The sequence below is a fragment of the Glycine soja genome, chromosome 3, assembly GCF_004193775.1.
Source record: "Glycine soja cultivar W05 chromosome 3, ASM419377v2, whole genome shotgun sequence".
NCBI lineage: Eukaryota > Viridiplantae > Streptophyta > Magnoliopsida > Fabales > Fabaceae > Glycine > Glycine soja.
Window position 1 is genome coordinate 18873734 of NC_041004.1, and position 66087 is coordinate 18939820.

The 66087-nt window shown below is 32.6% G+C and overlaps 5 protein-coding genes across 8 annotated transcripts; 4 read left to right on the top strand and 1 right to left on the bottom strand.

Moving 5' to 3' along the window:
- Positions 1-490: 490 nt before the first annotated feature.
- LOC114406248 lies at positions 491-2829 on the bottom strand. Of its 2 annotated transcripts, none has more exons than XM_028368898.1 (4): positions 2695-2829; positions 2128-2241; positions 1467-1656; positions 491-1259 (listed from the first exon to the last, which is right to left on the bottom strand). In XM_028368898.1, exons 2-4 carry the CDS (start codon positions 2158-2160, stop codon positions 724-726), a joined length of 759 nt encoding a protein of 252 aa, XP_028224699.1. In that variant the 5' UTR covers positions 2161-2241; positions 2695-2829; the 3' UTR covers positions 491-723. The 2 variants fall into 2 exon arrangements, with proteins under 2 accessions (XP_028224699.1, XP_028224700.1); XM_028368899.1 differs by lacking the exon at positions 2695-2829 and adding an exon at positions 2635-2690.
- A 17207-nt stretch (positions 2830-20036) lies between these two features.
- On the top strand, positions 20037-23211 carry LOC114405432 (transcription factor MYB115-like). Its single transcript, XM_028367967.1, has 3 exons — positions 20037-20867; positions 21264-21390; positions 22840-23211. The coding sequence occupies exons 1-3, from the start codon at positions 20095-20097 to the stop codon at positions 23074-23076; spliced, it is 1137 nt and encodes a 378-aa protein (XP_028223768.1). The 5' UTR covers positions 20037-20094; the 3' UTR covers positions 23077-23211.
- A 3453-nt stretch (positions 23212-26664) lies between these two features.
- On the top strand, positions 26665-30406 carry LOC114406250 (pentatricopeptide repeat-containing protein At2g22070-like). Of its 3 annotated transcripts, none has more exons than XM_028368900.1 (2): positions 26665-26871; positions 27205-30406. In XM_028368900.1, the coding sequence occupies exons 1-2, from the start codon at positions 26842-26844 to the stop codon at positions 29269-29271; spliced, it is 2097 nt and encodes a 698-aa protein (XP_028224701.1). In that variant the 5' UTR covers positions 26665-26841; the 3' UTR covers positions 29272-30406. The 3 variants fall into 3 exon arrangements, with proteins under 3 accessions (XP_028224701.1, XP_028224702.1, XP_028224703.1); XM_028368901.1 differs by lacking the exon at positions 26665-26871 and adding an exon at positions 26946-27116; XM_028368902.1 differs by lacking the exon at positions 26665-26871 and adding an exon at positions 26947-27112.
- Positions 30407-44677: 14271 nt separating this feature from the next.
- On the top strand, positions 44678-49276 carry LOC114406251 (phosphatidylinositol:ceramide inositolphosphotransferase 1-like). The gene is made up of 12 exons (XM_028368904.1): positions 44678-45214; positions 45337-45426; positions 46210-46296; positions 46396-46464; positions 47169-47249; positions 47546-47617; positions 47765-47825; positions 47909-48011; positions 48220-48315; positions 48398-48444; positions 48533-48657; positions 48751-49276. Exons 1-12 carry the CDS (start codon positions 45182-45184, stop codon positions 48829-48831), a joined length of 945 nt encoding a protein of 314 aa, XP_028224705.1. The 5' UTR covers positions 44678-45181; the 3' UTR covers positions 48832-49276.
- A 12488-nt stretch (positions 49277-61764) lies between these two features.
- LOC114405009 (uncharacterized mitochondrial protein AtMg00810-like) lies at positions 61765-62229 on the top strand. Its single transcript, XM_028367710.1, has one exon. The coding sequence runs from the start codon at positions 61765-61767 to the stop codon at positions 62227-62229; it is 465 nt and encodes a 154-aa protein (XP_028223511.1).
- The last annotated feature ends 3858 nt before the right edge of the window (positions 62230-66087 follow it).

Consider the following 66087-nt stretch of genomic DNA (forward strand, 5'->3'; position numbering starts at 1 on the left):
TGTTTAATCTATTCATTAAATTATTTCCTATTTAGAAGAGATGGTTGCTTCCCAGCTTCTGAATATGATCAGCACATCTTGATAGCACTGATTAATGGTGCTTTATGTGGTTTAGAAGAGCTTATTTATAATTTACCTAAACATTTTCGTATGATGTAAACACTTGTAATTACAAGAGCTTATAAAAATAACTTATAATTCTCCAGAATATGTCCTTAAGCGGTTATCAGCTTATTTTAACAAATTCTCCAGAATAACATACGAAAATAGCTTACAGTTTCTATGAAAACAGTATAACTTTATATTCACTTTCAATTATAAAAACAACTAATACAAACATTAGTACTTACATGATAAATGCTTAATTAGGTAGTTTACCCAAAGGGAACCAATACGAGTTAACTAAATTGTTAGGAATTGGAAATGCATCATTGAGTCGCTGACCATACTAGCATAGTAGCATCTTCGGAATTTAAGCTTATACATATGATTTACATGAGACTGCAGGCACTTTATCAAAATTTCATTAATCCACATCCCAACTTCTACAGATTATTTGTTGTACAGTCAAGTTGTAATCTTACAACTCAGAATCTTTGGAGATGAGTGACGATTCGGCCCCAACGTAACAAAAATGGATACAAACATAGAAAGTGAGAAGGATCAAGGATGAGCTACAGAGTGAACTTCCTATCTATCTATATATTGCAAAGTTTGATGAATTCACAAGTCTACTGGGGAAGCATGATGGACACAAATAAACCACTGTCCATCAATCTTTTCAAACACATTCGTTACAAATTGACCTCCCCATCTGCCCCCTTTCGTCTTTACAAATTCCATGCAAGTGACATACCCCATATCCCCTCTAGCATGAACCTTAATGTCTTCTAGCTTAATTTCTAGCGGGAATTCATAGTTAGCCCATACAAAATTCCAGCTCTCGATAACATCATCATAACCGGATATTCCTCTCAAACCAGGGTGGACACAACATACCCCATCCCTTTTTGCCCACAGGGCTTGCATGGCTGCAAGGTCACCCGTCCTGAATGACTCGTAAAACCGACTGTTTGCTCCACATACCGTTGTCTTGCTATCTTTCTGAAGGTTTTTCAGAGTATCCCTTATTTCTGCTGCTTTAGCATAATTCTCTTCAGCTATGGCATGCTGTAGCTCCTCTTCCAAAGTCTGCTCATCCAATGCTATGTTGTCGCTACTCAATATGCTCTCAGAATCTTCACTTTTTACTCCCAGTCCTGATAAAAATCAAAGGCATTTTTAGACAACGAAACACAAAATTTAGCAAAATCATAAGTACTGCAAAATTGGGGCATAGATGCAAAAAGAATTGGACTCAAGCAAAATCTAAATGAGAAAAAAAAACACTGTCGGCTTATACTCTTAAAATTATCCAAAATGCAAATACCAATGTGAATTTTAAGGTTTTAAGTATAGATACTTACTGAATCTTCCCATTTGCAACTTCGGAAATTGACTAGGCAAAAGCCACGGTTGGTCTCCTCTTCCAAAACTTTTGCCCAAAACTAATCTGTTTGGAGTAAAGGAAGGCAGACAAACATGATGGAGCTTCCGAAAGCTACCGGTTAATGAATGCGGCAAGATATTAAACTCCTTGGTAGTAGAAGAAAGTCCCTTCATTAAAAAGTTAAAATCAATTCACTGTCTTGCAAGGGAGAACATCTGCTAAACAAATAAAAAAATATATATACACAACCATTGAGAGGAAAAGTATAACTTTATCCTCACTCCTCAGCAATCCATAAAGTCGATTTTCTTCAGCTAAATTCAAGGTTATCTTATTTGCAACCAAGCAATGGAAATTATAAGCATATATATTAATATAATATACCAGCTTCTAACAGACTTGGAAATCAATCAAAGCAGACACGCCGCCATTGAGAAAGCCTTCTTTATTTTCCAAAATTCTTTTTCAAGTAGTTGAAGTGAATCCAGATTCATTCCTAGAATTCTTATCCAGTATATTGTAGATCAACACAAATGCTTGTGTATAGTAATTTTCCAATAACCTAAGCAAGAGACTTCTCAATCCCACAAAATATTACATAAGACAAATTTTGGATTAAAAGTAAATGGTCAACTCACATTGAAGGATAAGGTGGTTCCGTAAATGGCCATAGTTGAAAATGCTTATTCCACCAGGAACTAAGAAAATGACTTTGAGCAGGCGAGAAAAAATAACAGATAAGGATGCTTATCCTGAAAATCACAAGAAAAAACCAATGATAAGCCTGCACTTGAGAAAGAATCAAAGCATATTTGAACTTCACACCATAACATCGGGGGGGGGGGGGGGGGGGGACAGCTCAAATTATCAAAAAGAATATCAAGAACAAAAACAGAAATAAATTCTCTCCCCTAAAAATAAGTGAGTTGAAATCCAAGAGAGTTCCCATATCTGAGATCTTTACACCCCCCAAGAACAAAATTTAGCAAACCAATTGTATTCAAGATTAAAAACGAAAACTTTACAAATTTGAGGTTAAGAAAAACCACATAGAAGAAGGGAAAACAATTTGGGTATGCTTGGAAACTTCAAAAGATAGAAACACAAAGCAAATAACAAAGAAACAGAGGAAAAGGAGCAGTAACTAGTAATAACTAAGAGAATATCCAATAATAGCAATAGCGGCAAGCATTTTGGAGTGTAACCTTGGAAGTGGAAAATCGAAACAGTGTGGAAGAAGAAGCAGAGATCAGCAGAGAGAACAAGCGCATGTGGCAATGCCAATGTGTGCTTCGTTGATTGAACGAACATAAGAGGGTAAGATTTTCTCCTATCTGAGACGAAAAGGGAAACGTTATATGCGAAACGGTGTCGTTTATTTGCATGAATAAATTTTCTTACCTCGAAACTTAAACCTAAAAAGAAACTAATTACAAAATCAAGTATAATAAATGTATATTTTAGAAATCAAGTATAATAAATGTTCCAATTTAAAATTTAAATAAAAATATTCAAAGACCATAAATTGTTACCCTTTAAACTTTGATATAAAAAATTAGGTCAAATGTCATTTTTATTTCATTAAATATTTGTTCATTAGTTAAATGACTTATTTAATCTTTGATTTTTTTTGTTTAAATTTGTCATTTATCTTGTAAAATATTCACTTTGGTCATTCATTTATTTAAAAAGAGTTAGTTTGGTCCTTATTATCCCTTTATCGTGAAGGTCGTAAGAGGAACAATTAAATATACACATTGATATGTGATATGTATTTTTTTATTCTAATTTTTTTTTAATTTTTTAGTGAAAACTAACCATTGGGCATGTTTTGGGATGTTACCATTGGTATTTTTAGTATAAAAGGTTTCAAAATTTAGGGTTACTAACTTGGTTCTTTGAGCAAGAGGAGGAAATGGTTGAAGAGGATGATTGTTGTTTGTTGTGTGATGTCAAGGATTATTATAGTTCTGATTTTGATGTTCTTGAATTTGATTATTATTAAGGGACAAGTAAACAATGAAAATGTACAATGTTGTTGAATTTGCTCATTGTTAAGGGAGTAATTATGCTATGATGTTTGGAGTTGTTCACATGCAACTAGATTTCAAAAGGACCAATTTGAACTATTTTAAAAAATTAAGGATCAATTTGAACCATTTTAAAAAAGTTAAAAGACCAATTTGAACATTTTTTATAAACTCAAAGGACCAATCTAAACCATCTTAAATAGCCCATGACTGCCTCAAATAACTCTTTTTTGTGTCACCTAATTGAAACACTGAACAAACAAAACTCAGACTAAATTCATACCAATACTCAGGACCAAATAAACCATGCATTTTTCTTGCAAAATAAACCATAATTTATCCAACAAAATAAACTAAACATTTGACTTGCAAAATAAACCATACATTTGTCCAGCAAAATAAACCAAACATTTGTCTTGCAAAATAAATATCATAAAAATGGGACTACATTTTGTTGGATCAAATCGAGAATCTAGAAGGGCGGTTGAATAGATTCTTTGAAAATCTTTACCAAATCGTTCTTAACACCAATTAAAAACAACCCTTTAAATCAATCAAATTTTCCTCAAAAGATCTTTAGAAAATAGAAACTTTTATGATGACCTTTTGAAATTGATTCCAATCCCAAGATGATTACAAAACACAGAGTTATAGAGAATTAAGAAAATCACACAAGATTTTATATTGGTTCAGTCCAATTCAGACCTACATCCAGTTTGTTCTAAGTCCTCTTAGAACATCACTATATAGAGAACAATAGATCAAACACTATGCAAACCCAATTCTCTAATAGAAAACAAATATATCTCTTGAACCTTACAAGAAAAGATCCAGAATTGAAACCCTATAAATTCTTCAACATCCTTAGTAACTCTAACCCAGAAGAACACTCTAAAAAGATATGGATCGAATGCACCTCAAATGTGTAACTCTTTGATCTTCAATATTTCTTCAAAAATTAATCAATACATGGTTGTAAAATGAGTGATTCTTGATCAACTTCAGTCTTCAGACGTATTGCAATGTTATTCTTCTTTAAGACTCTCTTGAAATATTTTTCACAAATTCTGAACGAATCAAGAGTCCTCTTAAAATGAAAACACATAGGGGTATTTTTAAATTTTGACAATTAAAACATATCTAACTTATTAATTCGTAAAAATCCCCTTTGTTCTACAATTCCAGAAATTGGTTAATCGATTATCAGAAAGGGTAATCAATTAATTTGTTTCAATCTAAGATTATAAGTTCCTTTTGTGCTGACTGGATAATCGATTATCATGTCTGGTAATCGATTACAGATTCATACATAAAGATTGTCTTGTTTCCAGGAGTTGGGTAATCGATTATCAAATGAGGTAATTGATTATCTAAAGCTATAGAACCTTCCTTCTTTTGAAAGTGGTTTGGGTAGTCAATTACCAAGTGAGGCAATAGATTAATTTGATGTTGCTAGCCAAATTTAAAGTAGAAGTGAGTTCTTAAGAAACTTAGAGAGAGACAATCTTTGTCTACTTCATAACTGATCAAACTCAAGGCACGAAAAAGATAAAAAAAAAAAAAACTAAAATGCACACACACCTATACTAAAAACAATCAATACAAATGTCTCACCTATCAAAATGTGTTAGGCATTGTAAAAATATCAAACCAAAACTAAACTAGGGGCTTCATGCTCTTCAAGCTTTGTTCTTACAATCTCCCATTTTTTAGTTTTGATAATTCCAAATCTATATGATGTGTATTGATGTTTTCCTTCCACAGTACCTGTTCTACAACATGCTTCACAAACATGTTAGTAGCATCTTTTCAATTCAAGTCAAGTTTAATTTCAATTAGTCATCAAAAACATCAATTTTCTCAAAGAAACATAAAAAAATTTCTCCCCCTTTTGGCATCACAAAGCAAAAAAGAGTGTGTATCAGAGAGAATATAAACAATAATAGTTCAAGAAACACAAAACAATGAAAAAAAAGATATCATGTCATTAATTAAAAAGAGATTACAACTGATTAAAAAAACATAGAATAGCATAGTCAAAATGCAAAAACAAATAAACAGAGAACAAAAGATCAAGCCTAGATTATATGCTTATGAGATGTGAGGCCAATTATATTAAGGTCCTAAGGGGATCCTAAAGGGTAATTAAGGATGGATTAGATATCATCCACATGAGGTGCTCCCATAGCATCCACGCCATCCAACTTTTTCGAGATAGACTCAAAGCACTCATTAAGCTCAACATAGTCTTCTTTGAGTATCCTCATGAGCTCATCCATCTTTGCTAACATCATCTGTTCAAAGGGGCTCATGGGCTTCTCTTCAGCCTTTTCTTGTTTTGTGTGATCTTCTCTACTTTTCTCAATCCTTCCAATCCCCGCTTCTTCAAACTTGATGTATTCCATCTGCTTTAAGACTTTGGTCTTCCCTTCAAATTCTACCTCAACAAAACCAAAGACTTCCTCTCAGGTATCAACCCAAAAGAGTCAAGAATCCTAAAGATCAAAACTACATAAGGACATTTGAAATAGCCAATCCTTTTCATCTTCAACATGATGTCAACAATAATGTTGACCCAGTTGATCTTCAGCTTCCCTTACATAAGACTAATAAGGAGAAGATCCTCCTCACTCAACTAAGCATGATTGCTCCCCCTTGGAGTAATAATTAAAGCAATCACATAGGCCAAAAGCTTGTGCTTAAGCATTAACAATCCAGTACCAATGTGTTCCTTTCCTTTGCTTTTGTAACAACAACAACATAGGTAGAGAGATTCTTCATCATAGACTTGTATGTTTTGACCTTTATGAAATTAAATCCAGCTTCCTTAAGACCCAACAATGTCAAACCAAACCTTTGGTGCCATCAGAATTCGTTGCCCTTTCACTTCAACACACAAGAACCTAGTATCACCATCAATATGAGTTACGCTACAGAAAACTTTTTCCATGTTTTTGTAGTAGGTGTCCTTCATCTCCACTAGCTTCTTCAACTCATGATACTCAATCAACTCAGAAAAAGTTGAAGCCTTTACTTCTGAGCCACTCCAAACTGACATACTTTAGTTGAATCATCTTCTTCACATAACTAAACTTGTATGAAGCCTCATAATGTTCTTCAGAGAACCAAGGAGTTGCCTTAGGTGAAGTAGGGTAAGGGAGACTGTGCTACCCGTTTTCCTCTAACTGAAGAACCAGCCTATGATAGTTCCTCATCCTTCTTTGTTCTGGGGGTTGTGGGTTTGTGTCCAATGCTCTTTATCCTCTTGTTCTTATCATTTTCCATTGATGGAGATTGAGGATGAAGGTAGAAAAATAGGTTTAAGTGATTAGAAGGTGGAAAGGCTAACAAAGGTACTTTCTAAGATTTCAAAAAATAAGTCTGAGATAGAATGTGAGAGATTTCTAGGTCAATGTAAGCTTTAAAAAGGACAGGGGAGGCATCTTTTCAGTTGATGAAAATTTTCCAGATGCCTGGTAATTGATTGCTTAAGGTGGTAATTGATTACAGGTTCAGATAGAGAGTAAGACTTTTTGTCTTCATTGAAATAATCGATTGCCCAAGTTGGTAATCGATTACAAGTTTACCCAGAGAGCTTAGATATCTGCCTCAGCTCGAAAGAACTAATTACATGATATGCTAATCAATTATCATGCATGCTAAAACATAAGTTTCTAGAGTTAAACATTCTAAAGTGATTTTTATGAATGTTAAATGTTCAAGAATACAAATCACATGTAACAACCAATTAAAAAAATGTAAATGCATGTACATGAATGAATACTCCCTAATTGGCTTAAGATTAGACTGACTTACAATGCCAAGTTCATTACGAAGGTGGAAGAACCTATCCCTTGCTAAAGGTTTAGTGAAGACAACTAGTTGTAAGTCTGTATCAACAAACTCTATATCACAATCACTCTTGTGAATATGATCCCTAATGAAATTATGCCTAATCTCTATATGATTTGTCTTAGAATGCATGGTAGGATTTTTGGTGAGATTGATGGCACTTGTGTTATCACATCTTAAAGGAATGTGCTCTAAATGCAATCCAAAATCAGAAAGTTGTTGTTTAAGCCACAAAATTTGTGCACAACAAGTCCCTACAACAATGTACTCAGCCATAGCCGTAGATAAGGCAACACGAGCTTGCTTCTTGATATTCCAAGATACTAGGCCAAGTCCTAATAAGTGACAAGTACCACTACTCTTCCTATCTAGTTTTCATCTAACAAAGTCAAAATCCGAGTATCCCACTAAAGAGATCTTAGCACCTTTAGGGTACAACAAGTTGACATCTAAGGTTCCTCTAAGATACTTCATAACTCTCTTAACTACTAAGAAATGAGACTCTTTAGGACATGATTGATAGCAAGCACACATGCAAACATTAAATATAATGTTAAGTCTACAAACAGTCAAATAGAGTAAAGAAACAATGATACCTTTGTACTTTGTTTTGTCAATGAGTTTCGTTTTTTCATCCGCACTAAGGTAGCAATTTATAGTCATAGGAGTTGTAGTCTCCTCCTTACTTTTATCCATATCAAACTTCTTGAGAAGTTCCTTACAATACTTGGTTTGATGGAGAAAAGTTCCATGGTTCATTTGCTTCACTTGAAAAACAAGGAAATAGTTCAGCTCTCCCATCATTGACATTTCAAACTCCCCCTGCAACTTATGCATAAAATCTTCACAAAGAAATTTATTAGTGGAGCCAAATATGATGTCATCTGCATAAACTTGCATGAGCAAGATGTCATGAGAGGATTTCTTAATAAAAAATGTCTTATCAACTTGTCCTCTTTAAAAAAATTTATCAAGGAGAAAGTTGGTAAGTCTCCCATACCATTGTCTTGGTGCTTGTTTTAAGTCCATAGAGAGCTTTCTTAAGCTTATACACATGAGTAGGATTTTTATGATCCTCAAAACCAGGAGGTTGAGAAACATAGACTTCCTCTTTAATGTATATGTGTAGAAAAGCATTCTTCACATCCATCTGGTACAATTTAAAGTCCATAATACAAGCAAATGCAAGTAATAATCTCATATCTTCTAATCTAGCTACCAGAGCATAGGTTTCACCAAAGTCTATACCCTCTTGTTGGTTATAACCTTTGGCTACTAGCCTTGCTTTGTTCCTAGTTATCAAGCCATGTCATTTAGCCTATTTTTGAAAACCCATTTTGTACCTATAATGTTTGTCTTACTAGGCCTAGGTACTAGTTCCCAAACTTCATTTCTTTTAAACTAATTCAGTTCATCATGCATAGCCATCACCCAATGTTCATTAACAAGCACCTCTTCAATAGTTAAAGGTTCTATCATAGACACAAATGCATAAAATTCACAAAACAAATTTAGTCAGTGTCGAGTAGAAACTCTCTTTGCAATATCACCTATGATGTTTTCAATAGAAAGATCCTTAGGTTCTTTCCACTCCTTAGGAAGACAGTTGTGTTGTAGTGAGTATCCTTCAAAAGGGTTATTGTTCACTGCCTTTTTGCTTGTAGGAGAGGATTCTTTAGGACTTTCTACATCATCATCATAAAGAGGTACTTGTCCCAATCTTTAGGGGTTAGATTCATAAAAAACTACATGCATAGACTCTTCTATTCTTAGTGTATGTTTATTAAAGACTCAATATGCTTTGCTATTTGTAGAATAACTCTAGAGTAAAACTTTATCTGTCTTTGAATCAAACTTCCCAAGTAACTCCTTACCATTATTCAAAATAAAACACTTACCACCAAAAACTTTGAGATGTGACACAATTAGTTTTCGGCCCTTGTATACATCATAAGGAGTTAATTTCAGAATGAGTCTAATCATCACCTTATTGAGTACATAACAAGTTATGTTAATGGCTCGGCCCAAAAATATTTAGGTAGATCATTCTCGTTAAGCATGGTCCTTGCTAGTTCCTCAAGGGGCCCAATTTTCCTCTCCACAACCCCATTTTTGTTGTGTATGGTGTTCTTGGAGCGGAAAAGTTATGATTAATTCCACTTTGTTCACAAAACAACTCAAAGTCCACATTTTGAAATTCTCCACCATGGTCATTTTTCAAACTTTTGATTTTGAAATCATTTTCATTATGGAAAAGCTTGGCAGGTTTTTGAAATCTTTAAAAGTGTTACTTTTAGAAGATATGAATAGAGTCCAGGTATATCTAGAGTAATTATCTATAATAACCAAAGCATACTAATTCCCTTTGATGCTCATGGTTTTAGAAGGAGAAAAAAGATCTAAATGGGAAAGTTCAAGCACTCTAGAGGTAGAAATTGCCTTTTAGATTTCAAAGATACTTTAGTTTTCTTTTCCTTTTGGCATGCATAACATAACCCATCCTTCTCAAATTTGAGCTTTAGGAGACCTCTGACCAATTCCTTAGAGACTAGCTTATTCAGTTGATCCATATGGATATTAGTTATTCTCCTATGCCAAAACCAAGAGAGATCATCATTACTTATTAAACAAGCCATGTTGGAGTGAGATGCAATTTCTACATTAAGCATATAGATATTGTCAATACGGTTTACCAATAAATTTAATGTTGTTTGAAAATGATTCAGTTACTGTGCAACACTATTGGTTAAAAATGATTTTAAAATCCTTATCACACATTTGGATCATGCTTAACAAGTTATGTTTCAGCCCTTCAACATATAAGACATTCTCTATGAAAATAGTCAGAGAATTACCAATATTACCTACACCGAGAATCCTTCCTTTGTTGTTGTCACCATATGTTAGAAATCCTTCTTCCTTAGCTTTTAGAGACATGAACTTTGACTTGTCTCTTGTCATATGCCTTGAGCAACCACTATCATGATACCATAGTTGTGTATCTGCCGTTAGGCATACCTACAAACAAATTTAGAAGGTAGATTTAGGTACCCCTGTTGTGTTGGGTCCTTTTTGGTTAGTGACCTTGTTAGTTCCCTTGAGAATCCAATTGAATTTCCCACTTGGAACTCCATTCCTTTTTACCATGCACCTAAAAGAAGAATGTCCCTTATTCATACAATAATGACATATCATGAAGGGTGAGGTAGAAGCTTGTGTAAAGTTAAAGAAATTTTTGTAAGCTTTATGCTTCTTGTTGTGTGTATAACCTAAACCCTAGCCTTTTCGATAGCATATTTTTGTTGTGCAAGTAATGCTTCCAAATTATCTCTCCCCATAGTGAACTTGGATATTTTTTTTATTAAGTATTCAACCTTTACTTCTAAAACTTTACATCCTTCACAAGGAGAAGTGATATTAGTGGTGTTAGTGCAATTACAAGAAGAGTTATTCTTTTCTTTTACTAAAATATCATTTTTTTTCTTTTTCTTCCGACAACTCTTTTTGAATCCCCATTAGTGTATTCACATGCCACCTTAGTTTACCTTTTAGAAGATTATTTGCAATGGCCAACTTTTTTTCTTCTTGATGCATTTCATTGAAAGCATCTAGTAGCTGAACATAATTATCATCATCTTCTGAATCAGAAATGGTTACCTCACTTTCAACTTTATTGTTTGCCATCAAAAACAAATTTGCTTCATCCTCTTCACTGTAAGTTGTTGATTCATCATCATCCCAAGCGATATATGTCTTCTTCTTCTTTTTGAATGAAGCCTTATTCTTTGTATCTCTTTGTTGCTTCTTTTAGGAGATGGGGCAATCTACCTTAATATGACCATTTCCACACTCAAAGCAAGTGTATCCGTTGAAAGAAGATGGTTTCTTCCTTTCTTGATATTCTTCTTAGGCTGAAAGGTTATGTTTCCATAGTTCTTTTTTTCTTAAGGAATTTTTTGAACCTTCTCACAAGCAAGTTCAGATTTTCAGCATTCGACCCTTCTGCATTGCCATCCTTAATTTCGCCACTTCATGGAAGGCTAGTCTTCAATGATAAACCTCTACTTTTCTCATCTATAGCTTTTTCTTTAGCCATTCTTGTCAAGTCCATTTAATATTCCCTTAGCTTCCTAAAAAATTTAAAATGTGACATGGTGGCAAGGTCTTTTGATTCAAAAATTGTTGTGACCTTTGGCTGCCATGTTCTTTAAGGGATTTTAGCACTTTGACATTGATCTTTTCTTCTTCAAAAATCTTTCCAAGACCCTTGAGATGGTTTACAATATGTGTAAATCTTTTATGCACATTCCTTATAGTTTCCCATTCCTTCATCCTAAAGGTTTCATATTCTTGAATAAGCAAATTCTTTCAAGCTCTTCTTACTTTTGGTGTTCCTTCATGTGCGACTAGGATTAAATCCCACATCTCTTTGGCAATTGTTCACGCGGACACCCTAAAAATCTCATCATATGTATAATGTTCATTGCCTTGGAATCATATTTACCTTTTTTAATCTCTTATTATGACCAAGATTCGTAAGGTTTCTCTACAGTCTTGTTATCAACTACATGGGTTGGAATGATAAATCCATTAGCCACTACACTCCAAATGCCTCTATTAACATACTCCATGAATATTTTCATTTGAACCTTCCAAAAATGGTAGTTTGTGCCACAAAACAATGATGGTTTGTTAATGGATGCACCTTCAGCCAATGGCAACTGATTCCTAACCATAATTTGAAACTTTTGACAAAATCTTGATTAACTTTCAAGATTCTAGCTATGATACCAATTGTTGGGTCAGGCTAAGAATCTAGAAGGGGAGTTGAATAGACTCTTTGAAAATCTTTACAAAATCGTTCTTAACACCGATTAAAAACCCTTTAAATTGATCAAATTTTTCTTAAAAGATCTTCAGAAAATAAAGACTTTTATGATGATCATTTGAAATTGATTCCACACCCAAGATGATTACAAAACATAGAGTTATAGATAATAATAGAATCACACAAAAGTTTATACTAGCTTAGTCCAATCTGGACCTACATCCAATTTGTTCTAAGTCCTCTTAAAACAACCATTATATAGAGAATACTAGTACAAACATTATGCACATACAATTCTCTAATAGAAAACAAATCTTTCTCTTGAAACCTACAAGAAAAGATCCAGAATTGAAACCCTATCAATTCTTCAACATCCCTAGTAACTTTAACCAAGAACAACATTCTAAAAAGATTAAAAGATAAGGATCGAATACACCTTAAATGTGTAACTCTTCGATCTTCATTATTTCTTCACAACTTGATCAATACATGATTGTAAAATGAGTGATTCTTTGATCAACTTCAATTTTCAGGCGTATTGCAGTGATATTCTTCTTTAAGACTCTATTGAAATGTTTTTCACAAATTTTGAATGAATGAAGAATCCTCTTAAGAAGAAAACACATAGAGGTATTTATAAATTTTGACAACTAAAATAGATATAATCGATTATAGAAATAGGTAATCGATTAATTTGTCAAAATCCCCTTTGTTTTTTAATTCCAAAAACTGGTTAATCGATTATCAAAAAGGGTAATCGATTAATTCATTTCAATATAAGAATATCAGTTCCTTCTGTGCTAACTAGATAATCGATTGTCATGTTTGGTAATCAATTATAGATTCAGACAAAGAGCTTCTCTAGTTTTCAGGAGCTGGATAATCAATTATCAAATGAGGTAGTCAATTATCCTAAATTGAAAAACCTTCCTTCTTCTAAAACTAGCTTGGGCAATTGATTACCAAGTGAGACAATCGATTAATTTGATGTTGCTAGACAAATTTCAAGTAGATGTGAGTTCTTAAGAAACTTAGAGAAAAAAAAATCTTCATTTACTTCATAACTGATCAAACTCAAGGCATGAAAAAGATAAAACAAAAAAAAAAAACTAAAACACACACATGCCTATACTAAAAACAATCAATACAAATGCCTCACATATCAAAATGTGTTAGTCATTGTAAAAATATCAAACCAAAACTAAACTAAGGCTTCATACTCTTCATGCTTTGTTCTAACACATTTTTCCAGACATTTCTACCAATACCAGTCATCCAAAAAATAAATATATTCAAAGGTATCTAATTATATTCAACAAAAACATCCTTAATCCAAATTTTCATTTTAGGATGGTTAAGCTTTCCTCCATGCTTGCAGCTTTGGCCTAAAGGGTCTACCTTGCTAAACTTCAGTTAAGGTGGGTTGATGGGTTTGGGTTTGGGTTGGTAAAAGTGGTTGGGTTTGTGTGGGTCCATCTGAGTGGGTGTTAGTGGATGGTTGAGGTTAGGTTTCTATGTGTGCAATAGTGGTTTGGGTTTGTTCATTTTCAATGATTGGGTTTCTTTAGCTGGTAAGGGGCCTAATGGGAAAGTAGTTCTATTGTGGCGAATTTGTCTAGACCTCCTACAACACCCTTTCAGTCAGTTTTCTGTTCATCATGTTTGCATTATTGCTAGATATTTCTCCAACTTCCTCCCTTCTTGATTTTTTAGGCCGACCAGACACGTTCTTGGGTGGAGGTGGTTGCATATTAGTGAATTGAGTAATGTCCAAAACCTTATCTCCATTAGTCAGGTGGATAATGTATTGGTAGCATGCTTCATAGGCCTTTTTCCTGTAAAATTTTGGGATGTAATCCCTAGGGTTTAGGTTCCTCATATTCATGAAACATATAGCATTCACACATGGTAAGCCGATAAGCATCCATTTCCTGCATGAGCATTCTTGAGTTTGCAAGTTCAATGTAAATTTGTCTCCAAATCGGGTGATGTATTTGACTCCAAACAAATGGTCCCTAACCATCCTACAAAACTCTTACATGAGCATTCTTGAGTTTGCAAGTTCATTGTAAATTTGTCTCCAAATTATATGATGTGTTTGACTTCAAACAAATGGTCCCTAGCCATCCTACAAAATTCATGCATTGCATTAGGGTAATACATATATAAACATGCATGCAATCAAGCTAAAAACAAAAATAGTACCTAAGCAGCCATTGTCAACATCATGAAGGCTGCAATCAGTTTGCAACGTCCCAAAATGTCATAACATCCAACAACGGTTATGGTCAACCACAAGGTCCCTCGTCAATCACAAGGGTCGTGGTCAATCATGAGGGGCCTCGTCATTTCACAACATCTCAAGCTTCAGTGTCAGGATTCTGATAATGGCCATGGTGGATATCACCATGACCATAGTGAACTTAATTAAGGAAACTATCTTTAAGCGTCTAATTAAAGTAATTATCTTTAGGGATCTAATCAGAATATTTATCAATAGTGCACTTAATTAAAGTAATTATCTTTAGAGATCATATTAGAATATCTATTTATAGTATGGCTAATTAAAGTAATCATCTTTAGAAATCATATCAAAATATCTATATATAGTGTATCTAATTAAAGTAATTATCTTTAGGAGTTTATAAATAAGAAGTTGGAGTTTGTACTATGAAAAAAATGGGAAATATAGTATTTAATTTATGTTTTTGAGAGCTTCGAAAGGTTTTTTAGCGTTTCTAAGGCGTGGGCAACACCTGAAGACAGATCATGATCTTCGTCCATTCCCTATAGGTATGTCTATGCTCATTTTTTCTAGGCTTTCTAGTCTTGCTTTTATCATGAGCAGCTAGTCTCCCCTAGTCCAGGGGTTATGATATAACTATCCAATTGTACTTTTTCCTTTGTTCTTAATCAAATTCCTTAATATTTTATGTTAATTAATTTTCTACTTTATTTTTATTATCAATCTTAATTTAATTGAATATACAATGATGATCATCCACATGTATTTAGTGGATTAGGTAGTGAATGTTTTATACCAAACTGCATGATTAAACTTTTTGGGTAACCTCCAATAGATTAGTTTATATTTAAGTTAGTCATCCCTACACTTCATTTTATCCTGTCTTAATTTGATACATTCATGATCATTGGAGTATCAATTTAAGTTACATGGGAATTCGGGCAAGCACAAAATATAAGACAATGGTAAAGTAGGAACTGGGGTAGTACACTCACTCCCCTTAACATGAACACTAGACCCATCGATAAGTGTAACGTGAAGATGATTGTTGAGAAATCTAAAACTAGGTATATCTATGAAACTTGTCATCATTCATAACCATTGTACACCTTTCCTTTGATTCAATGGAAATTTCAGGCTACGATACTGCATGAGTCTATGACCGTGAGTACTGTTGATTTTGTGAGGAAAAAGGAAATTGATTTCTATAGTGACCCACTTCCCCACAACCATAACATGTTACTTGTCCATCACAACCTCAACCTCAATCATTTCCATGACCTCCTGACTTCAACCACCACTACCTACTGATTGAATTGTTAGTGTAGAGCTATCAAGGGAATCACCCTCTAAAGTGCAACGGGAGCCTTGAAAAGAGGACCGCATAACACAAAAGAAAACATTAGTAAGACTATCCATATGTTGACTAGATAATATCTAAGAGTGAACCACCTTAAACTTTGAATCATGACTAGAAAGTCAGCTTAGAGCTATAAGCTTCTTCTATTGGATCACCATCTCCTCTATAGATTTGCAAGCAAGGAGAGAAGTCAATTCTTCAGTGTACTTCTTGAACTCTAATTAATCCATCAATTTTTGCTTATTTTGTTTAGGACAAAAAATTTCTTGCTAAAAAGCCTAAGTCCGATTCAAATTATCAAATTTTCCATATATGACTTTAAAAAAAAAAACATCTCATAATTCCTTCATTGTTTAATGTTTTACAACGGGTAATGACAGACTCTAAGTCCATCGATCAACAAAATTGACGAGCAAGGCTAAGATCCATTTATCCTTCGTATCCACATCACTACTTTTGACCCATTTTGATGCAATCCTACCCCCCAAAGGCATTGGATAGAAGACTCCAAGAAGATTGGGCTAGAGATGCAGGAGAAGGCCCTAGGGTTCTCATGAGCCTTAGGGTAGATTTTGGGCTCATGGGTTCAGTATGAGCCCCCTTATCTTTGTACATATTAGATTAATGTTTCATTATTTTTGGATCTTGTATTTAGGGCTCCATAGCGTAAGGAGGGTACCCTAGTAATGTAGGATTTTTCAGCCTTTGTATTTTAGGACACCTAGACTAGTTTTTGTATTAGGGGTATTTTTGTAATTTCATGTGCATTAAGTGCATTATTTGATGTGTGTGTGTTGGGAGATAAATTTAATTGAATTGTAAGAAGCCCAATCCAATTAAATTTTGGATCATCTTAAGGGGGAGGTGAGCATTTGCTTGCTACACCCCATTGTCACATCATATAGTCACACTTTGTGCATATTCTTCATGCTTTACATGCCTCATGACACCTAAGCACACTTAGTGGAGAATCTTGGACTTGATCTTGGATTAATGGGCTGAACCATAACCAAAATTCACTAATCATAATTAGTGAAATTTTGACTCCAAATTTGGTTCCACCAATTCAAATTTAAATTCAAGTGAAATTTGAATAGAAATTCAAATTTCCGTCCAATTTTGTGTAACACTTAGGCTACAAATAGAGGCCTTATGTGTGTATTTTTTCAACTTTGATCATTTGAGAATTATACTTTAAAGTTCAGAGCTCATTTGAGGCATAAAATTTCATGCTCTTTCTCTCCTTCTCCCTCCACTCATCTTCTCCTACCTTCAAGCTCTTCCATGGCTTCCTATGGTGGTGAGCTTGTTCTTGACTCATCTTCTCCTTGAAGTGGCATCTCCAATCATCTTTCCCCCTTCTCCATTCCATTGCCATTGATCTTCAAGAAGTAAAGGACTTCACTGATGAAGAAGATCCAAGGCCTACAAGCTCCACATGGAGCTACATCACTTGCTCACACTATAACACCTCGAAACACCCCCAAAACATCATGAATAGACACGAAACCAACTGGCCTTTACTTACACCTCAAAAATGTGATACTCTATCCCAAAAATGCAAGTCATTTGCTGCAAAAATTGATGTCCAAGGTTGCACACGAAAAAAGCCCAAAAATATGGGTTGGGTCATTTTCATTATGTAGCTACCCTCACATTTATAATACTAGGTTAAGCATATAGAAGCATTTGCACCAAGCCCATATACATACTAAAACTTTTTTATTCTAAACAACTCTAGCAATAATCAACAATAAGATAAATACAATTATAAAGTTATATTTTCTTTATTATGAAATAAAAAATCATTATTTTCTTTCTTTGTTGAAATTAAATTCTTAAATAAAATGTAAAGTTTGATAAACTAACATAAGTGTGACGGTTAACCATTTATGTGTATAATATATTATATTAAAAGCTTAGTAAATATGTATTGTGGGTGTAAAAAAACTTATCATCAAATAATAAAAAAAATTAATATAACTAATAAGGTAATTATTATAAAAGTCAACAAATTTATCATATATAATTATGTGTGATTGAATGACATTGTAAAAATTTGTGCATGTATTATTTATTATTATATTAAATGTATCTTCACATTTAAAACTCTAGCATTTAATTCATTAATTAATTTTAATATTTAAAGACTTCACAATAAATACTCATAAAAAATACTTTCACCATAAATACTTTAATTAAATTAAAAGAGAGACATTAAATAAGTCAAGGATTATTGAATTTTTCAAGGGACAGTTACTGTTTTTCCTAATTATTTCTTTATTTTTAATTTTCAAACATGATGCTAAAAGAGACAAATGATATTGTTACATGCTTGACTCAAAATTAATTATGATGCCCTCAAGTTTTTTTGTTGGCATATACATGGTTAGTTGCACTTTTTTTTACCCTGGTTAGTTACACTGTTACTAAAGTCATGATGAAACTTTGTATCTCACCATATACATTTTTGTTTTTTTTTTCTTAAAAGGTCTCCTAACTTTCCATAAAAAGTTTTTTTTCTCAATTTAAAATATTAAAAAAGAGAAAAGTACACATTATATTGCACATCTATTTAATTTGATTCAAGTCATATAAAATCACTATTAACAAAACTCTTTCTTGCACGTATAAAGATTCAAACTCAAAATTCTTGATTAAAATTACTCTATATTAGCTCATTTATAAATTTACTTGTTCAATGATTAATAATTACAATCATAAAAAATATATGAAACTTAATATTTTGAAGAAAAATAAAATCCTCAAATACTCCTATAAGAATATTGAGTGAAAATTAAACAATAACTTCTATTACACAACAATAAGAAAAAATAATATAATGTAATTTTTTGTTTCTCATAACAAAGTTAATGAACATAGTCTTTCAATTAAAATCACTTAAATAGAAAATAAAACTACATTGTCTTTCCTTCTTGTCCTTATATAGGTGGATTGATATTTATTAGATAAATAATGATAAAAGTATATGAAATATTTTTAATGCTATACTCATATTACTAGTACTCCATAATGCATTTTTTTTCACACATTTTTATTATTAAATAATATCTATGTTGATCTTATCAAATCATGTAGGACTATCATTGCTATTCATTAATTTTCATTCTTTTAGATTTAATAAAATTCATATAAATTTTATCCAATTATAAGAAAATTCTATTTTTAACTATATATATATATATATATATATATATATATATATATATATACCCACTTTAATAACTTTTACTTATCAAACTACAATTACAGTTCTTTAGTACCAAAACCAGGCCATTTTTTCTATCTATTCCCTGAAAATTTTAAAATTTTAGAGCCATTCCAATTATGAATTGTCCTAATTAGATCCAATTGTCCAAAAATCATCCTTAAAATACAAGACTTTGTAATAAGCTTACCATAACTCCTTTCTTTTTAAAAAAAAATTATTTACTATAGAAAAGACAATGTACTAGCAAAAATATGATTTGTAGACATTCAATTTTATTTTATATATTGAGAAAGAGACACAAAGAAGAAAAAATGTAAACATAATATGTGATTTACTAAATTACATAATCCTAGAGCATTGTGTTTATATGATCTTAAACCAATTTTTACACAACTTATAACTAAAATTTTCAATTTATGAAATTTAAAAAAAAAACTCAATTATGTGTCACATGAAAATTAATGGGAATAAGGGGTATCCTACCATGTAATAATTCATTTAATATAAATAAGTTTATGAATCATTCATTACTTGTTAAAAAAAATGAAAAACAAAACTCTGCTTTCTTACTAAAAAGTAATTTGGATAAGGGTTATCCTAGCATGTAATAACGCATATAATATAAATGAGTTTATGAATCATTTATTACTCTTTAAAAAAAATTAAAAAGAAATGGAAAAGAAAGCTCGCTTTCTTACTAAAAAGTAATTGGAATAAGGGTTATCCTATTATGTAATAATGCATTTCATATGAATGAGTTTATGAATCATTCATTACTCATAGAAAAAAAATAAAAGAAATAGAAAATAAAACTTCACTTTCTTACTGTAGCAAAAAGTAGAATCTCAAGAGTCGCACTAACTATGAATCCAAATCATAGAAAACTTATAATTCAAGGGCTATTTTTGACATTTGCTCTCACTCTGTTTGTCATTTTCTTGGTCCACTATAGCTTATAACAATAAGAACCCCCTCTTCCCTACATCACTTACAACAATTTCACTCTTTCGCTCTCTCATTTTTTTCATATCTCACACAATTGTTGTAAGCTTTTCAGCATGGATTTTGGTTCAAGCTTTCAAAGGCCACAATACCTTTCAAGCCTTTTCCCTAGAAATTCCTGCTTGATGCCACAAACTCAAGCAATGTTTCCATCCCAAAACTCTATTCATGTTCCACTGTCACCACCACTACCCGCCATGTTTCATCCTAACAACACTTTTCACCATTTTCAAGATCCCATCATGAATGGGCCTACTCACAACCCTCCCTTTGCAATGAATGGCCCTTTCAACCCCATCACCACCCCAATGTATGGGATACCAACCCCTGCTTTGGGTGATGGGTCTTCCTTGAGTGGCTTTGTTAACGTTCACCATCACCACCCTGTAACTTTAGCACCAAACAACAACAAAATGGAGGGGTTAGTATCCCATAACCCTTCCTTTATTATGAATGGTCCCTCCAACTCGATCACCACCCCAATGTATGGGATACCAACCCCTTCTTTGGGTGATGGGTCTTCCCTAGGTGGCTTTGTTAACATTCACCATCACCACCATGTAACGTTAGACCCAAATAACAACAAAATGGAGGCTTTATATGGTCATCACAAAGGCAAACACATATTGGATTTTTCACAGAACGCCATGATGCATCCATATGAAGCTTCTTCTTCCAAGTCACCATTGCCTTTTTCTCTCTCTAATGTGTACGAATGGGGGATAAGTGAATATCACCAGGACATTGATTGGAAGGTAAAGATGACAAATGATTCCAACATTGCTAATGATAAAATAATCAAAGGGCAGTGGACTTCAGAAGAAGACAGGTATATGCATATATGATACACCTAATTATGCACAAAATTTCCTATTCTCTATTTTCTAAATTTCTTTGATTTTTCTCTTTTTTATTATGAAAAATCAATAAAATAGTGACCATAATTAATAATGAGAATTGTGTGTGTGTGTGTGTGTGCGTGTGGGTGTGTGCGGGTGTCGGTGTGGTGGATGTGTGTGATTTTTTATCTCTAATTTTATTTTATTTTTTTATGTTTCTTAATAATAATAAAAAGAAAAATAAATTTAGTTGTGTGATTAAATTTTATATGATTTGTTTGATTTTAATTCATTGAAAAGTTTTTCCTTTATTCACTTCATTGCAATATTTATTAGTTCTGAAAAACTCATAATTTTTTAATTAAATTGAATTTATGGGTTTGCAGTGCACTTTTGGAACTCGTAAATCAATTTGGGCCGAAGAAATGGTCGCAAATTGCAAAGTTATTGCATGGTAGGATTGGTAAACAGTGCAGAGAAAGATGGTACAACCATCTTCAACCAAACATTAAGGTTTTCTCTTTTCTATTTATCACATAAACATACTTACATTTTTTTTGGGTCAATCATATATGATATTAAAGTTTAAACTTTTATAAACAATTAGCTCATATATTTGTGTAGTAAACTAAAGATAAACATGCAATTACTTAATAGTAATTCGTCTCAAAAATTAATAAAAAATACACTCAATTAAATTTTCATTTTTTCAATTTATGACTAAAAATATATTTTTAAGAAAAATCATTAAAAAATCATTTAAGAACACTTTCATAACATTCCAATTCATTTTTGACAAATTTTTCGAAGCTGATATTTTAGTCTGTTTTTGAAAAAAAATATCAAACAAAAATATTGTTATTTAATATTTGTCTCTTTTTCTCACAAATGTGAGTAAAATGTTATAGAGTTAGTTAAATTTTTAACGTATTTTTTATTCAAAGCAACATATATTCTAAATAAAAAATTAATTAACTATAATATTAAAGACAAGTTTTGGAATTATTTTATATGATTGAAAAATGATATTAAGCTACTTTTACTATATATAATTGCAATTTATTTAAACTTAAATATATTTTGTGCGAAATAAGATGTATAAACATGCAATTAATTAATTCTATTTAATCAATATATGTTTTAGCCATAATCTTTTTAGAATATTTATGATAGACATTTAATATTTTTTTTACATTTGATTGTTTTTGTAACATGTAACATCTTAACAATATTTTATTCTTATTATTACACGTTTATTGAAATACATGAATTTAAATAAGTCAATTTTTGTCCATTTATATTTAATATTTTTAATTAATTTTTGGATTTTCATGTTATTTGTGTAAAGTATCTATCAGCTTTGTCAATGACTAATTTTCGTTGAGAAATTTTATTGGTCATTTTTTCTTCTAAATACCTTTACTATTTGATATAATTAAATATTATTTTTTATATAAGATTTTAATTTAATTTATTTGTGACTTCTAGCTTGATATTTACTCCTATACTTTAGTAAAAAAAAATTAAGTACTAGTGTAAAATTATTTTATAAAAATAGTTTTTATGATTTTTTATGATATTTTTATATAAAAAATTGTTTAAATATTTCATTCTTTTTCTAACACGTCCTCTTAATCTTTCACTTGGTTTTCAAAATTTGCATCTAATGTTTTGTTTTCTAGATGACCTTTAAGTCAAAATATGTGAATTTCCTAGTCAATTTATGACGGGATCCTTTTTTAGAGAAAAATTTATGATGATCTCTAAAACACACTAATTGGTGCTTTTGTTTCAATATAGCTTTTATTCATATGTAACATAATTTCATTATACATTTCATCACCTAACCCTTGCATTCAAGAAAAGCCAAAATGATCACATCTCTCATACTTATGTGAATTATCCTTTATGAAATTTCAAGTATATAACCACACATTTTGTGTCTATTAACTAATTCTATAGAAGGGCCCATGGAGCGTGGAGGAAGACCAAATCTTAATCGAAGCCCATAAGATATATGGGAACAAGTGGACCAAGATTGGAGAGAGGTTGCCTGGTAGGACTGAGAACACCATCAAGAATCGTTGGAATGGCACCAAGCGGCGCCAGAATTTCAAGAAGCATAACAAGAACAACCAAACCCCTTATGAAGGCTCCATGCTCCATGCCTACATTAAAAAGGTCACTGCTACTAAGTAAGCTGCAAAAGGGCTAAAGAAATCCATAAGTCTGAAGAATAAGAAGGTGTTGAGATGTTTTCATGGTTGGACAATAGTTATGCTATAATTTAGGTAGAAATGTCATTATGTTATATCATATATCCTTTTATGTTTTTCTTTGTGTGTTTGTTATGTTATTTCGATTTTAGTTTTTTAAGTTTTATAGTGTATCCAAGTTTCGACTATTTCAATAACATATAAATGAAGGAAGTTTGTATCCAACTTTTGGTGGGCATCTTTAAATTTTCTATAGCATATTCCCTTGGGGTGGGGGGGGGGGGGGGTGTTAAAATTTATGAGTAGATAATAAATTTCACTCTATTGACTTGGTTTTTATGAGTTACATTGTGACTTTGTAAGTACATAATGACTAAATGCACTCAAAAGAGATCAAATTGTGACAATATTTTACTAATAGAATTAATGATTTCAATACTAATATGATATTTTGTTTTATATAAAAAGAAAGTATTGTATTAGCATGAAAAAACATAAACAAAATCAAGATAGGGATAAAAAGACAACTTAAAAAAATCATGAATGGTTTAATTTAATAAACAAAGTAAGCTAAAAACTAATTAATGTGTTTTGCATTTAATAATTAATTTATATATAATAATAAATCTAATTATATGATATGAGTTGGATCGACTTGAGTCGCGTTAAAAAATAGAACCTGTTAGTCTATTACCCAATCATATATGATCGAGTCTTAATTGTCTCGGGTTGGGTCACGAATTGACCCATACCCATGAACACCCTTAGTCTTGTCATAGTTTATACCATGAACTTTCTTGAAACCTTCTATCACTAGCCACGCCTTAAAGGTACTCACCTTACCATCCATGTCAATCTTATTCTTGAAGACCCATTTACACCTTATTACCCCTTTAGGTGGATCAACCAAGGTCCAAACCTGGTTAGTGTACATGGACTCCATCTCAGATCCTATGGCCTTATGCCATTTCTCATATTTGGGCCCAATAATGGCCTCTTGGTATGTCACAGGCTCATCTTGATCCGTGAGCAGCACATCACCTTCTAGGATGAGCATAAGTCAATAACTCTCAAGTTAGTGACAAGACTTATTCGATCTATGTAGCTCTTGTGCTACTTGAATTGAAAATTGGTCCACAATGATTTGTGGTGTCGATTCTTATTCCATTACAAGTGGATCAATACGTCACTTGGATTTCTCTAAGATCTGGATTGATACCACTAGCTCTATTGGAGATGTATTCCTCCTCAAGGAATACTTCAGTCCTAGCAACAAACACTTTGTCCTTGAAGGTGTTGAAGAAATAATATCATTTAGTTTCCTTAAGGTATCCCACAAAGACACATTAGTCTGATTTGGGTTTTAGTTTGTTTTAAATCATATGTTTCACAGAAACATGACAACCTCATGTACTTATAAAAGATGTACTAGGCCTTCAGCCCATCTATATCTCACATGGTGTCTTTTCAACCACCTTAGACAAAGCACGATTAAGTGTGAAAGCAATGTAAGTAAAGCATGTCCCCAGAAAGAGTGAGGTTTGAATGACTCATCATAGATTGTATCATGTCTAACGAGGTTTGATAACTCCTCTCAAACACATTTTTCCATTACATTGTTCTGGGTGGAATGAGTTGAGATAAAATCTCACACTCCCTCGTATAGTTATCAAACTCATGGCTTAAGTATTCACCACCATGATCTAATCATATGGCCTTAATCTTGCCTAGTTGGTTCTCTACCTATTTTTTTGAACTCAGTGAACTTTTCAAAGATTTCTTGCTTGTGTTTCATGAGATACACAAAGTCATATCTATAGAATGAAGTGACAAAGATAACACAAGAAGGGGGTTGAATTGTATTTTCACAAACTTAGAATCCTTTTTTGTAAAATTTGGTGATTTTGAGTTAGTTCAGAAAATATTAGTTTAGATTGAAGAACTATTATAAGCTTAAACTGTAAATACAATAGATTTTGGAAAATATATTTTTAGTAGCTCAGAACCAAGTTTCAATATGCTTGTTTAATTGAAAAGGTTTAGATGAAAACACTTTATTGTTCAAAACCCAATTATTTGATGTGGATGCAAAAACAACACAGTAAAAAGGAGAAAGGGAAAAGAAAATGCACAAAATATTTTTGTATTAGAACTTTTACACTGGATTTTTACAACCTGCCAATAACTAGACTAGCAACACACTAGATTTTCACCTTGCCAACCACTTGCGGGACTTTTACAACAAAGTTATGTGTATCATTGCACAGAGACAAAATCTCTTTTATACATGGGATTTTCTCTAAGGAAATAAGCAAATATCACTTCTATTTAGTATAGATTACAACTTAAAACAAAAATGCAGAAGTGGGTCTCTCTCTCACTAAGAGGTGTTGAAGCAGCAAAGGCAGATTTCTCACACAAAGATGCAACTTGAGTTTTCTCTCTCTAGGTAGCTTCAATAGTCTTCACAAAGCTCCCTTCAACTTGAGTTTACATTCTCAAAGTCATTTCCTTCATCATTATGATTTTGACTTTGACACAACTTCATTCTAATGTGGTCAACTCTCATAGCCTTTGATATCTCTTCTTAGTAAGGCCTTGTTGTTATCTTTGCACTAGGTTAAGGTTTAGTACTCAAAGGGAAGCACCAATTTTCATCATGTAGATGGACTTCATTCAATTCTTCAGAGGCTTTACTCTTGACAACTTGTCTAAGACACCCTTTCTGAGCTTATTTTGAACTCATCAAAATGTTTGCTCATCTGTGCTTTTGATGCACATGTATCACTGAAACACTTAGCAGATTTATTACTCATCACACACATTCCATCATCCTTACAATTCACATAGTTAATGGTTTGTCATAATTAAAACAAGAAATATGAATTCAACATTAAAGGCATCAGTAAAATGTGACAAAGGAAAATCGCCTCTAGCAGGCCAATTCAGGGGTCCACATACATTACTATATATTAGTTCCAAAATATCACTAGTCATCTCACCTTGACCGGTGAATGGGATACTCCCTCCATTCCTAATTATAAAAGTCTTTTAACTAATTCGTGTCCCTTAAGAAAAGTAGTCATTGCATTAAATTTGTCGATTATTTATATTATCATTCAAAAATTACCTTTTTATTCTCTCTTTATTCACTTACTTGTTTCTCATTAATATTTGGAGCGAAAATAATTGAGTAAGATATGTAGGGAAAAAATAATTAATGCATCTATAAATTAGACATGGTCTTATAAAAACACAAACAAAGTTTTGAAAAAGATTTTACAATTAAAGGGACTGAGGGAGTATTTGTCATCTTTTTCAACAAACATGATTCGCACACCTCAAAAGATTCATGATCAAACGAATCCAAGAGCCCATCTTCATGGAACTTCGAAGGATTCAAACCATTTGGTTTAAATCTTTTTGCATTTATGTTAAAGACAAACATTTTCACATCTAGATCATAGTGGAAGGGACTAATCTCTCACAACATAATTAATTAAGGTTTGAATTGTCATTGAAAAAGGTGTTCATATTTAGTACTCATTATGTCTCAAACAAAACTATTCCTCACGGAGAAGATATGTTGGAAAACAAAAAAGAAAAGGAAAAAGGAAAAAAAAATAACATATTAGATCATAAATATAAAGTTGCGCGAAATCAGAATTTCAATAGAAGGCACACAAATGAACAGTGATGTTCTTTAAGTGTTCAAAACGTTCCACACGCTCACCCAACATGTGACAAAATGCATGAAACCAGCCGAATGTGTTCAAGGGTAATTGACATCATTTGATAGCAATAAATTTTTATTATTATACATATCCTAATCAAAATAATTTTACATGACATCGTCCCTGTTAAAACTTAGCACCTGAAACTATAGGCCCTCTTAATTATTACAAATGGAAAGGTATAAAATCATGACAGAGAAATGCAAAAGTGCTTAATTTTTTAGTTCTAGAGTTTGATTCTCATAATAACTCTTTTTCTGGGGGATTAGCTTACAACTTTAGTATGTATGTATGTATATCTATTTGCACTTCATTTATTCAATTTTTCTTTTCTGTGTTCACATAATTTTTCTCTGATTTGGCATTTTAACTTTCAGAATCTTTTTGGATCTGGCCACAAACTAAGTGACACCAAAACAGTGGCTCACCTTATCCAAACCTATGCACGAACCAAAGAGTTAAACAAAGGAAAGCAGTTGCATGCTATGCTGATTCGAGGAGGGTGTTTGCCAAACACCTTTCTGAGCAATCACTTCCTCAATTTGTATTCCAAATGTGGAGAGCTTGATTACACCATCAAACTGTTTGACAAAATGTCACAGAGAAACATGGTTTCTTGGACATCCATTATTACTGGGTTTGCTCATAATTCGAGGTTTCAAGAGGCTTTGAGTTCATTTTGTCAAATGAGGATTGAAGGAGAAATAGCCACACAATTTGCACTTTCAAGTGTGCTTCAAGCTTGTACCTCACTTGGGGCAATTCAGTTTGGTACGCAGGTGCATTGCCTTGTTGTCAAATGTGGGTTTGGCTGTGAACTGTTTGTGGGTAGTAATTTGACTGATATGTATTCAAAGTGCGGGGAGTTGTCTGATGCATGTAAAGCTTTTGAGGAAATGCCTTGTAAGGATGCAGTGTTGTGGACGTCAATGATTGATGGCTTTGTGAAAAATGGAGATTTTAAGAAAGCTTTAACGGCTTATATGAAAATGGTCACTGATGATGTTTTTATTGATCAGCATGTGCTTTGTAGTACTTTGAGTGCTTGCAGTGCACTTAAAGCTTCTAGTTTTGGGAAGTCCCTTCATGCAACCATTTTGAAGCTTGGATTCGAATATGAGACTTTCATAGGAAATGCCTTGACAGATATGTATTCAAAGTCTGGAGATATGGTAAGTGCTTCAAATGTCTTCCAAATCCATTCTGATTGTATAAGTATAGTGTCTTTGACTGCTATTATTGATGGTTATGTTGAGATGGATCAAATTGAGAAGGCTTTAAGCACTTTTGTTGACTTGCGGAGGAGGGGAATTGAACCTAATGAATTTACATTCACTAGCTTGATCAAGGCTTGTGCTAACCAAGCAAAGCTAGAACATGGGAGCCAGCTCCATGGTCAAGTTGTCAAATTCAACTTTAAAAGAGACCCTTTTGTTTCTTCAACACTAGTTGATATGTATGGAAAGTGTGGGTTGTTTGACCACTCAATCCAATTGTTTGATGAGATTGAAAATCCTGATGAAATAGCATGGAATACACTAGTGGGAGTTTTTTCTCAGCATGGTTTAGGAAGAAATGCCATTGAAACTTTTAATGGGATGATCCACAGGGGACTGAAACCAAATGCAGTAACATTTGTTAACCTTTTAAAAGGATGTAGTCATGCAGGAATGGTTGAGGACGGGTTAAACTACTTTAGTTCCATGGAGAAGATTTATGGGGTAGTCCCTAAAGAAGAGCATTACAGTTGTGTTATTGATTTGCTAGGTAGAGCTGGAAAGCTTAAAGAAGCAGAAGACTTTATAAACAACATGCCTTTTGAACCAAATGTTTTTGGCTGGTGTTCTTTCCTTGGTGCTTGTAAAATTCATGGGGACATGGAAAGGGCCAAATTTGCAGCAGACAAATTGATGAAGCTTGAACCTGAAAATAGTGGGGCTCATGTTTTGCTTTCAAATATTTACGCAAAAGAAAAACAATGGGAAGATGTACAAAGTTTGAGAAAGATGATAAAAGATGGCAACATGAATAAGTTGCCAGGTTATAGTTGGGTTGATATTAGAAATAAAACCCATGTGTTTGGGGTTGAAGACTGGTCTCATCCTCAAAAGAAAGAAATTTATGAAAAGCTTGATAATCTTCTTGATCAGATAAAGCGAATCGGTTATGTTCCTCAAACAGAATCAGTTCTGATTGACATGGATGACAATTTGAAGGAGAAGCTTCTTCATTATCACAGCGAGAGGATTGCCGTGGCATTTTCATTACTAACCTGCCCAACTGGTATGCCGATCATTGTCAAAAAAAATTTAAGAGTTTGCTCTGATTGTCATTCTGCATTAAAATTTATTTCTAAGGTTACAGAGAGAAACATCATAGTCAGAGATATCAGCAGGTTTCATCATTTCTCCAATGGTTCGTGTTCCTGTGGAGATTACTGGTAATGCTCAAAAGCTTGAAAGTTTTGGAAAAGATATGATGCTTCATGCTAGAAAACCATATTGAAGGAAATTCCAAGGACATTAATTTTCACAATTGTTTGCCTCACCATTCAAAACAAGTGGTATGTCCATGCTGCATTAACTTAATTATTAACAAGGGTGAGTCTTCAAGTTTTCATGGTATCTATGTCATGCGAAATTCTTAAGGATGAGATTTGTTGAAATTCATTTTTCCTTGGATGCCTGACTGCATTTGGATTTTTGTCTTATTATGTCTCACATGGGTATCAATAAGGCTCTCAACAGATAAAGACCCCAGAAAAGAGTGTGGCAAGGACGTTGGATTGGCTTCAGTTTCAAAGGTTACTGAAGTGTTGATGTTTCAGCCACACGGTACCAAAGAAAAGTGCAAGGGTTGAGTTGGAACAAGGGAGCCTTTTACAGAAACTTAGTGTTGTTTTGTAGTGTTAAAAAAAGTGGTAAGCAAGCTGGAATTTTATGGGGAGTTTGTGATTTTGAAGTATATTTTCCACATTGTTGGGTTTACGTTTTATTTGCAGACACTTACCAGTTACCACAGCCTCTCCTGTTATGGCACAACTCAACCAAAACTACATTAATTTTGCTCTTCCATTCACACACTGTTCCTGATTCAATTACATCACCCTCTTCTGGATTAACAAGGTTAATAAACCCCATCAGCTATTGTTTCTCTTCTGATAGAGTGATAGTGAGTGAATTTTATTTTACTTATTAGGGAGTGGCAGTGGGAAGCTGAGCTCAAATATTATAACATGATGCCAAAACTCAAAATCATATTAAGTGATGTATCTTAGGTGACTGGAAAAAAGAGTGCCCGTGATTATTTTTCATGTGATTCTCTTAGTCTTAAAATCACATGGATTTGGGCTTAATAGAACCTAACTATATGAGCAGGATGTCTTAGCCTATGAGGCTTTGGTTGAGTAGCAACGCTTCCCATAGAAATAATTTCATTGAAAGATAGTGTGCCAGGTTATATATATGAGTAGCAACGCTTCCTCTTGTTAGCTGTTGCCCAAATTTGGATACTTATATATATGAAGCAATAGTGTGCCAGGTTATAATAATTTAAATACTATGGACCGTATTTTATTCATTCTGATGTTTTTGCTTCTGTATAGTTACAGGTTGCAAAAAGGAAAATTTCTTTGTAATTGTTAAAGTTTTAGGGTTTAGAAAAGAATGCACGTATCAGATAATAAATCCATTAGATAAAAAGCTTATTCAATTGTTGCATTGTAAATTTTATTCAACTGCTATGTTGGATCATGGATGAGTGAACGAACTGGAAAAGATGAAAGTTACAAATCAATACATTAGAAAGAAAGATGTGATAACACCTATGGTCACAAAGATGGTTGAAACTCATCTTAAGTGATTTGTATGAGTGGAGAAATTTTTTAGAAACTGCAATAAGGAGAGTAAATCAAACAGAGGATACATCAAAAGTAGAAAGAGACCCAACAAAAATTGTAAGAGAAATCATTAACAAGGATTTTGAGGTCAACGGTTTTTTTTTTTAGGGAATGAGGCCAATGGTTTTATTATAAACATAATTTTGCCATAGAGCATTATAGGATCTTTTTATCTATGTAGTCAACCCACCTAATTGGAAAAGGTTGGATTGTTTTTTTATGATAATTAAAAAATAATAATGGATTCTAAAACAAAAGAACAGGTGAAGCAGTTAAGGTGGACCCTTCAATGGATTAGAGTCCAGAACATTCAGCAAACTCATTCTTAGATATATTTGTTATGGTGTTAAAAAAATCAGAACATTATAAGTATTTTAAGACATGTGAGAGTTTCTCTTCCACTCTCACATGATTTATGTCTATCATGTTTTCCAAGTGTCCTAAGATCTTATCACTACTCGTATTATGTGGTTTTTGATTGATATTAGTTCTAGTTTATCTGTTTTGTATGTCTGATTGATGCATACATGTGATTTTGCTAAACGCAAACTGCCAAAGTGGCAACACTTAATATTTTTCATAAAATCAAGAAACGGTTAAACTGCCAAATCAAGGACTGGCATATCTAATATTATGTGATAATATTCCATTCAACTACACTAATGCTCAGCAATCATCGTATCATTTGTCACAAACAAATGGTTGATCTGAATGATATTAGATTGAATCTTTTTAAATACAATTTTCAAATTTTATGGATAAAAAAATAATTAAAAAAATACCACACCACTAAAGATAAATAATTAGATTTTTTAATAGAGATTAATCATCAGTAAAATTAATGAGTATTTCACACCAATCTTATGGATATTGGAAAAAAATAATCATCGCCTAGTTGATTCTAATAACATGATCTTCGAGATAATAATATTTATATTAATATTCTAATTAAATTAATTCAGTAACCATGTCCTAAGCCACTTTGTTTGTACCTATATAAAATAAAATGCCTTAGGCAATATTTGATGCGTGTAGGAAATATCAAGAATATAAAAGACATTCGAGGAAACAATAAAGCTTATATCCAAGAAAGCAAGCACAATATTTAATCACATTAGGTATTTCCTTTTTGTGAAATCAGCTGTTGATGCTTTTTTTATTTCCCTATGGCACTGACGTACAGCCACATTTAAGAGCATCCATTGGTGTAAGTTGGTATATAGTTTCAACTTTGAAGGATCTCAACCAACGATCTCCTTTTTGCCTCAATTTTTCAAGAAAAAACATACATTATAACAAAAAGCCCCCACAAGGCAGGTACAAATTGAAAGAATCAAATTAAAACCAAGGGAAAGTGGACTGCACATCAACCCTTTGACCTGGTCAATTTTTTCTATGAAGGTAGAGAATGGCTATGAGCCTAGCTATTCGAGTGTACTTAATCTATTTTATCATTTTTTTATTGTCAGATATGTTTTCGATTGAAGTTGGATGAAGAATTATGTGGGCCATGAATCAAGAAGATGCATGGTTGATGATGGAGAATTTTTTTTGTTTCCAAGGCCAAGAGATTAAACATATTCAAATCATTTGCAACAAAGTTTGACTTTGTCAATTTGTTTTTGCGTCATGCATCACGTCCGAAGAGGCTTATAAATTTAGTTGCAGGCATTAGTGAGGCAACAGATTTTTTATCATATTTTTTTACTGCTTTAATTTAGGTTTACCTATTGTTTTCTCTTCTGGTGCTTTCTCCAATTTTATCGAAATGCGGTAGTGATTAATGGTTCTGACTTGATTGGGTTGTTAAAATAATAAAAACTAGTAACAAGAAACGATTGGCCAGTGTTGTGATCTTGCTTTGGAAATTATGAAAAGCATGAAGCTAGAAAGTTGTGAAAGTAGATATTCCACCCTGTGATACTATTCATTAAGCATGCTGATTTGCTGCTTAGTTCAAGGATTGTCTTTTCTTTTTCTTTTTTGTTGATGTATCTCTATAATTAATTCATGAATCCATTTTTTAGACGTAATTGTAATTTTTTTTCTCTTTAATTTAGATAATGCGTATTGAGATTCTTAAGGTTTTTTTTTATCCAATTAAGTTCTTTCATTTTTAAAACAAAGTAAAGTTGGTCTAAGAAATTCAATCAATTAAATCATTTAAAACCTTTTTCTGCTCAAAATTCACTAACCAAAACATTAAATTTTTCCCAATTAAAAAAGGCTTAATTATTTTACAGATCCTTTGATTTTACTAAATTTTGAATTAGGTACCTTGAACTTTTTTTTCTTTTAATTGGATTGCTGAACTTTTATTATTTTTTTTCAATTGGGTCCCCTTGTCTAATTACCTTTAAGAAAAATTAATCAAAGACATCTGATTAGAGGTACAAACATTAGATTTGTGCTTCTAAATGTGTTGTGATCATAATTGAGTCGATTCTCAGAGATTTTTATAGAGTTTTAAACTTTACATAATTACCTAGCGTGGAAAGTCAATTGAATATTTTCAATTATAAATTACTTTGAAGCATGCGACAGTATAAATATGCTTGAGAATATAATTTCAATTCATTAGAAGAGGGTCATGTGATTGCATAAGGTGTGAAATCAAGAATATGTACTTCGAGTAAAGAAGAGATGTTTACTGATGAACATTCCGAGATAATTTTTTAGTCATAAAGGGATGTTTACTTAAGGACATCCAAGAACCACTTTGAGCGATCCAGAATATGTTTTCGAATGTTGAAAGGACATTTATTGATATGAACCTTACGAGTGGATCGCTTAATACAGGCGGTAGAGTTTTTGGATGACGTCATTTTCAGTGAAAAAAGATAACGCCACTCCCGATGAAGAAAGATAAGTCAAGTAAACGCCACAAGGATTACTTTGATAAGTCTGATAATTGATTCAACAAGGAACCTAAAGAGAAACTCTCACCAAAATTTATCAAATGTCAAAAGTTTTTTTATTGAAAACAAAAACAAATATTTATAGTGTGTCTGAACAAAAAGATAAAAATAGACATGGGTCTTTTAAATCGTTTGAGTCAAAATTACAATAATAGAATAGAAGACATGTGTTTTTAGGCAGTTTATTTATCCCTTATTTTTATTCTTCTATAATAGGCGAATATATGTAATTTCTATTGGCTTTTTGAACCATACACTACTTACTCTTGTATACCAATTAAGCCGAACTCGTGGAAACCAGGTTTTATGGAAAGATGAACGTTCTGACCCAATTTTTTCTTTTTACTTTTTGATTAGTTTAGTTTAGGTTTACTTTCTCGCATTTATCTTTCTATATATGACTCATTCTTTCTGAGTATTCTAAATCCGTTGCATTTTTTATATTATCGAATCTATATCTATAAATGCTTTCTGTGCATGTACTGAATACTTGTAAATTGAAATGAATTGTATTTGATCTTAAGAATTCAACATTTTGTTAGAATTACAAATACTTTGTTAAAACCTATATAATTGTTAAATCGAATTGAGTACATTTCCTCCAATTGAAAATAAAATTTGTTATTAGTTTGATTAAATAACCCTTAATTAATGGTATTTTGGTTAATGTGAAATCTCATTAAAAAGCTTATTTGTTGATTGAACTGTTTTCAAAACCTTTAACCAAAATTTCCAATTAACAAAAGGTCAATTCAACCCAAATACTATTTTACAAGTCTCACAATTGTTTTGCTCTACAAGTCATGTATTTACCCTGCTGTGATTTAAACTTGCCTCCATCCCTAATATTGAAGAATTGAAAGATGAAAGTTAATTAAATTGAATAGTTAAAATAATTTAAATTATTTTTTTAATTTTAATAATTTATATTAACTATGTAGTTAAAATTCTCTCATCTTATACTCGTATCTTTGGCCTGATCATGAAAAGCTTCTTGTATGTATATATCTTGTAAGGATCGGAAATCAAAAGTTATTGGACAATGAAACTTCGTGGGGCTGGAAGGGATGGTGCTTAATGCTTTGTTGCTGGCAGGACCTTGCAACAGGTTGGATGGAGTCGTGGCTTACGACAATTCATAATGGCACTCAAACAAAAAGGTTTTGTCCAATACTCTTTCAAAAATACAACATAATTATATAAATCATGAAATTACGTCTTAAACTAAGACTAAAATAATTAAAAAATTATTTATCAATATACACTCACTTTTTCTTTCTTCTTTTTATCTACCTAATTTTTTCTAATTTTTTATCATTTTATTTATAACAAATTGTTGGTCCGAATAATACTAAACTAATCTCAGATTTAAATCTTTTGATAAAAAAAATGTAATTAACCGAAAAAATCTTATTAAAAATGATTATTTATAAAATTGGTGGATCCTTAATGTGTCGTCTGCACCACTTTCATGGGAAAAAGAAATGCATCCAAGATACTAGTGCATATATCATTATGGCTAAAACATAAATTACGTCTTCATACGTATAGAAATGTTCAAAATTTATTCTCCTGAAACTTGTAGTATAAGTTTACATACTTACAAAATTAAAATATGTCACTTTTTAGTTTGGACATAAGTTTGGGCAAAGCTAAAGCTACTATAATGGTATTTTACACCCTCTATGCATACAATCAATATAAATATAATGTTTTCTTTACATATTTCATACATATAATCGATGAAAAAAAAATAATACATGCAGTTTTGAATATTTAAGTATTGTTCTAGGTTTGAAAATGACACATTTTAATTTTATGATGATGAAAAAATATACTTAAAATTTTACAGAAATAAATTCTATATATTTTTATATTTATAAAAATAAAAAATATATTTTAACAAATTATTAATTTCCAAATTAAAAACTATGCATATTTTTTTTAGTTTAATGTATATGTACTAATAATATAAATAATTTTAAATTTATTATATATAATAAATTATAATTGAATCACTATATTAAAAAATTTATACCATGAATAACACTTTTTTTTATTAAGAAATTAAAAGCTGGTATAATAGTAGTTGTAGCACATAATATTTTAGTTAGTACGTTTGAAATTCACCACTCCACTGACAGTGCCTCTCTTCCCACTCGCTACTGTTGCCATTTCCGTGCTTATTTTCATTCGGTTGATAGATCGTAGATTCTTTGGATTCCCTTTTCAATCTTTCGCCACGTGTCATGCTCCTCCTCTCTCGTGGGTGTATCGTTCTTTTCAATCTGAAGATTTTCTCGTCCTCGAGTTAAAAACTTGCACGTTCTTCCCCTGTCACTTTTCAAAATTTAAATTCCCAAACAAAACGAGGGAGGGAGTGAGACATTGAGATTTGAAAATTGTTTTTTTATTTTCTTTTTTATCACTTTTTATTATGTTATTTTATGCTAACTTTATCCTTTCTTAATTTCTTGTTCATAAGTATTTAAATAATATTAATAAAAATACTTAATATTTTTTAGTAAATATTTGTTTACTAATAATATGATAAATTTATTAATTTTTAAAATAACTTTTTTAAAATTATATTTATTATTATTTCAAATTGATTGATAATGTAAATTTTTATATTAACAATATATAAAAATTAAATTCTAAATTTTTAATAAAATATTTTTTATTTCATTAATAAAGAAAAATTAATATTTATAAAAATATTTATATCAACTAATTCATTTTGTTATATTACTAATTCATTTTATTTGGACTAAAATTCAATGCATATATTTATTACAGATGTAATAGTAAAAAGTTAATTAGAATATATGGGGTGTCATTAAATTACAAACTATTATTTGTGATAAATTTATGGATTAAATACTCCCTCTGGTTTGTTCTTATAAGATTTTTTTCAAGAAATTATTTGTCCATTTTTATAATTTTTTTTTAATTTTTAGATACATTAATTAATTTTCCTTAAAGTACTTGTAAATTATTTAAAAAATTGAAAAAAAAAATAATAAATGCTAGAAATTAATTAAAGTAACTCTTTGTTAAGTAAAAGACTTTTGTGTCTTGAGGCAAATTAAGATCCCTAATTATTTTGGTTAAATGAAAATAATTATAAATGTTAAAAATTGTGTCTTATGCTATATCAGATCATGTTTCGTGATCCTGCATCTGAACCATCAAACAAAAATAAGTTTAAAGTCATGATTTGATATAACATATGTCAAATGACATTTAAGATTTCATTTATTTATTTGTGTCTGAGATTCATTTTGCAAAAATATTATTTTAGGATATGTTGAATTCTATAAAGAATAAATGAAATTTAAGTTCTAAAATTGGCAAACAAGCATCAAAAGAAACGCACTTTGTTATGACATGCTTGCTCTGGCCAAAAGGAAGTGGTTTTCTGCGGAAGTGTCCTACATGAAAGCCAATCAGAGTGGTTTCATTACATGAGGAAGGACATGCATTTAATGCAAACATTAAATTGTCCAACAACCATAAGCATCAGACGCAAGTTTAAGTGAAGAAATTCATCTAGTGAGACAATGAATACTTAAAGATGAATGCCTATAAATACTAGAAGCTTTGAAGAAATGAAGTTACGAACCTACGCGCAAACATTCATATACTTTGTGTAAAAAATATTCTCTAAATTTTCTATATAGTTCTAAAAAAAACTCTCAAAACACTTTGAACATATTAAGAGAAAATATTAAGTGTTGATATTGTACATTCGTCTATAAGACACTTAAAAGTTAGTCATTGTGTAAACAAACAACAAAATTGTTTGATTTGTATAATGCCAAGAGTGGTTTGCTAGGACAAAGACTACTGGGTTGCATCAAGCTTGGGGTAGAGTTTGATTTATAAAGCCAAAAGCGGTCTGTGACAAAATACTTATGACTTTGAGAAGTTAATGAACTCTTGGTGGTTTAGCAAGAACTCGACGTAATCTCTATGGTTGAAACAAATCAGTATAAATCTTTTTGTTTGTTTATCTTTCTACTTTCCTCTCGTTTAAACTAATTTAGGATTTGAATTTGTTTTTTTACTTAAAAATTGTTTCTCATTGCAAAGTTTGTATTTCATCATTTGAAAGTTTTTGTAAAAATCCGTTATTTGTTTTACAAAATTTTTCAGACAATAACTTTGTTTTCTTCGATAAAAGCTTAAAAAGTTTTTAAGATCACAATTCATTCCCCCTTCTTGTGATATTTGTATTTACTCTATTAATTTCTCTCCCTTACTAAGATTGGAGAATTCACTCATCTACATTAATTATTTTGTCTTGGAACATTTGTTTTATACATTCTCTAAATTTAATTAATTATGTGGGAAGCAATTAAGTAAAAATAGAGAGATAAATAATTTCAAAAAAACTTAAAGGGTAAATTTGGAAGAACAATGCAAATAGTTAATAAATTTAATCTGATTAACTAAATTAACTATTTTTTAAGGAGTGCAAATTAGTTGAAAAGGTCTTATAAAAAGGGATGGATAGAGTATTTTAAAGATATATAAAAAAGCATTTTTTAAGTAATTAGTTAATAGGACAAAATGTGTTTTTGGTATTTATACGTTCATTAAAATTTGATTTTAGTCCTTATATTTTTAAATTGATGAATTTATTCTTTTATTTTTTTCCCAAAATTTGAGAATTTAGTCACATCTACTAGCTTCTATAATGATCATACACATTCATATTGACATGGCAAAAAGTTTGCTAATGCTTTTGATTTGTGGTCTAAAATACAATTTTTGACGATTTTGAACCCTTAAAACTTGCATTCGCAATTTCTTAAAACTTAATTATTAACATTTTTTTTTTGCCACCACAAAATGATCCTACTTTAGAGAACCCAATTGCCCCCTTCTTAACCTAATCACCTCTTTCTTCCCTAACTCAATCCTAAACCTTAATCTCTTTCATCATTGCTATTTGGAGTGTGAATGAAAGATGAAGCAAATCCCCCGCCCTTTTCCTTTTATTTCTCCACAATGAACCAAACTTAAAGATTAAATCCCTATAACCTTTCTCCCTCTCATTCAAACTCTTAACTCAATCTTAATTTCTTTTCCACTTGATTCTTCTTCCTCCACTGAAGATGACCACTACAAAACCATTGCATATCTCTAAAAATTTCCATAACATCGAAAACAAAATTCAATAGTGAGTTGGTGATGGAGAAGCTAGGGTTTACCAAGCTTTGTGGAATCAATGTCACTATAATGGTCATAGTTGTAGGATCTTGGTCCTCCATGCAAGATTGATGAATTCAATTAAGGTGAAAGAGAACATTGGTGCCTCTATGATCAAGACTATAGTCGCAAATAATTGGTGAACTAGTTTAGTCCTCTATTCCAAGTCATCCATCCTCACCCAAATTGGTGTGTATTTGAGAAGCTTACCAACCTCTCTTCTCCACCCTCAACTTGAATAGGAGACTTCATCTCCACAATGCTCACAAAGACATATAAGCACAATTGTTAATGACACCATCAAGCACTTCTTTGATCAATGACTATAGTCACAAATGGTTGGGGAACTAGTTTAGTCCTCTATTTCAAGTCCTCCATCCTCACCCTAATTGCAATGTTTGAGAGAAGCTTCACCAACCTTTCTTCTCCATCCTCAATTGAACAAGGACTCCACCTTTATGATGCTCACAAAGATGTATGAGCACAATTGTTAGTGGCACCATCGATTACATGGATTTGAGCTTTTTGCATGTGTTGTTGTGATGACATCTTCCTTATGTTTAATCTAAAATTTGCTTATCGGGTGTTTTGGTCTTAGGAACATTTGAACTTTTGAGGATTGTTAATTATAGGTTGTGGCTTTTAAGTCTTAGAGTGATGTTGGCTTCAAAGAAAGGATTGCACATCTTACACCATTTTGACTTGAAGGATGTGATCCTCAGGGCCACTATGACAAACTCTTCATTGTTGTAATGTGAGGGTCATTATGAGTCTATGACATTAAGGCTATATGAGGGTTTCCTTTTTTGGGACTACAAATTTTGTTTTTAGTATAATATTTTTCCCTTCTTTTTTCTTCTTTTTGCAAAGAAAAAAAAAGGTGAAAGAGATTGGTGGGAGGTCAAGGTTTAGGATTGAGGTAGTGAAGAATATGGCCAATTGAGATCTATGCAATATGATCATTTTGTAGTGGTAAAAGACTATTTAATAAAATGTTAAAATTTTAAAGAAATTATAAATGTAAGTTCTAAGGATTCAAAACTATCATAAATTATAGTAGTATTTCATATTGTCACAAATCAAATCATTTATTGCATTCATCATGGTCACTAAGAGCATTTTCAGCATGGGGTTCTTACCTAGTTCCTCCACTTGAAAATATAATTTCGTGAAGAGACTGTCTAGTGGAGAGTGTCTTCGTAGTGAAACAAATTTCTTAAAAAAAAGCATCTTATATAAGAAATTTGTGCTTAACGATAAAATATTATTATCCAACATCAACCACCCATGTAAAAAAAAAAGAGAAAAAACAATGAAAAAAAGAACAATCAACACATCTCATCTCATAATACAAATCAAAAAACACAATCATCTCATATATATAAAAAAAATACAACCATCTAAAATACAAACCACGATGATCGTGGTGTGATGGTGGTGCCATGATGAAGAAAAGAAAAGAAATTGGGATGTGGCGTGGTGAAAAAAAAAAGAGAAAGAAAATGAGGAAAGTGAAAGTTGGGGAGGTCTAACAAAGAAAAGAAAGAAGGGTGTGAAGAAGGGAAAAAGAGGAGGTTAGAAGTAGTAAATCTAGGGAAGTGAAAAAGTTCAATGGATAGGCGGGAAAGTAAAAGTAGAAAAAAATCTAAAATGGTGTACTAAAATGTTAAGAAAAATTGAAAATTGATGTATTAAAAAATGGAGAAGTGAAGAGGAGAAGAATTGAAACATTAAAGAATATTACTATTGAAGAATATTAATTATGTTAATTATTTTATTAGAATAATAATTAAGTTATAATAAAAATATAAATATATGAATTGTTTAAAGTTTCTTCCATTTTCTTGCATTAAAATAATATCTGCATGAATTTTTTATAAGTCTAATAAGAGAAAGTCTTGCATACACATTTCCTTATATATCACACCATTAAAAGGTGACAACACATCAAAAATTAAAAATAAGAGAATAATAAAATAATAAAAACCGTTTTTCTTCTATTCTATCTTCTCCCCAAAATGCAACTGAACCTCACCCCAGAGGCAAATAGTGAACTGTGGCTAGCTGTAATGCTCCGTCCGAGTTAGCATACTTGAAAGAACCATAGCTAATAAAGTACACTCTTCTCTATCCTAAATATAATGCCAGCGTCTGATGCTTTTTTCTTTGGATTACCGTAGATTTTGAGGTTGGTGAGATTGATTTGTGTTGTTAATGATAGGTTCAGAATTTGTATATTTTTTGTATAGAAACCCAATAATCGTTACACTTGTTGTAACGCTTCATAGGAGGCCGTTACTCGGTGTGCGGAAGACATTAATACCGACTTCACCACAGGAAAATGCAGATCTTTAAACAAGAGGTGGTGAAAGGTTACGCTTCATCGGAGGCCGCCGCTCGTTGTGCGAACATTAACACTGCCACCAGAAAAATTTAGATCTTCGAAATCGCACAGTGAGGGAAGATGAAAGCTAGGGACACCATGAACAACAATATCTTGAGATGATAGAGACATCTCGGTTAAACCAGAGAAAAAAAAAAGGAAAAAGAAGAAGAGAAGAAGTACATTTTTTAAAAAAATTATGTTATTTTCAATTAATTTATAATATTTTAATGAGGTGTTAAATTTTTACTTGTGTCTAACACCTCGTGTTTAGGGTAGTATCTACCCAATACTTCATCACTGATTAATAAAGTGGCGAGACAAATTTCATTAATTTAAAAATATAAAAACCAACACTTAAAAACACATATTTCAACCTAGATAATAATATAAATTTCTTTACACCGAAAGCGTGTGAACAATTAAACTCTAACAAGAAATATATAAAAATATTCTAAAAAGAAAAAAAATAAAGTAAAAGACGTTGCTATGATTATTTTATAAATAATTCTAAATTTTTCTACAACATATTTATATTTAACATTTTCTTTACAAAGTAAGAGGATAATTTATAGAAAAATATAATATTATTCTTATTTTATTTAAATTTTGTTAGAGGAAAACGCAAGCCTTGCGCCTCCAAGGCAGATTCATCGTAGCCTGATGAGGAATGTTAGAAACATGTTCAATACTATATTTTTTATTTTTTAATTTTTTTAAAAAAATTACAAAATTTAGTAAATTTTATATTTTATTTAATAATTCTCTTAAATTTATAATTTTCAATCAATTTTAATTAATAAAAAATATGTTAAAGAGTGTTCCTACTTTCTTTTTAGCAGTTCTCTAGCCTAATTGGCTCTTGCTGTCTCAATTCTCAAGTCAATTCTCACCGAATCCTATCCTAATCGGGTCACTGTTACTGATTTTTTTTTTCAGATAAAAACATAACAGCGAGGATTTCATTTTAATTTATTTAATTAATAATTAATTAACTAGCAGTGCTGATTGTTTCAAAAGCTAGAAGATTCTATTTGTTTTTGTGGATTTGGTCTTATTCACTCATTTTGGTGGTAACAGCCTCAGCAAGAGATAAAAAGGTTGGCGTCAAGGCAAAGTTTATTATTATTATTATTATTATTATTATTAAAAACATGAATGTATTATAGGCACACTTTGTTTTTTTTGGAAATAAGGCGTAAAAAGGGAGAAAGAAAGGGAGAAATGACTAAATAGGTAATTAAAATGCGATTTTTTTTGCTATAAATTAAAATGAGATATTCCTTTTATTATTGTTATTACTTATTACTCAAATAAAAAACATGAATTTATTATTTGATTTTAAAAATAGAAAGACAGACATTACCTACTTGAACAGAATATTCTTTTGGAAATAAAACATAAAATAGGAGAGAGAAAGGGATAAATGGCAAATAGGTAAATTCAAAATTCTTCTAAAAAAAGGTAAATTAAAGATATAAATTAAAATGGGATATTTCTTTCATTATTGTTATAGATAGATGATTATTATGAAAATAACTAGTATACTCTCATTTATTTTCTAAAAATTATGTAAATGTATCTTACACTCTTTTCTCAAATTTAAACCAAATGTTGTGAATACAAGTTTAATTAAAAAAAGGAGATTTTATTAAAAGTTAAGTGAATTTTTTCTATGGAAATTAATTATCATCAATGATAAATATTTCGTATCAATAAATAATGAAAAAAATTTCATTTTATTTATCATTTTTTATCTCAAATTATTTTTGAGTATAAAACATTAAGAAAATCTTAATTTTTTTATTAATATTCTCCAATATTAAATACACTAATAAAAGTATATTTCTAACTATACACTATAGTTCTTTAAAAAAATTATACATTGTTGTTAGTAAAAATATTTTAGTAAGATAAGGGAGAGTATTTGATTAGGATTTCAAAGGATTTTTTTTAATAAAAAAATTTTGTTATTTAATTAAGATTTTAAAATAGTATAAATAAGTCTTATGATATTCAATTAAGATTTTTTAAAAAAGACAATAAAATTTGATGATATTCAATTAAGATTTTTATAACTTATAAAAAGTCTTTCGATTTAAAAAATATATAAATTTTGATAAATTTTTTTAAAAAAGATTTTGATGGATTTAATAAGACTTTTTAGTATAGAGCATCTATCAAATAATTTTATCCAAACCCTTGAGATTTTGTTAGACTTTTTTCTTTCTTTTTTTTATTGATTATCAAATATTTTTTTCTCTCATTACACGTCTCCTCTTCTTTTTCTAATATTATTCAAGATTTCTTTTATTTTTTTGGAATAAAAAATGTCAAATATATTCTTCTCTTATGTACTTTTTCCTTTGTTGTCTAACTTAAATTAAAGTTTATCATATTTTTCTTATACTAACTATTCCCATCGCCTATTCGACGGAATATTTTTATGATTGTCATCCTTAATTTTTTTCATCCACATAATTTAGTAGCCCTCCTAACAATTTTTCACCCTCACTATTCCCTTCCTTTTAGTATATGTTTATTATTAGACTTCATTTTAACACATCATTAGATCTATCAAAAACTAATTGTAATAATTAAAAAAAATTAAAAAATCAATGTATGATTTTAAATCTATTGTTTAAATCCAAAAGTGAGAATGAAAAAATGTTATTATCATAAATATTAATATAGGAGGATATAAAACTAGAATCAATATAACAATTAAAAGGTTAAAAAAATTATATTAGATTTACTTTTATTTATCCAAACCTCATCATTTCTTATTATTTTTTTCACCAACTCTTATAATTTTGAATATATTTTTAAAAATTCACACAGTCCTTTCGAATCTTATAAATTTATAAAATCTTTTCAAGTCATTTAAATTCTTATAATATAAATTCATTAAAATTTAAACTATCATAAAAGTCTTGTAAATAAATCTGATAAGTTATAATATTATTATATAATCTTTACGATTTACAAGATTTTTTTTTTGCCAAAATAGTTTTTTAAAATCCTTATCCAATACACTCCCTAAATTATTTTATCATAAAAATGGTTTACTTAATTATTTTCTTAAAATATGTGTATTATCTTAAATAGCAAATAAAATAATACATATGAACCCAACTTTTTTTTAGGTAACAGATGAACACAACTTTTTTCATGTAAATATTTTTATATTATTAACTAATAAAAAATTATGAGAAAAATTACTTTTAAAGTAATTAATTAAAAATAATAAATTTATCATATATAATCTTTCGTGGATGACAGTCTAACAATTTATTAGAATTATTTTTAAAATGGAAAGAATTATAGTATTTTTTTAGGAATTATTATTATTATTATCAATTTTTGTGTAAATTAAAGGAAGAAGATTAAAATAGTTTGGATTGGAAATATAAAAAATAGGGGCACTCTTTATAATTTTCTACTCTCTTCTCAACTGTCTCGCCGTGTTCATCTCGCGTGCGTAGCAGTCAGAAAAACACTGCGAGAAAGAGAAGAAGAATCAGAGAGAGAAAATAGAGAGAGAAACGAAAACCCCTTTTGACCATTGCGCCTCGATTCCATTTGCCCCATTGATTATTCTCCCACCAAAACCTCTTCTGTATTTTTTTTCCTTCTTCTTGTGATCATTCCTCTCATTTGGGGGCACGGTTCTGTTTGTGATCAACCTCAAAATTCTGATCTTTTTCCCTTCCTGATTCGGATTCGGATACCCTGTTGCGTTTTTCTTTCTGGGTGTGTTTTATTTCGGCCAAAGTTTCTGTTTTGCATAGTGGGAAGTTTAAAAAGGGATTAATTCTATGTGGGCATCGTTCATATTGGCAAATCAATGTTAACTCTATCATCAGTGTGGTTATGAAGTAATATGGAAGTGCTCCTTGCGCGCATAGCTCATCAACGACAACATCAAGGACAATAGCATGTCGTTTTACATTGGTCGTGAGGCTTCAAAGGTTGCTTATCGCCCCCCCCCGCCCCCCCCCCCCCCCCCCCCCCCCCTCTCTTGGTGTTGTTGTTTCTTTTTTTGTGTTCTTGTGTTGATGTTTATTTTGGTGTTTGGTGTGTGTTTGTGTAGCTATGGAAGAGAATTTGTGCAGAGACGACTACAGAGGTCAACCTCCTTGCTGAGAATTGGAAGTACCTTCTGGCTGGTCTTGTTTGTCAGGTTTTTCCCCCCTCTTTTGATCAACCTTTTTGCAATGGCTGAGTGTGGTTGCTCAAGTTGTGCTTTACCTTTTGTGTGGAATGTCCCTTTTGTTTTCCTTTGATGGGGAGAGGGAAATTTTCTGAAAGTGTTTTATGGTTGGTGGATTGGAACTTTACTTGCATGCTACATGGAGTTCAGTTTTTCTTGTTCATGGTTTTTGTTGGTGTGGCTAGTGCTACAATTGCTTGCTTTTGTTTTATTTTGTTTGTTTCTGGTTTCTGCATGAGGGTTACCATACTATTACTATCACTTGCTTTGATTACCGAAGCTTATTTTGTCAGCGATTATGAAGTGTCAGAGTTGATGTCTGAGTGTTTTAATTTGGGAATTTTAGGAACTTGTAACTGCTCGAAGCATCTTTTGTCATATTCTGCAACTATGATGATTTGCTTTAGATGATAAGTTATTTGTTCTTCCATCTTAAAAACAAAATTCACCTTATCCTCACTTCTCTGTGAAACTTTGGGTTCTGGGAAGAGGATTAAATGTTTCATTTCCATCATTGGAAACTAATTTGATAGTTTGCAGCTAGTTGTTGAGGGAAGATATTGAGGGCCAATGTTCAATGGAAAAGAAATAAGAATGACAATTTTTTGTAAAGTATATGTTTCTGTGTTTCTATTCTTGTCTATGTTATGTATGCATAAAGTGTAACACAGTATAGTACATTGTTTTACTTGGATACTTGACATACTATTTGTTGCAATGTTTGATGTCTGAATTTTAACTGTTTCTCTACAGTATATACATGGTTTGGCTGCCCGAGGAGTTCATTATTTACATAGGCCTGGCCCTACTCTACAAGATGTTGGATTCTTCCTTCTTCCGGTTTGTAATTGTCATTCCCGTTTCTCTCTCTTGGAAAAACCAGTACATAGAATGATAAGAATGCCCTTGAAATTTTTAATCTTGGTGCTGTTATTACAGGAGCTTGGGCAAGACAAAGCTTACATAAGTGAAACACTGTTTGCCATGATTTTTATATCGTTTGTCTTGGTAAGAAAAGAATCCACCCTTCCCGTTCTCTGTCAAAGTTTTCATATATTAACTGTATTACTGTGTTGTGTCAGTATTTACCTTTTTACTGCCCACCTTTTATGTGATAGGTTATATTTTGCCTACCTATGACATGAAAATTCGTGGAGACAATTCTATATTCTGCTATGAACATTTTTTTTTGGTGTGATAAATTCTCAAGGTAAATATGGCTTGATCATGAATGTGTGCTATACTGCCACCCTCTGGTGTTTCCTTGAAGTCAGAATACTAAACTGTTAAGTCTCTTATATATTGTATTCGTTGTGGCTTTGTGAGGCTTGAAAAGTTACACTCAAGGTGTTTGTACTGACTATTGAGAATGACTTGTTGGAAAATAAAAAGAAAATGACAAATAAAATAAAAGCTAATATCATTTCTTAGTTTTGTGGTTTGAAGTTTCTTCTTAGTGGTTTTGTGCAGATTTGGTGAAGGATTATTTTAATCTTGATTCAGTGGCTTTATTCCTGTTAAATCTTTGCTTGATATTTTCTGATATTGCATAACATTATCCCTGTTTCAGTGGCTTGTTTTCCTTTTTCAAAAATCCCTTTTGGCCTGTATGGCTTATTTTTGTGATCTCCTCATTTAAGCAAATATAATTTTCTTTTCTTTATTTATTTTTCTGAAGTTTCATATATATTCTTTGATATGTGATTTTGCAGTGGACATTTCATCCATTCATATTGAAGAACAGAAAGATCTACACAGTTCTAATATGGTGCAGGGTTTTAGCATTCTTAGTTGTAAGTGTTGATCACATTATCTCATATTTAATAAGTATTGTTTAAATTTTTGGAAATGCTAATTGAATAAATAAGTTCTTAGGGTGATAGATCAATGAATTAGGATGATTCAAGCATAAAATGCAGGTTTTAATGCTAACATGAGTAACTTTGATTATATCTGATGTCATCATGCGTTGCTCTTGTATGGTCATCACAGTATATTTCTGGCCATTTAAATGCTTCAGATAGAGTTAAGTGCCTATTCTGTATATGGGAATATGCCAGTTTTCTCACTTCATATTTGTGTACTGCAGGCTTCTCAAGTTCTTCGCATAATCACATTTTATTCTACACAACTTCCGGGTCCAAACTACCATTGCCGTGAGGTACAATTGTTTGACAATGTGTTTGCAAAACATGTCACATGTGTTTAAGTATTCTTTTAATCAGTGTAAATAGCATATATATGCAAGATATTCTATTATTTATCTTTTAGATTCTTATAATTTTAGACTACTTAAATTATCATGCAGGGTTCTAAACTTGCCACATTACCCCGTCCAGATACTGTCCTTGAAGTGCTCTTGATTAATTGTGAGTATACATTATAGTATTGAAGGTGTTCATATTTGATGCCTTTGTGTTTGTTTTGGCACTCATTTCAATTATATGTACAGTTCCGCGTGGCGTGGTCTATGGATGTGGTGATTTGATATTCTCATCACACATGATCTTTACTCTTGTCTTTGTGCTCACGTATCAGAAATATGGCACTCGAAGGTAAAATTGGCTTATAAATGTCTTCCATCTCACTCATGATTTAATAGTTTTCGATAAATTTTAACGAATAAGAAATTATGTTAGAAGGAGTATGTTGGTAGCATTCATCATTTATTATTCATCTCATTTTAAGTCCTTCCTGTCACATATTCTGTTGTGTTTAAATTTGAATTCTGATTTTGTAACTGTTGATATGATGAACCACTAGGTCAATAAAACAGCTAGGGTGGTTGCTTGCTGTGGTTCAGAGTCTTTTGATAGTAGCATCTCGCAAACATTACACGGTTGATGTAGTTGTTGCCTGGTAATGAGCATATATTTTGCTTTGTAATGTGAAAACTGTGGCCTATGCTTTTGTGCTGATCTTTTTGGTCCATGGCTGGCAGGTACACTGTTAATTTGGTGGTGTTTTTCATTGACAAGAAATTGCCAGGTTAGCACATTTTGTCACATGCACTTAATTACATAGCTATTGTCTTTACTTGGTTGCCGTTTGCTGCTGTTCTGACTTTATTCTGCAGAATTACCAGACAGGTCAATTGCAGCTGCAACCTTGCTACCTTTGAGCACCAAAGATAAAGACAATAGGACCAAAGAGGAGAACCACAAGCTATTGAATGGGAATTCTGGAGACCCTGCAGATTGGGTACTTTGAATGCACTTGTCCTTACCCTTGTTACATTTATGTCATGTCTTTGTCTTTGATTTGGACATAACATGGTTGTTTTGGTTTGCTCAGAGGCAGAGAACTCAAGTGAATGGCAAGATCATGGAAGATGGCAATACACTCCATGCAGATTCTGCCATGAATGGTGCATAGATATAGGAGCCTCTGCTGTATAAATTGGATCCACTGCAAAGATTGCTGCTGATGGAAAAGCTGCAACCAACCTTCAATTTGAAGGATTTGTTGTCTGAAACATTCACCTGTTAATTCAAATTAGTACGCCCCAATTTGTACTAGTGAAATTGAAACTGGGTTGTGCATTTCAACATTTTGCAGCTCAGATTCCATGTCATGGTTAAATTATCTATACACCATCAGCATGTGCCATAGAAAAATTTCCATTCCCTCTTTTACCTACATCATTGATCCCACATGCATAATGCTGTAGAGTCTTTTGTTTTTGTTGGTTGTTAAATCTCCTTGCAATCACATGGTAACCAACCTAATGATCAGCACTATGTAATAGACTGATAGGCATGTGTTATGCAAAAAAAAGTAAGGGAAATTCTAATTCCTAGATCAACTTTTCCTGGTTAAACTAGAGTACATTACACTAACCATCTTTGAGGTTTCGTATAATTATACAAGCACTCTCTATTTTTTAATCATTATATTTACCTCATTTGTCTCTTTTGTAGGAGGTGTAGTGTAATTTATTAAAGGGTATCAGGATAATATTTTTAGATAGGGAAAAAAATAATAATGTGACGTGTAACTTGAGAAAAACTTATGGAATACGAAGTATAATTTACTCGTTAAAGTAAAATGTAATGTGTCAAGGGTCTACACTTTTTGGCTTTTTGCATGTTGAAAAGGGGCTGAAAGTGGAAAAGGGTTAAAATTTTAAATGGTGACAAGTGACATGAGCAAGCACATGATGCTTTGACCGTGCATGTGCTTTTTTACGCATCACAATGCTCTTTTATGTCCATTGTCCCATTCCTTGCCCCTTGTCTCCAAACCCAATTTGGATGTTTTAGGTACCCTTCTATTCAAATAGTTTCTCCTTTCACAACATTAACTCATTGCTGATGCAACATGTCACATGCATCATATACTTGTCACATGGGGCAGCCCTCTACACCGCTTAACGCGTTTTGTGGCCTTTTTTTTTGTTCCTTTGTTGAAGCACTTGGTCTAATCCAAATGGGGCATTGTTTTTCTCAACATTATTATTGCCAATCCAGCAAGTGTGAGGTGTTAGGTTTATAGCTTGTGGCCATCATCCATGCATGTATACATAGCCTCATTTATCGCAACTGAGATTACTCTCTCGGCTTGCGGTGTTTGTTTGTTGCCTAATAATGAAAAGTAGCTCTAAGGACCTTCCAAAGGTATGGCATCATTATTTGTTATATGTGCAACATTTGGAGATACATAGAGATCTTGTTTTCCCATCCATATTGGTCAAAAGGATAACTATACACTTGGGAATATAACTAAAATTTTAACCTTTTTCCTGTTTTGGGAAATACAGCAATAGAATATAAAGAGTTTGATAGGAATGCATTGTGTAAGTCTTTACACTATCCATTAATCATAAATATTTCTTAGTATAATTTTTTAGATAATTATTAAAATAAATTAACAAATTTATCACACTAGTCGAAAAAAAGTTTTATACTATTAATACATATATTATTTATTCATATTAAAATTAGAGCCAATAGAAAACGTATGGTGATGAGGTATAAAGAAATGCTTTTCCCTTTTGTTAATAAACTTATAAATGTCATTTTTTTTTTATTTTCGAAGATTTGCACAGAAAATGATAAAAACAATAAAGTGATATTTCCACCAATTTTCTTTCAGGAAAAGAGTTTATATTTGTGTCATTATTAATGAAAACATAAAATATTTTCTTAAGGCAAGACCGATAGCCCCATGAAATATCTCCCACTTGTGGTTTAGTTGTTAAATTTATTTATTTTATGTGTACAAGCATGCTTATAAATTTATGCAACTCACGTCATGCCAGTGGTTTTAATATCTTTGGCTAACAGTCACGAAACTAACTTGGGAATAAGTTTTATAAATTTTAAAACTACTCATTCACATAAATAAATTATAAATTCAAGAACTAAACAAAAAAAGTGAAGTCGTTTTTTAAGGAGAAAGTGGCATGCTTTGATAAACAAAAACAGGAAGATTTGTTGAGTATTAAAAGGGGAGACGTGTCTACTTTATGTAGATAATTAAGCTTACCATGAGACCCATGCAAATTCAATTTATTTAATACAGACAAAAATCATCGATGAAAATCCATTTAAACGATGAGATTTTTTTAACTACTATAATTGAAGTCCTTGGCTTCTCAATCTAGAAATCTAAAGTATTGTTGTTTTTTTTTTTTAGCTGCCAACAAAGTAAATTTTATTAACATGTTACAATCCACAAGAAGTGGTCTAACAGCAGAATACAACAGTATCAGCAAAGTTTACAAGCTTTAGTACCACCAGTACAAACAGAACAATTACCATAAGGCATGATTAACAACTACAACACAATATATCCCAATCCTATACTACTAGTCGTGAGTTATGCAACCCGCAGAAGACATAAGAAAGGCTGAGAATGCCATTCATAATAGGAAGATTGAAAACATTTATATTCTTGTAACTTGTAAGTTTCTCTCTAAAGATATATTTTATAAGAATTGAACTTAGATTCTCCCTAAAAAAACTTATTCATGTTTGGATTAAAATTGAAAATTTTCAAAGCAACGAGTTTTTCTTCTTATTTTATACATTGGAGCACACAGTCTCTTTTATTGGAATTCACATTTATAACTTTTAACCAAACATATTCTTAGTGCGTGTATGAAACACAATTACGTTGAACGTACAACATAACTAACTTTCATTCTAAAGTAATAAAAGACTTCGTGCATGTTTAATTTATCGTTAGAAAATTTCCAAACAGACGTTAAATCAAAAGTTTCGAATTCCTAGTTATCACAAAACATGCATGGAAATGTATGTATGTTCAACCCAACATTAAACCAAATATATTCTTCTATTTTCTCGTCTTTGGAAAGTGGAAAACCCCCGTTGAACTTGGTTTCGACAAGAAACCAAACACACTTAATTAGTGAGTCGTCATACCCATTAAGGTATCCAAAATGATGTCATTTTGTGTATTGAAAATTTGAAGGATGGCATTTGTAATTACAGCTAAGCAATGCTAGCCTAGTCATGCAAGTCAGCAAGTGGGTGTGGTCCTTCTATATTACACAAAAGCAAAGGGTCTACTACTCGATATATAGGATAATATAAACATATGATTATATGATATATTAATTTCCCGCATAAAACATATCCAACGATCTAATAATCCAACAAAAGGGTGGTGCTTGCGCAATTTAAGCTGTAAAAAGCTAGTCAATGTAGAAAAGGGGTGCACACTCATTATGGGAGACAAACAATATCATAGAGAGTGATGCAATTAATGCAGCAAGAGCATCATCATTGAGGCATGTCTAAGACTCCATAATCTAACGACCACTTTCTTTTTCCTTTACGTGCTGCTCCTTTCCCTGTATGAGGGTCCTGTATTGATCCCCACATAGGTGGTATGAATAATAATCACACCACCCTCTCACTTTATTGGGGAGGTTCATTCATTCATTCATTTCGTGTTGTGCTTTTGTTTTTTAATAAATTGGTGTGGTCAATTATATATCTGGCTGCGAGATCATGTCATGCGCTCTCAATTCTGTCTAGTGTGGTGTGATTTTTATGATGAAGAGGCCCTTTTTTCTGATGAATGGAAATTGTTTTAGAAAGTCGAGAAAGATGTGATTGAATTGAGCCCCTGAAGATAAAAGTGTAGCTATAACACTTATGAAAAAATTAACGGTTAAGTAGTGTGTTTGAGTGACACATTGGAAAGTTAATTTTGAAACAAATTAACTTTAAAGTGACCTAATTTATATTTAAATATTTTTTTTATTTTAAAAGTAAGTTAGTAGTGAAATTTAATATAAATTTTGTTTATCTAACAAAAGTTACTAAAAGTCGTCTTAAATTAATTATGAATCTAAAATTAATTTCTCAATGTAGAAATAAATACGTGAACATTTATATAAAAATGATATTCAATTTCTTTTATTTGTCTTTTAATCTTTCTATTTAAAATACAACAAATATTTTTTTTTTATTTCGAATATAATAGTTGTGAATTTTTTTTTCAATTCTACTCTACAATAAATACTTATGTGTATCGTTTAGTGTCTATAAAGTACACATGTCATGTTACGTGATATTCCGAGATACACATCAATCCTCTATGTCAGCCTTGACACAAGAGTACGGACGTTCAACCCTTAACAGTCAGACTCCACAACCAACATGTTATCTTTAACATCTTATTATTTAAATATAATGTCATATCTTTATCTCTTAGCAGATATTCAATTATCTCCAAAGTTATGCATTATCTAATAGTTATCTACCAGCTTTTATCTCTAAGTTATATATTATCTCTATCATTATGTATAAGCCATAAGTTATTATCTATAAGTCGATAATTATCTAAAAGGGATGCTACGTCACCGTAACAACCCCTATCAACAAGTACCTGCAACTCCTTCTCTACACTATAAGTACTAGGTTTCCTCGTACTCCCTGAACACGCTATCAAACACACACACACACACACCCACACCTACTCACAAACTTATGTAGTCTCACTTACTCTGCTAACTCATATACTTACTTGAGCATTGAAATCCTTTGTTTTACAAGTCTTCCTTCTTGTCCTCATAACAAGGGCCGCTCTCTAGCCGAAGTGCAAAGTCTTGGAGTCCACCTTTGACCTGTCTACCCTGACATGTCCCAGCTCCGGATTTTAGTAAGTACATTTGGCGTCCACCATGGGGCCGCTGTAAACATACCATGCGGTCTCTTGTTATCTCTCTCTCTCTCTTACAAAACCCAAGGCAACCCCTTGGTCAACTTACTCCTTAAGAACCACGACGACCACAGTCAAAGGTCTAGGTTCTACAAGAGGAACTACCACCATAATGATCGGCAAGACCTTTAACTAGGTGCAAATCACACTAACTCCTCACAAGCATCAGAGGAGAAGCTCTGCAAGGCGAAAGAAAACACCACCACATGAGTGGCAAGACCTTTAATAAGGTTGAACTCAAACTTGAGAATATCATCTACTTTTTTACTTCACACAAGACCGCCAAAGTCTTGCTCCCTATATCATCAAGGTCTTGCTCCCTACATCACCAAGGTCTTGCTTCCTATGTTGTCAAAGACTTCATTCTCCTTTCAGTTGAGCCTCTAACTCAACAATCAGTTTGGAAAGCTTGTCCCTCTCCATCGTAATGCCCTCCACCTTGCTAGCGAGGTCCTTTTTCTCTTCTTGCAAGCCCTTGCAACGTTTGAACAATTCATCACCGTCCAACCTGTTGTGCAACAACTTGATCAAAACATAGCCAACCTTAGAAGACAATTGGTGGTTTGACTTCACAACTTCAGCAAAGGTGACAATATCACTCGCTACCTTTGGGCGCTCCACTCTCTAAACTGTGCGAGCAATAAGCCTTCATTTGGCGACCTATGCCTCCAAGGAAGCCACCTTGCTTAGAGCCTCTTGGTGCTGTTGTCCATTCTTTTCCAAGATCGCCAAACATCGCTGAAGGAAGACCTTGGCAAATTCATGGCATGCTGGACCTGAGCTGATCAAATCAAATTTTTATGAAAGGCTAACACAAAGCCAACCAGAGTCTTCTGTTTAGGCTTATACCCTATACCACATAGGGAATCAACATCGTTCGAGGTGTAGATGTTATGTAACGGCACATGGGGACAAGAAGAGGAGGAAGAAGACGTCGAAGTCAACACAACCGAGGGAGGAACCGGTGAAGCTAAAGAAGGAGGAGGTGCCATCACAGGAGCACCCATGGTTGCCACTCTAGCACTCAACAGGGATGCAACAATGGTAGACGAAAGCGCTACAACAGAACGAGCCGAAGCAGTCACCCCCAAATTCAGCAGCTGGAATAGCCTCCTAAACATGCACGGCGGGAGGAGGAGGAAGAGCAAGAGTAACAACAACGACTTTAGCAGGAACAAGGATTGCAACAACGACAAGGGCAAAAACTTCAGTTGGCACACCAACTCAGGGCATGAAGGCTTAAATGCCCCCTCGACTTCTTACAACCCGACACCCTAGTGGCACCATCTCGCTTCCTCTTAGCCAAAATAGAGGAAGGAGCACCGAGGGTGACCTCAGTAGCACCAACAATAGGGACAACCTCAACAACAAATCGACCCCCTCTCTAGCTACAGGAGCGACTATAGACGATGGCACAGTCCCATTAGCAGGTCCAACCTGCTTCACAAGTGGCCTCCAAGGGAAGACATCCATAATTCCTATAAAACAAGCAGCAATAACATAACAAATTTCAATTCAAGCCACAATGTAGTTTAGACACAAAGGAGAAAGACAAGACAAAACATTTACGGTTCAAGGCAACAAGAGGATCACTTTCCGAGGGAAGAGACAAAATGGCCCGTGCATTCAATGAGGCCGACAGTTGCTCCAAAATATCTTTGTCGACCCTCTCCATAAGAGTCAACAGATCCTTGTCAAATGACTTAAACTTGATGGGGACAGACTACCAATAGAACGAGAAAAAGAGCTCCCCGTCCCTGTTGAACATTAGTGACAAACCATTAGCCAGGACCTTAAAGAAATGGTACTTGAAGTGATGAAAGATGTTTGAATCAAATTCAAATAGCTTCTTGGATACACTGTTCAAGGAAACCCAACCAATCTTGCCAGTCAACTTCATTTAGAAGAAATACAAGAAAATTGGCACACTGGGCCATATGTTGAAGAAGGGGCACAAAATCTCAAAGGCCCTCACCATGGCTCAATCGTTTGGGTGGAGTTGAGAAGAGACCACGTTTAAATGGTTAAGCAGAGCACATTGGGATGCGGTCAAGGGGAGAATGAGATCCAAGACCTCAAATAGACACCTGTATATGAAGAAGAAGGGTGAATTGCCCGATGCTGCCCTCAAGAAAGAGAAGTCATTACTCCTGCAAGGCTGGACGACTACCTTCCAGGAGTCCTCAAGATTTGCCAGCTTCACCTGGCATTGCATAGCAGCGACACTCACCGCAAAGGTGAGAGAGGACTTATACTTCAAAATATCATCCCTCACGCAATCATATCCAGTAACAATAGGTGAGGATGATGGCGACCCAACACTATGGCTACGTCGCACGTGGGGAGACGCCCTAATGTCCCTACCACTTGTCCTTGCTCCCTTAGAAAACGAAGGGGAGAGAATCACAATGACCGGGATAAGCTCCCTGGCTGGGGAGGTAGCGGAAGGCCACGTCTTCCTGTGGAGACGAGAGGTGCCTCCACCAGTATGACACGAAACCCTTAACCTCTCCAAGGAAGAGGATTCGTTGTCGGAGGCATTGCAACGAGTATCCTCCTTCGAGGAACTGCCAATGAAAATAACCTCCTGGTCCATCAGGGGTTGTTGAATTGAATCCCCAGAATCGTTACCACCCATGTCGATGGCAGAGTCAGACATAAATGAAGACATGATCAGAGAAGGAATACCTTGAGGGATTAAAGAGGAAGAATGAAAATCACAAGAAGCAAGCACGAAAGCAAAGAGATTTCGAGAGAAAGAAAACAAAAATTCAAAGTGACGGTGGCCACAAATCAAATGTCCACTCCATTTAAAGAGGGGATTGACTCTTCGGTAACTAGCGAAAGCGGAAGTGGTGCCCTAATTTTTCGCACGACGACACAACCCCACTCACCCACGCATCAAGTCTTTAGTATGTGTCCACTTCATGAAGGACACATATATGAGAGTACTGCACATGCGCCGCACATGCCTACAACAATAGACAAAATGTAATGTGTGTCTTCAATGCACTCTCAATGGTAAGAAAATGATAAAATTGTCAAATAGATAGGCTTCCCTCACCTGACACTTCAGACCTTGCCTGTGAAACCAAAAACATGTCTACCTCAGACAACCTAACATAAGCAGCCCGGACAACACTTGTCCAGGCTCGGGGGCTTGTCAAGCTTGACAGACTTGCAACTGCCACATTGATCGAGGTTACCACTCTCGGCACCGGACAATACTTGTCCATGCTTGGGGGCTCGACTGACTTGCCACCCTCTTACTTGTCAAGCTACTACCCCCGACATCAAACAATCCCTTTCGACACTGGACAATCTCTTTCGCCCGAAAGTCGACTCAGAGCTTTAGGGGCTTATGTATTGTCTAGGGTCCACAAAGTACACGTGTCATGCTACGTGGCACTTCAAGGCACACGTCAACCCTGACACAAGAGCACGGACGCCCAACCCTTAGTAGTTGGGCTCCACTACCAACAAGTTACTTATGGTAGCAACTAGCAACAACAATGGCTATGATGCAAGCTACTATGCATGGATATATTGTTCGAGTGTTGTGATGGATAGTGTTAGATATGACATACCGTAACACATGTTTGATACACATTTGAACGTGTTTTTTTTTTTTTTCATTTGACAACCGCATGGATACATCACTGCCGAACATGACATAAACAAATGATGAATATCAACATTTAAAATTTCAATGCTTTATTGTATTTTATATTTTTTAGTTTGGAGTACGTGTAATTTAATTTATTTCTTTTATTTTTTTAGTTAATTAAATTCTTTTATTTTCAATTTGAAGAAAATTTGGAGTTTTTGTAATCTTTAAAACACTTTTTTTTTCTATTCAAGTATTTAGAGATTCCTGATAAATTTGAGTTATAAAATTTTTAATACATTATAAATTTAGTAAAAAATTAAACATTTTCTTTTAAAAAAATTAGGATGTGAGATTATAATTTGAAATGGGGAAAAATTATTAACAATAATCAGCTGTTGGATGACAATCATCCAGAAAAAGGAAATAAAGAGCAGTTGGAAACAAATCCCTATGATTGTGCTATAGGAAACAAAGAGTCATTGGAAACAAATCCCTATGATTGTGCTATAGGAAACAAAGAGTCATTGGAAACAAATCCCTATGATTGTGCTACTAATAATGACAATCATGCAAAAAAAGGAAACAAAGAGCCATTGGAAACAAATCCCTATGATTGTGCTACTGATAATAGAAAGTTGTTGGAAAACTAATCTGCTTTAAGTGGCACAAATCAATCTCAAAAATAAACTAGATTGCAGCTAACCATATTTAGGAAATTTATTCTATATTTAGAATTTTCTAATATGCAATCAATTCACATTTAATTACTTTATTGCAAAATCATTGTACATTATGCTATATAATTATCTCCTGTATCTCTTGTATCAATGCTGAGTGTTCACATTTTTCTAAAAAAAAGTTATACAATTTATCAGTTTTCTTCTTGGTATCTAGAGCCTTTGTGAACACCTTGCCACACCATGACTTTCTTATCTCTAAATATTAGCAATTTCATCACTCTGAGACTCACACTTACAAACTATCCACTATGGCGTGAACAACCCTTAACATTAGCAGAAAGTCAAGACTTGGTTGGTCACCTTACCAATGATGATCCAGCCCCCCCTCAATACACCACACAAAATTCCAATGACACAACAAACACAGAAAATTTTGTTCCAAAATTAACTGACGAATTCATTGCTTGGCACAAGACAAATCATCTTCTTCGAGGGTGGATAATTGGAACACTCTCTGAGGAAGCACTTGGACTCGTTGTTGGCTTAGACATTGCCCATGCCATTTGGACTGCACTTAAATATTCATATGCGGAAGACCCGCAAGAACGTGAATTCACACTCCGTCAACAAATCACATACCTCCGCAAGGAAGATGATCAAAGTATTGGTGAACACATCCGCACCTTCAAAGGTTTATGCGACAACCTTGCTGCAATTGGGAAACCTGTCCCAGACAAAGAGAAAGTTTTCTATCTCCTCACAAGCCTCGGGCACGAGTATGAAACATTCACAACAACTATGCTAAAACCTCCAAGGCCATCATACTCTGAGTTAATCTCACAACTCCAAAGCCATGATCAACGTCGCAATTGGTTCTCCAATCATTCCAATACGCACAACTCTTCCACTCCTCAAGTGGCTTTCTATGGCGAACAACAACGATCTCGTCAGTTTTCCTCCCAACATCAAAGGAATTCTCAAACCTTCACGTCAACTGGGAGAGGATTTCAGGCTCAACAACCCATGAACCAAAATAAAACCAAACCTTTATGAGCTCACAACAGAGACCTCCTCCTCCACCCGGACAACGTCGTATGACTCCTGCAGAACGAGAACAATATCGAAATGAAAAATGTCAATATTGTGATAAAATGGGCCATATAGCAAAGATATGTTGGTGGGTGTCCAAGAAACCAACTTAATCTGATGATATACCTCAAGTACTTGCAGCCCTTACCTTAGACAACACAATTGCTGAAACATAATGGACCTCTGACACCGGGGCCTCTAATCACATGACAAGTAAAGCCAATATAGTGAGTAATATCCAACAATATTCAGGTACAGACTCTGTGCTTATTGGTGATGGTTCTTCTCTCCCAATTCATGGTATTGGAGACACATTCATTAAGCAAAAAAATATTACTCTACCTCTTCATAATGTCTTACTTGTCCCTAATTTAACAAAAAAATTGCTTTCTATAAGCCAACTAACAAAACAATTTCCTATTAATTGTGAGTTTTCTAATGTTGATTTTTGTGTTAAGGAACGAGAAACAGGGAAACCGATTATCATCGGGAAGCGTAAGGGTGACTTATATGTTCTTTCCCCTATGCCAGAATCATATTTTTCTAATCGTCGATTATCACTGGGAGGCGCAAGGGTGACTTATATGTTCTTTCCCCTATGCCAGAATCATATTTTTCTAATCGTTTCAAATCAAGATCAATAGACATTTGGCATCAACGTTTAGGACATCCTCAAATAAAGGCTTTACAATTACTAAAGAACAAAGGATTAATTGATGTAGTTGGAAGTTGGAACCTTGAAATCTGAACATCTTTGTGATAGTTGTCAATTGGGAAAACTTACTAAATTGCCTTTCTCTTCTTCTGAACACTCTAGCTCTTCTATCTTTGAAAAAATACATTATGATTTATGGGGACCGACTCCTGTCTTATCTATTAGTAAATTCAAATATTATTCATGCTTGGTTGATGATTTTTCTAAATACATATGGATCATTCCCTTACAACATAAATTTGACTTTGTTAATGCTTATCTATCTTTTGAACAATATGTTAAAAAACAATTTAACAAAGAAATCAAAGTTTTTCATTCTGATGGAGGAGGTGAATTCATCAACTCCAAACTTTCAACTCATTTTCATTTAACAGGTGTTATACATCAAGTTTCTTGCCCATATACACTAGAACAAACATGTATGGTTGAAAGGAGACATAGACTAATACGCGAATTAGGTATGACTATGCTATTTCATAGTGGTGCACCTTTATGTCTATGGGTTGAAGCTTTCACTACAACTGTCTTTCTTATTAATAGACTTCCGTCATCTTCTCTTAATTTTGAAACTCCTTACTTTGTCTTACATGGCACACACCCTAACTATTCATCGCTATGTATCTTTGGTTCTAAATGTTTTCCTTACACTTGGGATACATGACGTAACAAATTCGACCCTAAAATCCTTCCTTGTGTGTTTGTTGGATATAGTGATATACATAAAGGATATAAGTGCTTTCATTCTTCTAGTAAGAAATTTTTTATCTCACGACATGTTGTTTTTTGATGAGTCATTCTTTCCATATAAGACTAATCGTCATCATACGATTTCCTCTCCTACACAACATGTAGTTAGCATATTTGATTCTTGGCTACCTCATACTAACTCCAGTTCTTGTGCAGACCTAACAACAATAACAACAGTTTCTGCTTTCGCCCCACCATGCTCAAATCCTTTAATGCAATCTCCTGCCTTACAACTTCCTATTGCATCTTTTGGTCAACCAGAACAACCCTCATTGCCTGAACATGAGAACCTTGAGTCACAACACTCACCAATTGAGTCAAACCTTGAGCTTAGACCTTCTACCTCAATACAACCACTTGAATCTGCCTCTTCTACCCAGACTCAACTTCCACATGTTGTACCTACTCATCCCATGGTTACTCGCTCACAACACGGAATTACAAAGCCAAATCCTAAGTATGCCTTAATCACTATGTCATCTCCAGACATTCCACGCAACCCATATAATATTCGCTCTGCATTAGCTCATCTTGGATGGAAGGCTGCCATGTGCGAAGAACTTGAGGCTTTACACAAAAATAAAACTTGAGAACTCGTTCCTCGCACCCGTGACCTGCATGTTATTGGCTCTAAATGGGTTTTCAAATCAAAACTCAAACCTAATGGATCCCTAGATCAGCTCAAAGCTCGTCTTGTTGCAAAGGGATATCATCAGGTTAATGGAGTAGATTATACTGAAACATTCTCTCCTGTAATCAAGCCAGGCACCATCCGGTTAATCATCACCATAGCCCTTGTTAAGAATTGGCTCATTCGACAACTTGACGTAAAAAATGCGTTTTTGCATGGTTTGCTTTCTGAGAACATATACATGGAGCAACCTCCTGGCATGGCTGACTCTCAATTCCCCAACCATGTTTGCAAGCTTCAAAAGGCTCTTTATGGCCTTAAACAAGCACCTCGTGCCTGGTTTGATCGTTTTAGTTCTTTTCTTCTTAAATATGGTTTCTTTTGTAGTAAGGCTGATCCATCCTTATTTATTTGGCACTCAAATATTGGATCACTAATTCTTCTCCTTTATGTAGATGATATACTCCTCACAGGATCCACTACCACTCTAGTTTCTGACTTCATTAAAATTCTACAATTCGAATTTTCCATGAAGGACTTGGGCCTTTTCCATCACTTCCTTGGCATTGAAATACTACAGACAACTGATGATCTTCATCTATCCTAGTCACACTATGCCCTTACCATCCTTGAACGAGCTAACATGGTTGATTGTAAACCAAAGAGCACACCACTTGAAGCTAAGATGAAGATGACGTCCAATACCACTCCCCTTGATGATCCAAGTTACTTTCGTGGGCTTGTTGGATCTTTACAATATCTCACTCTTACTCACCCTAATATTTCATATAGTGTTAATTTTGTGTCCCAATTTATGAACTCTCCTACCATTGTGCATTTACAAATGGCTCATCGTATATTACGATATGTCAAGGGAACTATTGATGTAGGTCTCCACTTTACTTCACATACCACACTTGATCTTTTTGCTTTTTCTGATGCAGATTGGGCAAGTTGTCCCACCACTCGACGCTCCACCACCGGTTATTGTATCTATCTTGGAGGAAATGTCATCTCATGGTGTGCTAAGAAACAACCCACAGTTTCTCGCTCCAGCACGGAAGCTGAATATAGGGCCATGGCAAACACTGCCGCTGAACTCACATAGCTTACCTTTCTCTTGCAAGACCTTCGCATTTCACTACCATCCCTTCCACAGTTATACTATGGTAATCTCAGTGCACTCCACATGACCATCAATCCCGTATTTCATGCCCGCAGCAAGCACATTGAATTGGACTATCACTATGTCCGTGAACGAGTTGCTCTTGGCCATCTTGTCACTCACCACATTCCTACCCATGATCAAGTTGCTGATTTATTCACTAAGCCCGTGTCCAAAGCTACTCATGCATTTTCGGACCAAACTCTGCCTTCAACCTCGACCTCGTTTGAGGGAGGATATTAACAATAATCAGCTGTTGGATGACAATCATACAGAAAAAGGAAACAAAGAGCAGTTGAAAACAAATCCCTATGATTGTGCTATAGGAAACAAAGAGCCATTGGAAACAAATAAACAAATCTGTATGATTGTGCTACTAATAATGACAATCATGCAAAAAGGGAAACAAAGAGCTATTGGAAACAAATCCCTATGATTGTGCTACTAATAATGACAATCATGCAAAAAAAGGAAACAAAGAGTCGTTGGAACCAGATCCCTATGATTGTGCTACTGATAATGGAAAGTTGTTGGAAGACTAATATGCTTTAAGTGGTACTAATCAATCTCACAAATAAACCAGATTGCAACTAACCATATTTAAGAAATTTATTCTATATTTAGAATTTTCTAATCTGCAATCAATTCACATTTAATTACTTTATTGCAGAATCATTGTACACTATGTTATATAATTATCTCTTGTATCTCTTGAATCGATGCTGAGTGTTCACGTTTTTTTAAAAAAAGGTTATACCATTTATTAGTTTTCTTCTAACTGATATATATTTTTTATTTATTTAGAATGCAGTTTGATGTTTTGGTTTGATTCTTAATCAAATAATAACTTTGAACTATTTAATCAAATCAATTAGTTCGAATTTTGAATAAAAAATGAAAATTTGATAATTTTTATAATTTTTTATGAAAACACTAATAAATTTACTTAATTTTAAAAGTAAAAGGACTTAATTTGTTGAAAAAAAAACTTAGGGGATTACAATGACGTCATAAAGAGATTATATTTATTTTGAACTTTAAGTAATTTTTAACGAAGAAAATAATGCAGGCCAGAGTTCTTTTATAATATATTAATTTTATTTCTCCCAAATTTTTATTTTTGAAATATGTGACACATATAAAGATATTACGATTTTGAAGCTTATGTGCGGGAGTGGTTATTTTCCTTAAATTTTCAATTACATGTATACTCGTGCTGTGTCCTTGTCTTAACAATTTTTAGAATATAATTTGGCTTTGGGTCAATTTCTGTGTCATGTCACAAATCCATGTATAGCTTCGTAGGCTTCAAAATGAGCTCGATACTTGAATGATAAATTGATTAAATTCATTAGGTGAGAGACATATCCCGAGCCTTGAAATAGAGTTATCATTAACTTTATACATATAAAGACTTTACTTGATACTTTTTCTAGTGACAAGTTCTTAATCAAAATTTTCTTCTCAATGTCCTCTCATTTGATGAAAATTACTACATCCCTCTTTCTTCAACATATCCATATCATATTATTTAATAGCCTCAAAGACTCCAAATTCATTAATGATTTGCTATACACGGAATTTTCCCCAGAAAACAATCACAATTGTTGTTAAACACTTAAAAGGAAACATGAATTGTAACATGACAAATAGAAAAGTGCTAGTAGATTAGGTCAAAATTGTATTGGCACAATGAAGTGGAATAATCACTAGCAAGTGGCAATAAAAAATGAACGGGTAAAAGAAATGAGGGTGAAGGTCAGAGCAGTGATTGCTTTGAATTTGTTAACAATTTCGTTGAATTTCATGCCTGGTTTGGAGGTGAGTGCTCCAAAAGAGTGGTTTGTCTAAAGATATGAGAGACATCCACCATATATAGTTTTTAATTATCAAAAGTTGTACAAAGAATATTATCCGCTAATTGAAAAGAATTAGTTTTTTTTAATATTATATCATTGACTAAGGCAATATGTTTTTAAATTTGTTTTTTCATACATTTGTCAAAAGTCGTGAAGTGTTGCTTTCTTTGAATTGCACCTGTCATGATTAACGTATAACTTGTACACAAATTCTTATTGTAAACTTACCTAATTCTAGCGATTATGAATCATTTTACTTTCTCACTCAATCACACATAAACAATTCAAATCAAGAGGATATTAACATGGAGTCTAACTCAGGACGTATAATTAATGATGATCATCACATAGATTAAATAAATTATATGGTTTCATATGACTAAATTCACATTAAGTAAATTTTTTATCGATTAACAATTTTTGAATTTGATGAAAAGATTAAAATGAATTTTATAAAATAAAAAATTAAATGCTCTCTATTTTAAAATAGGAGGATTAAACTATAGAAATTAAAAAAATAAAAAAGATTAAATATCTCAATTTTAAAATAAAAAATAAAAATACATATTTTTAAAAATAAGAAAACCAAAATTATATTTAATAAAAAATAATATCAAGCTAAATAGGTATGATAATTTCTAGGCCTTATATTTCATAAGTCTAACCTTACCTCACACATCGAGGTATATACAATCAAGGAATCTAAAGTTGGGAAACTTTATTTTTGACGTTTGATTTATTTTTTAAGAAATAACATTGACTGAAAATAATGCTTTTTGAAAATAGTTTTTAGTTATGTTTTTCACAAAATTGCTCTGATGGAGGAGGTGAAATTTTAATTATTTGAAGTTAATTTTTTTTTATTGCGATAAAAATACATTACTCTTTGATTAGGTTATTTAATGTGATATATAATTAAAGTTTTTGATAGAAATATTACTTACTCTTTGATTTTCAAGAAATTTATATAAATAATCAACTAAAGGTTTTAATTATTTCCTATCAAGTGTCCTCTTAGTGTGCCTGTATTGGGGAGGGTCGCAAAATTCTAAACGTGATTTTATTTTATTTTTCTTATTTATTATTGTCTATAGTAACTCAAAATCAAATTTGTTATTAAAGGTGTATTTGACTGGTTTCTAGAAGTGAACAAATCACTTTATATATATATATATATATATATATATATATATATATATAATTATCATAATTAGAATATTTAATTTTCTAATAAAATTTTAAGATATTCTCATAAATTTCAATCCTTTAAGTTGATTGAGATTAATTTTTAATATGAAGTTTAATCATATTTATAATTCATCACGTTTTCTTAATGATGCTTTATATGAAAATCAAATTTATGGTGTTTCCCATAAACTTAATTAACTCATATTCATTGGATAATCACTTTTTAAATATAAATTATAATAACTGTATTAAATGAGAATGTTTATAGGTGTCATTCCTTTAACAAGAGCATTTTTTTGATATTTTTCTTTGATGAGAGCGTTCAGAGTGTTTTTAAGATTTTTTTAATATATCTATTTCAATCTATTATTCTCAATATCCTTAGTTTTAAAGAGTATTTAATGTGTATGCAGCCATAGTAGTGTAAAATAATTTTACGCTATCATTCAATCATAAATTACCATTTTAATTACTTTAAAGTAATTATTTTTAATATAACTTTTTTTCTTTTAAAAAATTACCAATAGTTAAAAATAACATTGTATCACAAATGCAATGTATTTATCGTTTTTCTTAAGAAAAAAATAGTAATAAGTAATTATGCAATTCAAAATTTGTCTTAAATAATTGAATTAGTGTTATAACAACTGTGTTAAGTTGAAGAGGTTAGATAATTGGTTTGAGACTCGAGTAGACTATTGAATTGAATCAATTATACAATTGAACTAGTGCTGATATAATAATCACTGTACTA

Coding starts and splice junctions, on each gene's coding strand:
- LOC114406248 (XM_028368898.1), bottom strand. CDS start 2,160: ATGGCCATTTACGGAACCACCTTATCCTTCAAT. Junction 1,657..2,127: donor GAACCACCTTATCCTTCAAT/GTGAGTTGACCA, acceptor TTTTTAATGAAG/GGACTTTCTTCTACTACCAA. Junction 1,260..1,466: donor GTTGCAAATGGGAAGATTCA/GTAAGTATCTAT, acceptor GATTTTTATCAG/GACTGGGAGTAAAAAGTGAA.
- LOC114406251 (XM_028368904.1), top strand. CDS start 45,182: ATGTCGTTTTACATTGGTCGTGAGGCTTCAAAG. Junction 47,826..47,908: donor TGAAGTGCTCTTGATTAATT/GTGAGTATACAT, acceptor TTATATGTACAG/TTCCGCGTGGCGTGGTCTAT. Junction 48,658..48,750: donor CTGGAGACCCTGCAGATTGG/GTACTTTGAATG, acceptor TGGTTTGCTCAG/AGGCAGAGAACTCAAGTGAA.
- LOC114406250 (XM_028368900.1), top strand. CDS start 26,842: ATGCATGAAACCAGCCGAATGTGTTCAAGG. Junction 26,872..27,204: donor CCAGCCGAATGTGTTCAAGG/GTAATTGACATC, acceptor TTTAACTTTCAG/AATCTTTTTGGATCTGGCCA.
- LOC114405009 (XM_028367710.1), top strand. CDS start 61,765: ATGGTTGATTGTAAACCAAAGAGCACACCACTTGAAGCTAAGATGAAG.
- LOC114405432 (XM_028367967.1), top strand. CDS start 20,095: ATGGATTTTGGTTCAAGCTTTCAAAGGCCACAATACCTTTCAAGCCTT. Junction 20,868..21,263: donor TGGACTTCAGAAGAAGACAG/GTATATGCATAT, acceptor ATGGGTTTGCAG/TGCACTTTTGGAACTCGTAA. Junction 21,391..22,839: donor ATCTTCAACCAAACATTAAG/GTTTTCTCTTTT, acceptor CTAATTCTATAG/AAGGGCCCATGGAGCGTGGA.